This window comes from Lactuca virosa, chromosome 9, assembly GCF_052849685.1.
Source record: "Lactuca virosa cultivar CGN04683 chromosome 9, Lactuca_virosa_CGN04683_v6, whole genome shotgun sequence".
NCBI classification, from domain to species: domain Eukaryota; kingdom Viridiplantae; phylum Streptophyta; class Magnoliopsida; order Asterales; family Asteraceae; genus Lactuca; species Lactuca virosa.
This window is the reverse complement of record NC_136434.1, coordinates 38,867,892-38,939,980: the sequence shown is the minus strand read 5'-3', so window position 1 is coordinate 38,939,980 and position 72,089 is coordinate 38,867,892. Positions and strand designations below refer to the sequence as shown.

The window sequence follows — 72,089 nt, the reverse complement described above, 5'->3', positions numbered from 1 at the left end:
ATCTGATGTGTTAAGCAGTTGTGTGATTTTTCTTGTATGGTGACTTGGAAAACTGCGATACAATACTTGGGACGAGTATGAGTAGGTGTGAATGGTAGTAGATTCATATGCTACCGGAAGCACATGACTCACACTTGGATCAGGGAAAGTCATAAGGTTACCAAGAAGCTAGTAATTGATACCATTTTATTCAAGTATGTCATTACCATCGTTTCGGTAATGACTAAGAAGATTGTTGTTATTCCGACCTTAGTGGTCAAATCATATCGAGTCCGACTAAGATGAGTATGTTACATGGTTCAGAGAATCAAGTTCGATGTAGCATCTGACTTAAGACGGAAGATTGAAATAAAAAGCGATCAGTAGAGGTATCACGAAAAGTTGCTTGTAGATAGAAATGCTACCTTTTAAGATAAGATTAGAGCATGAACAAAAGTATAGTTTGTTATGGAAGACCCTAAGAGACCTGAGTCTAAGTGTTGCAACATACGATGATAGGTCATTAGAATATGACACATCGTTCCATTGTAGTAATAAAAAAAACTTATCTTAAGTTCGTATCCGGTGAGGGTCGAGATTGTGACTTGAAGGTCATAATTTGGAGTCTAACGTGAGATAGGGAGCAAGTGCAAGATCGAGCACCGCCTACAGTCGAGAAGTCCAAGAATTAGATACTCATTCGAAGGAACATCGAAGTTACGATTATTACCTAGGATAAAGAGATAACGTACGGAGTCATTATACAGCCCTGTTTCGTTGATGATTCTGGGACGTAATCATCCTAAGGGGGAGATAATTGTAATGCCCGCAGATCCGTGCTAGTCAATTTAGAGACGATGAGCATCAAAAATGAGTTTTTGATGGAAGATTATTTAGAAGGATTAATCTTAACCAAGTTGTAGTATATGTTACAAGGGTTCCGTACATATAAAGAACGCCAAAATCCGAGTTATAACGAAGAAGTTATGGTCCGTCGAAGTTTTACGGCAAAACCGGCACGGCACCGGGAGACGTAAATAGTGAATTTATGGTAGAAGACTTTTTAGCCTTAGTGATCTAAAAAAAATTTGTAGTATACGTTAAACCGAGAACATACAAAAAAAGAACACCCAAATCTGACTTCGTATGAGGAAGTTATGAATTTTCTAAGATTTGACATAGCAGTGCACGGCCCGAAACTCAAATTTTAGTTCGAGCGGTTTTTGGCCTACGCGACCTAAATGAGAGTTGAAGATCTCATTAATAGGAACTCAACGGTAAAAAGACAGACGAAAACGGAGTCCGTATGTAGAAGTTATGAAATTTTACGCGGACATTTAACAGTATAATCTCCTCCTACTGTTAAATTTAAGATCGGTCGAGAATTAGCCGACGGAGTCTAAATGAAAGTTTTAGATCTTGTTTTAACTACACATGGATATAAATAATGTCGAGAGTAGAGCTCGTATGTTAAAGATATGGACGAAACTTGGTCCCAACTTTTCGAGCGCGATAAATTCGATATAGTTTTGTAAATCTGAGATAGAATGAGAATTAGCTAACGGCGTCTAAATGAAAGTTGTAGTACTCGTAAATACCAACGCGTGAATATAAAGAACGTCAAAAATGGAGTTCGTATGAATGAGTTACAAAATATAATAGCATATTTACGTATTAAAATAAAGTATAAATCATATATACGTACACATATATATACAAATATATATATCATTAGAAATGTATCGACGATGCGGTTATTATAAGACTAGTGTTGAGTACTTTCGACATTAGTTTAGTACAATTATTGTTAAATCTATTTAAAATAGTATTATGGAGGGGTGTTTAGTCGTTTATATAACTATAAGGTTATTAAGTAATTATGGAGGGTAGTTTTTGTAAATTCAATTACTATAAATAAGAGGCTTGGACTCTCATATTTCTTGCACCATTCTCTTGATTCAATAGTCTTTATGTTCTTATCCCCCGAGCACTTCGGTCCCTCGTGATTCGACTTCTCTTTCTGTAGTTTTAGTATAGTAAGGTGAGCGCTGAAGCGCTGCACGAATCTTTCTTAGAAAGATTCAGCGACGAAGTTCTGCCCCTGCAGAGCCCGACTCCTAGCTAAAATCCCCTTGTAAGTAAGTTATGCTTACCTATTTTAATATAGCTTATATTTAAAATTAGTATTGTTATTATGAACTTATAATAAATATTTGAGCTATTATTATGACTTATATAAGTGTCGTTATAATATCTTTTTAACTACTCGCGGTACGGGGAATCTGGTTTAAAGGGCCGCATATGGTTGTTGGCTTTTAGAAGTGCTATATGCCAAAATGGTCCTGCCCTCCAGTGTTTTATTTTGGCCCCTGTCTGTACATAGTGGTTGGAAAGTATTGTTTAAACGCTTATATTATAATAATAATAATAATAATAATAATAAGACTAATAATTAGTCACGGTAAATATTAGACTAAAATCTAGTGGTAATAATACTAGGTTTCGTAGAAGGAAATTATTTTAAAGTAAACGAAGCGTTGTCCGAGTATCGAGTCACCACCTTATCAAGTGAGTGCATAGTTACTTTCATCTTACACATAGATATGAAGTATTTAATATAAACTACGTGCTATGTGTGCATATTGTCTGAATACTTGCTGTCTATGTTGGTGAAAGATTTTTATACATGTTTTAAATGATTTAAACTGTATATGTATTTTATATCTACAAAAAAGTTGGGGTAAAACATGGGTAGATGAAATATGAGTTGGACGATAAGTTGAGAGGTAATAAAGACCATGAGGTAAGGGTGAGAGGTGGACGATGTGAGAAGTCTTTTTCCAAATGTTGGCCCCACATCTAGCAGAGTATGGATGACAACCACGGACTATTTTAGACAGTCCAGTGGAACACTAGCAGGCTCGCAACCTGTAGGTGTTGTGAACGATATGTTCACCGGTGTACTCTAAAAACCCATTGACCTGTATTGCGAGTGGACTCTCGAAAATGATACTGTCAACCCTGGCAGATGCGCCTAAAGGACTCTATCGGCAGAAGCGCCTAAAGGACTCTATCAACCCTGGTAGATGCGCCTAAAGGACTACACCGGCAGATGCGCCTAAAGGACTATACCGGCAGATGCGCCCCATAAAGAATGTTACAATTCTGGCAGATGCGCCTAAGTGATAATATTAGCAGTTGTGCTTGACAGATGTGTCATTAGCAACAATGGATTTCGTGCCTATTCCTTAGGATAATCCTTAGGAATGAACGAGGAATAGCTGATTCTTAGGGTAGATCCTTAAGAGTAAAGAAGATAATGGGGATGGGTAATTGGGTTGATTGTTTGATGTTTAAACATAATAATTATATTATTGTGGGTTGAAATCTTATGTACTCACCAGGTTTCCCAACCTGACCCATTCAGTTTATTTGAATCACAGGTGTCGATATGAAGTTACATTACACTGAGAGATTAAGGAGATATAAATCACTAGTGAAAATGAATGTAAGTAATGTTTATGCTTATGTTTCCGTATTGACGATGACATCCCAATGTTTTAAAACGAATAAAATACATTTCTTTGGAAATGCTTTGATAACGTATTTATCATGTTTTTCTGGGAACAAATTCCGCAACATTTTTATTAAAAAGGGTACTCTGATTTTTATCAAGCATAAACAAAATCGGTCTTTTCTGGCCGTGAAAATTGGGATTTTTTGTAAAAAAATACAGCTAGTTTTTCATAATTATTTAATGACCTTATAGTTATATAAACGACTAGTTTTTCAAAATCGGTCTTTTCTGGCCGTGAAAATTGGGATTTTTACCAAACGTTATTTTTTATCAGTTAGTTTTTCAGCTACCAACTAGCTTTTTATTTAACAACTAGCTTTTCAGCTACCAGCTAGTTTTTTAGTTAACAACTAGTACGCCAAACATAGCCTTAATAATATATATAAATACTTTTAAATGAAAAAAAAACTTTAAAATTGTTTTTTAAGGTATGAAAATATATTAATACGGTTTTCTTATGTATTTAATATATTTATACATATTTTTTATGTATAAATATGTTTTATAGATATAAATATATATTTAAAATATATTTATATATGCATTTATTTAATAATATTAATAATAAATATATTTATTTGCGTTTTTAATAGAATATAAAAAATAAAAGTTTGCGGAAAAGTTCCAATATCTCAGGTCAGTTTACGAAATAGTTCCAAATTAATTTTTTTACCAACTGAACCAGGAGAAAATGATCAGATTGCAACATTTTATCGGTTTTTAGGATTTTTTTGTAAAAAAATACATTAATTTGTGACTATTTCGTAAAATGACTCAAAGTACTGAGATTTTTTTTTGAATATCTCCTTTAATTCCCACGTACTAAACTTCGGTATCTTCTTTTAGTATATCTTTGTTTTCAATGAATGTCAATGCAAAGATGATGACTGTCTTCTTTCGAATAACAACGCATTCCTGAATTTTTCATATGAGACGGTAGGGATGAACATATAGCACCATATCCCAGTCCCGAACCGGACCCGGTCCCAAACCAATACCGATTGTATATAATTGGTCCGGTATCGGTTTTGTTTTTGCAATGGATTCGGTAATTGGTCCAACTGGTTATGGTACCTTGAAATTTCCCTATTCTCCCGTTTTAGCACCGAGCACCAATTATACATCTTAAAAAACATCATCTTATGTGTCTTAATTTAATCTCTAAGTTAAAATTAAGGAATCTTTATCTTGTTGTATTTCAGTTAGCCATTATATATTAAGATAAGATATCACATAAATAGGACGTACTTTTGCAATTCAAAACCTAAAACCCTTCATGACTGAGCATATTATTCTCTAAGTTCAAGCCCCCCCCCCCCCCCCCCCCCCCCCCTTTTTTTTTTTTCTGGATCAAGAATAATAACCATAGAAGCTAACTAACCAAATCAAGTAAGTATCTTTGTAATGTTAAGCAAATATGCAACAATGGCTTTTTTTTTTCTTCCTGATTTCATATTGTTTAAACCATGAATCTTTTGTTTTGATTTCAAGTATGCGCCATTGCCAAATACTTTTATTTGCTCTCATGTTGTTTATCCCATTATTCGTTATTAGCTAACACAGAAAGTTGTATTTTCTGGAATAATAATACGAACCATAACCAATAATAATAACATTAAGAGGTTTATAGCAAAATTGTAGATTATAGGTTTTACTTTACAAATCCTTTAATATGTAAATTACATATACTTAGTTTAAGATTCTAGTTATTAAATCGTTTAATTTGTCAATTTTAAAGTTCAAAAATCATTGTTCATGTTTACATATACATAGTTTACAAATCGTTTTACACGTTTACATATACATGCTTGTTTTGTTCTTAGTTGTTTATGAATTTTGATTTGTAACATACGAAGTGAGCCAAGAAAACGGACAAAAAGTTTGTACTATGTGCGTGCACATAATTCAGCACGACTTCACAAAGCTTCTTTACATGAGGTTTTTACCTGTATGAATTTTTATTATTTGTTTATTGTATGTAATTGGGTGATCAGTTTGAGTTCCTAATCCTAAATTAAGCACACTATTAATCACGTTATAATCGGTGGTCAATTTCAACTCTCTTATTATATATTCATGATACAGAACTCCAATTACCAATCACCGAATATGTTTCAATTTCCAATTACCTTGATCAACAATTGGGTTGCCTCTGCAAAAAGTGGAAAGAAAAATGAAATAAAATGATTATTTTGTTCTTTCACCTGTTTAGCATCGACGTAATTCTTAAATTTAAAAAAAAAATATCCTCTCTTTTTGTTAATTTCTTTTTGCATTTTGATTTTATTGAATATAAAGATATTTCACACGTTATTACGAATTTAACATTATAAATATTTTTAAAATAGCTCATGAACTATACCACCGGTCCGATAACATCTGTCCCGGTTCCGGCCCAGATGCTCACCGGTAACCAAACAACCTTCTAGCTAGTCTCCCATTATCATATTTTATTCGAATCTGATTCTCATTATTAAAAATTTAAAATTTATAATTACTTTAATGTTCTTATTCTTTTAATTTCATATAATTACGTACAATCGAACATCCCCTGTATAGAATTTTTACGAAGAAATCGTGAAACGATAACCTCTATGGAAAACAAAACATACTACTAATATTATTTAACACATTACCCCACCACCACAGTCACACACACACACACAGTGTCTATGCATACATAGATGCACATGATTCAACGCTGCTTCACAAAGCTTCCCATCCTCACCACAATCCCATCGATATCACGAACATACCCGACCCTCTGTCCCCATTCTTTATCCTCCGGCGGGCACACAGCCTCCGCCCCATTCTCCACCGCCCTCTGCAATCCAAATCCAACCCATCATATAAACAAATCCAAAATCTTATCATATATAAACACCAAATAGCTTTTCCAAAAAGGCACATTAATTATCAAGCACCTTGTATGCAGCATCCACGTCTGCATAAGCAAAGCAAACCTCAAGTTGATTCCTTATGGTTTTCGACTTTTGTTCCTGAACCTCTCCGGTGAGATCATCCGTTTCATGTTGATGCACCGGCGTAAACGCGATTGTTGTCTGTCCGCTTTCTAGCTCACCCCATCTATCAACAACCAACCACGACATGTTTCATTTCATGTCTGAATTCGATCATTTGATGAAATTATTGCAACATATGGATAGGAATCAAGAAACTATGGATCGATATCGATCCATTGATGAGTTTATATTGTTATATACCTGTGCGAATCGTCCAAACGGCGAACAGGCTGACCGAACGCCTTACCGTAAAACTCGACGGATTTAGCAACATCCTTGACGTAAACCACCGTGTATGCGTACTTCGGTTTCAAATCTGTCGCCATTTTACGATCTAGTTATGAGTTTTTTCCTTATTTCGATTTGCGCCGAGTTTGGTTTTAGAAAGGCATGCAGAGAATGAGAGAAGGGAATTAAATCAATTGATGAAGATGGATAGGTACTGATTAGGATCCGAAGGACACGTGGCTGATTTGTGTACACGTTGCTTTTACACATGGCAGTTGTTCATGCGATTTACCGATGAGCTGTTCTTTACTGGGCCGATAGATAGGAGTTTATAATTTTGGATTGTTAGGAGTTTTGGGTCGTCAATTTGCTCTTCTATTCTAGTTTGATAAGGCACTGGAGTACAATTTTTTTAATTAAAATTTTATATTTTGTCTGTTTAATAATTATAAAATACTAAATACGGGATGAAACTATCGTTGAAAAAGTTTCTTAATTTTGTGTTGTTAAAACAATTTATTAGGTACATTTTAAGTTACAGAAACTCTAATTGAAATTATATGTCGAGTTGTGGACTAACAGATATATTTTTCTGGTTTGTGTTTAAGACATTTATTTAGTTTTTTTTTTTTTTTAATAAACTTTTTCCAAAATGTCTGCTTTTTCTGATTTTCAGTTTCACTAAACCTCTATTCTTAAGGTTAATTTACTCTACTAGGCAATCTTTTTAACTACATCCTCCACAAAAATACATTCAACTTTACAGGAAAGAGATAATTACATCTAGTTGAAATATTCTCCACAATCAAGTTAGAGGAATCTACCCAAGTGGGTTAGTCCATTGCTCCTTAACCTTTTTTTTTTTTTTTTAATATCATAAAATGATCAGTAACTCTCACTCACCATAAATTCGCAAAATTACTTTTCTTGTAAAACCATACTTCACAAATTTTATTAATTTTTTGCGATCATGATATTTTAGGTAAATCTGAATTAGCCACCGAAAAAATAATACTATTGTTTTACGGAATATGCAAAATTGATTTAAGATAGGTTTTTCTTTAAATGTATAATGCTTTATGGTTCCTAACTTCTTATGTTTGAGGGTGCGTGTTCAATCCCCACCAGTCTTGTTTTTTACATATTAAACAACAAAGAAGTTTTTATAGAAAACAGGTTTCCAGAAGATTCAACATATAACTTACGAGAGCCAAACATCTTAACCACTTTGTCTAGAGTAACTTTGTTTACATTTGTAACAAAATATAAATCTTAGATAAATGATCGAAAGTGCCATTTTTTATAGTTTTTTCTTTGAAAACAATTGAAAATGAACATCGCGTGAACTAAACTAGAAAAATGCAAAATAATATTGGCCTTATGATATTGAAAAGGTAATGTATTCGTATTTTTTTTTTGTTGTCAGTATAATTGTTTTGTGATATTTTTTTTGAAAAATTTTGGTTATGAATACGACCCACATATATGATCATTTTATTTGGTGATTAACTCAATTATATATTTATTAAAAGAATCCTCAATTGCTTGCGTAAATATAAACTTGTTTGTTTTTTCTATAAATAAAATTGAGATAACATTCATTTTCCTAAGTATTTAAAAAAACAAAGAAATCTAATCATATATATAATTCTTTTAAAAAATTTAATGTGAAGATTTGATGTGTCAAATAAGGTATTTGTATCGTATTTTTATCTAATACGACACGACAATTTTTCTATGTAACATGAATACAATTAGGATTGTTAATCGGGTCAACCCGATCGGGTTTCGGGTCAAACGTGCCGGGTTAAACGAGTTTTTTATTTAAAAACAAAAAATCGACCCTAAACCCAAACGCTTCGGGTATAAGATCGATTGCATATGATGTAATATTCGACCGTTCTGATTTTCCAAATGTCTAGGGTGTTAAAAGGGAAAAAGGACAGAATCGGGTATGACTAAAATAATTAAACAACTATTAAGGACAATCTAAGGTTCGCTAAGAATTGGTCGCTTGTGGGCAGTTGGAAGTAAAGTATTGAATGGAACATATTGACATTATTATAAATAGATATGATTCTATTACGAATGAGTTATCATATAGAAAATATGGAAATGTTTCCATAATGAGAGTTGGATATTAAGAATCTATGTAGATTATATAAACTTTTATGCAAGAACGATGTTCAAAGGAATGTACTTTGAATGCGAGACTTCATGTCTATGGAGTTGTCTTGTAACAATTTCCAATATAGCACTTTGTAATTTCGTTAGCAGAATTTTTGTGACTTTGGTGTTGTGACATTACAAAAGGATCATTGCATAAATATGTTAGAATCTAACATATTCTAATAGTAGCAAAAATTTGGTATTCTTACACTTATAATAAGGATTAGGAATTGTGAAATGAGCATCATTTGTAATGTGTTCAAATTGATCTATTTCACAAAGTAAGGACCATAGGTAAACATAGTGTGCATGCTTGGAGCATGGGACAACTAGTGTTTTAATTCAAGTGTTAGGTTGATTACTCGAAACATTATACAATGAATAATGTGTAATCAATATGGTGATTAAATAATAAGTGTTTTATTTATGCTCACAAGTTTGAGACCATATTGGATTCGATTATTCTTGTGTTTCACTTTGCATGTTTTGACTTCCAAAATAACTAGGTTATTCAAACATCCACAGTCGATCATACCTTGGAAGTAGGTATTGAGACAAGACTGTCATGAATCCGTCTGTAGATTGTCTAAAGTGTTTAGACATAGCACAAGTCTGCTGCAAAGTTCATGGGTACTCCTGAAATAAGATTTGAGTATTGGACTAAACCCACGCTCACGTGAATCACTTCATGTATTTTATCACGAGTGATTGTGAGACGATAATATCTTATATTCTTGAAATGAAGAGATATGAGTTGCAGTTTGCAAGTTAGTTGCACATTGATTATACGTAAACGCACCAGTAACTTGGTGTTATAAAACGTATTGTTGTGTGTGATTTGATAAGTAAATAGAGCAAGCATATGAGTCGACGTGTATCCGTTTCTTTTACCCTAAGGGGATAAAAACGATATATGTGGGGCCCTCGATGATTTAGTGATGACATCCAAAGCGCTTGGCCAAGCCTGGACTAAGTTGATGTGTTCAATTGTAGTCTGTTGTCAGTCGTCATAAATCGGAAATCGGGAAACAACACACGAACAAAGAGAATGACGTTTGTCACCCAGACCTGCCGGTCTAACTGTAGCTAACAATTTAGGTGTGGGATTGTCAATCTCGTATAGATCTATACACAAGTATCACGCTCTCCCTCCAGGAGACTCTGGTTATAAAACAGGACTTTCGTTTGTACTTTGAAAAGTACCGTGAAGAGAAGGACTCACAAGGTTTGTTCAACGAGTTTCAAAATAGTAAAAGTTCCGTAAACTGTATTTGAATAGTTTATCACAAGACTCAAGTTATACTCAATATATATATATATATATATATATATATATATATATATATATCAATGTTTTAAAAACCGGTTTTTAGTTGAACCGGTATGATGATCGGTTCCCAGTTCAATCGGTTTAACCGGTTCGACCGCTGGGTCAACCGGTTTCAATATTTTTCATATGTTTTCTTATTTTCTTACACATACATACATATATAAATCATGAATTTGATGTTTACAAGTTCAAACATTAAAAATACATATAAAAATAAGTTGTAGATGAATCAAAATACTTTAAAATAACATATAACCATAAGTTTTAGTGTTTTACATCAATCTATATACGTAAAAAAGAAAATAAATTATAATACCAAAACAAAATATAGTTTTAGATGAATACAAACACATTAAAAAACTTTATAACATTTATCATATGTTTTTATTTAGAGAAAACTAAATATATTTGAAAAAAAATCTTTAAAGTTTATTATGTAAATGTTTTTTTTCATGCGTTTTTATTCTGTTTAACCGGTTTATTTTGACCGGTTCGACCGGTTTTTCTACAAACCGGCCGGTTCAATCCGGTTCAGAAATCGACATAAAACCGGTGATAGTTGAACCGCTCCCTCCTCCGGTTCCCGGTTCGACCGGCCGGTTCAAACCGGTTTTTAAAACATTGATATATATATATATATATATATATATATATATATATATATATATATATATATATATATATATAGTTGAATAAAACAAAGTCTTTTATATTTGTTTATCATATCATTATGTTTTTACCAAAACTCTACCCGTAATAATATATATGAAGTTGATAGTAAAGTCTTTTCATAAAAATAGAAAGATAAACATATTTAGATGTTTGTGTTTTAATGTACATTTTCTTTTATGTTACTTGTATCCCCCCCCCCCCCCTTAAAAACATAGAAAAGACTTGTAAAATATAGGGGTATGAACTCACTTGATAAGGTGGTGATTTGGACAGAACTTCGCCTCTAAATATGTTTTTCCTTGACGAAATCGGGAGTTTTTGTTGAAAACTGGGCTTTGCGCGGACCGAGTTTCAAACCGAAAAGACTCTTTTCTCGGGGACTTCGAGAGCTTCGGTGCTTGCTTCGGGTGTTAGGGAGGTTCCCTAAGCTTCGGGGGGTTTTAGGATGGCTTAAGAGATAGTTTAGAATGAAAGAGTGAGTAAATTAGCAAACAAAACCGGGAGGTCTTGCATGCTATTTATAGTAGTCCGAGGTCTCACATTACGCTGGGCGTAACTTCGGGAACGCTGGGCGTAGTTGCAACGTGGCTTCTGATGGATATCCGAGCTTCGGACGTGTCACAGCTAGGACACGCGTCGATCATGCGAAGGTATAGGGCGACATGGCTAACTCCGGACCTTGTGTACGCGAACGCTGGGCGTAGTCTCGTACGCTAGGCGTACGACTTCGGATAAGGTTTGAAGTGTGTGCCCATAACTTCAAAAATTCATAAATTTCGTATACGAGCTTCTTTTTCGACGTTCTTTATATCCACATATAGGTGAGACCGTACTCTACGACTTTCGTTTAGACTCCGTTGGCTAATTTTGAATTTATTTTTTAATGTTATATTTTTAACAAGTCGAGACAAGAAAAGTTCGTTAAAAATTCATAAGTTTTTCATCCGACGTCCGTTTTCGTTTGTATTTTTACTGTTGAACTACTGTTAACTTGATCTTCAATTCTCGTTTAGGTTGTGCTGGCTAAAAATCGCTCGATCTTTAATTCGAATTTCGGGTTGTGTACTAGCTGTGTCGAATCTTAGAAAAATCATAACTTCTTCATACGAAGTCAGATTTGGACGTTCTTTTTATGCACACTCTCGTTTTAACGTATAATACAACTTTCATTTAGATACCTAAGGCTAAAAAATATTTTATTGTAAACTCACTTTTTACGTTACACAACGTTGTGCTGGTTCTGTCGTGAAACTTCGATAGGTCATAACTTCTTCGTTATAACTCGGATTTCGGTGTTATTTATATTTTCGGAATCCTTGTTACGATCATTACCACTTTATTCATACAAATCAAGTTTATTTAACATTTTATTTTTGACGCTTATTTTCATTTTAATTAGTTTATATTTTTATTACTTCAAAACAAGTTACAATGGTTGACCTAAACTATTACATTGTGAATTTACAAGTATATGGTTGAAGTTTAGACATTGTTTGATCTAGAATTTTTTTCGGTTGTGACACTACCTACACTTGATATCACACTTACTAGAAAAAAATAACAAAACATTCCTTATATAGGGTGTAGATTTCTTCCTAGCCACAACATGCTTTTTAGCCATGAGGGTAACATGTCTCATAAGAACTCTACGATTAAGTGTGCGCTCAGAATAGTAATTTGAGGATGGGTGACCCATTGGAAGTTTTCGTGCGGAACGACTAAAAACAGATAATATTGTAATATATGCGATTAAGGGAATTTACATATTAACATTTAAAAAAAAGAAGTAATGTTTCGGATAAAAAAGCTTTAACTAATATAAATTTTAATTCACAATTTAACCTTTTGCTTTTTATTTATTTTATTTAAGTTTTTGCTTTTTATTTATTTTATTTAAGTTTATTAAAATGGTATCACATGAATAGTTTTTCTATTTAAACTCGATAAATCCAGCTTCTTAATGTTAAAATTATATATTTTATTTTTATTTTTAGAAAGTTTAATATGTATAGGACTACTGTGATAGTGTGGTACATAACTCACATAATTTTATATTAGATAATGAAGGTTGGAGCACATGCCCACGACCCAATGTCTAAAAAACTATTACAAATAATGGCATTGAAAAATAGGCAATTTTTTCAAATACAACATGCCCTCAACGTTTTGGCCTAGGGGCAATATAATAATTTTTCCCTCAATATTATCGAAAGATGCAATTAAAGAATAATTTAACAAACTTTAAATAAAAATGGTAAAGTTGTCGATAGAATATTAAATATGTCATGAATTATAACTTTGTATGTTATATTATTATTATTATTATCATTATTGTTTTATCAAAGAATTTACTTAGAATCAAGAAAAATTTATATAAACTCACATCCGGCTCAAATAAAAGAGCCAAAGTCGAAGTTATGCTATTGGTCGATTGGGTATTTGTTTCACAGTTCAATGGGCCACGGCCCAGGGGATAAGTTTAGGGTTTGATGTTACGCCTATAAAAATTGATCCATCTCCACCTTAGGGTTCCGGTACAGCGTAGAGCGGAGGAGAAGCCGGCAAATCAGGGGACGGTTGCTTCATGTAATAACGGTAATCGTGAAAACCCAATCTTCCGAGTCTACTAATTTCATTACTGTATGATTTCTGATACTGATCCCGATCCCGATTCGAGGACAATGGTTTTGTTTAGTTATTTTCTAGGGTTTGTTTTCTGTGTTTCTTTTTCAGTATAAGTTTCCATGGTTCATCGACTCTGAAGAAATTAAGTTTATTTATTTTGCATCAAATTTAGGCGTAAAAAAGTTTCAAATTGATCGAAAAATTAGTTTTTTTATTCCTAATTGGAGGAGCTGTTGACTATCGGATAAAATGCCTTTACAAAGTTGTTTCATTTTCATCTTAGTTTGGCTTTGTTTGAAGGGGGACAAGATAAGTCGAATATTAATGTAAAATTTGTTTTCTCATGGTTTTATGTGCGTGATTCATGGATCTGCTGTATGTTTGGTATTGTTTAACTTTCTTCAGCTCATTTTGTACCTTTGACTTCAGCTCATTTTGTACCTTTGACTTTTGTACATGTTTGCTGCTATGATTATGTAGGAACATGAGGATGAACACATTAGTTTTCTTACGTAAGGAATTATGTAATATGTATTTTGTCAGTTTATAACAATTTAAGTATGAATACAACAGTTTATGTACATGTATACATGCATACCATAAGCATACGCATATGTAGTCTGCATCAATAATTAACAATGGTTGGGCAATTTTAAGTGGGATCTGGTGAATTAATTATCCATATGTATATCACAAGGCAGTTGAATTTGTTTTGGGCTTTGGTTTTTGAACTCTTATTTAGGCTTCAAAAGACAACCAACCGCAGATGGATGGGGAAAAGAAGACTGGATCAGGTTTGTATGCAATTCCTAGTTTCTGTTTCAAAAGTTTCTTCTAAATATGTTCAATTAGAATTATAGATACACAGAGAACAAGTCGCTTAGCACTTATCTGTCCTTCTATGTAAAAGATATACAAAGAAGAAGTTGATTTACACACCAGTAATGCCTTCTTCTATGGAGAATGGAACAGCCAACACCCTAGATCAGTCATCAAGGTGTGGGGTTTTGACATCTGGCTTTCTCTTTGGAACACTCTCTACAATTTGATCATCAAAATTATTATAATTAAAAAATCTCCATAAAACAATTGGAAATCTTGAAAGAATTAGGTGTAAATCCTTTGGTTGGAAGATTAAGGTTTTATTAGGATGAGTTTGATTAAATTTTATTCCAAGAGTAGAATATGGTGTTGAAAAAAATAAACTTTTATACTAACTTTAAATTTTTTGATTCAGGGAACGAGCCACAAGACATGGATCAAGATCAAGGACACCATGGCTCCAGGTTTCTAGAAAATTTTATTATTTTTGAACGACATAATTTTTGTTTTATAAAAAAAAGTGTGGGAGAATTGCATATATATCATATTTTTTTGATATTTTTAAGTACTTGTATTTTTTAAATTTTTATTAAACAATCTTGATAAATTTGCAATTAAACTTCAAACGGCCGTCTAAAAGTATTAATTTTCTATATTAAGATGTATGCCTATATTTTGCTAGGGTTTTGTGTGGGTGAGAAAATTGTAAAGTTGGTGTAGAATTGAATATGTTATTGAATCAGGGAAAACTCTGATAATTGATTTGGGAAGGAATTGATCTTTTTATTTTGCACTTGATCTTTTACTGCATCATCTACAAGTAAAGTATATTTGTTTATATTTTTCAGTGTAGATGTAGAAAGCGCTGCTTTGGCTTTGTTGGCCAACGATATAAATAAAATTATGAGGTGTATTGGGCCCATGGTAAACAAACTCGAAGATCTGGACAAATGTGTAGAATTAATGGAGACGGGTTTGAAAGAATATCAAGAAGAGCGAGTGGATTTGCATCCTACAAGGGAGAAACCACCTCCTTACAACCCAGATATACGTTTCCCAACATTCCCTGAGAAGTTTGATTGTGATGTCTTTCGCAAATGGGTAAAGGAAGTAGAATCGTATTTTGAGTATTATCATGTCCGTGGGTATCAACAATTCGATCATGTAGTTGCCTCATTGCCACAAGAGGGAGAGGTTTTTCAATGGTGGCAAGATATCAAAGAGCTATGCACTAGAACTAGACTCCCTTTATTGCAGCCCATTGGTTGGAACGAGATGAAGAGGTTGGTTATGCATAAATTCCTTCGTCCAATGCTTGTTTGATGGCTAACAAAACATCCAAAGTTTGTTTGTAACGGATTTTGTATTTAAAAATAGAACTGCATGTATTTGGAATTTAAGGAAAGCTATAATCCCTTTTAGTTGTTTGCTTGCAAAAATATTTTAATTCACCAACTTTTTAGTTATTTATGTTTTTTACAAACTTCTATTATGCGTTTGTACGTTGATGATTAGTTATTTAATTATTTATATGACGATGAAAGAAAATCAATTATTATATATTAAAATAATAATTAATCATCATACACAGCTTCATGTAAATATTATTCCAATGTGAATTTGACTCGTCGTTTATGAAGGGAAGGCAGAATCGCTATTTGGTTAGCCACTATTTTGACTCATCTTTATCAAGAAGTAGGTGAATGCCGTTCAGAAACCAAACACATATCTAGTTGAATAATTTGTAAATATACTATTTCTTTTTTAATCTAACAATATTTCTTTTTTTAATATAACAATAACGTTGTTAAATTTGATATAATAATTCGTATACTAAATTAATATAATATATTAATTGTTTGGATGATTTCTACCCACGACTTACTCATGAATAAAATTAAATATAATATATGGTTTAATGTTATTTATTGTTGTTATTGTTATATATTTTTTAAAAATTTATTTGCTTAACGTTTTAATTTCTATCATTATAATTAATTAAAACATCAAACATTTGATTTTAAAGGTATCAATATAATCATTTATATAGATTTATATTTAATTATTATTATTGTAAGTTATTTTAAGCTACTTATTTGAAATTCTTTAACGATTATAAAAATATCTATAGAAATATTTTAGTTAAATTGAGATTATAATTTAGTTTTTGCATTTAGCATTACAATTTATCACTTTTAACTATTCACAAAATATTCGTTGGGTTTTTTAAGTGGAATTGAAATTTATATTTAAGTTGACATTGTAATGTTATATTTAAATTAACAATTTAAGTATTTTGTCCAAACTATTCAAAAGTCGTAGCTTTAAGCTGGTAAGAGTTTACATACAACAACATATTAAATCTAATAAATTAAGTATAATATGTTAAAAGTTAAAGACATAACTGTGACAACCCAAAAATTTTGTCTTGTAAATCCAGCCAATCAATCGAGAGTCAGACTCGTTTCTGCTATCTATTAGCATTGTTTAGGGTCTGTTTGAGTGTTCTAAGCCTAGTGCATTCAAGTTTTGGGTTTAGGGATGTGTTAACTTAAGTTCATCGTGTTGCATTTGAGCCAAAAACTCCTTCAAGAGGAGTGTACGGCCGTACACTCACGGTGGCCGTGAACTCATGCCCATATATAAGTTATTCCTTCATTTTTCATCACTTCTTCCATTTCCAAGTCAAGAAAATCGGTTCTCTCTCAAGTATCATCAAGAATTACTCCATTTCTCGTCCAAAACGTAAGTGATTCTTCCTTGTTATCCTTCTTAATCTAGTACAACCCGATGATTTCATCCATGAATTCACCACTTTTGTCTAGATCTTCAAGATCATCATCTTTCACCAAGAACACACACTTGTTCTTGAGCCGTGAACTCCTTAAAGACTTCCAAAGTGTGAGTGTTTCCTCTATCTTTTAGTTTGACATGTTAAGCACTTGATTCATAGCCTTGAAACATCATCAAACTCATGAAAATCATGAGTGTACGGCCGTACGCTCTATCTACGGCCGTACACCCTTGTTTAGTTCTTAATCTTGAGCCTTAAACACTTTCTAGATACTTGTTATCCATTAGAACTCTTGAACCCTTGAATCCCTATGAATCAAGACCCAAAATGCAACATATTGGAGTGTGTATGGCCGGACACACTTCCCTTTGGCCGTAAACACCCTTAAACCAATCACATGTGATTATAACACTTCCCAGCAAGTGTTTCCTAGTCCCTAAGGGTGTTTCCTTGCATGTTAGTTGTTTTAAACACTAATTACATACCTGTATATGCCATCATATGTTATTTAGGACTCGTTTGTGTCTCGGGAATTCATTCGTGGAACTTCTCATCCTTACACGAATCTGCAATTGAATCACCCACATAAGGTGAGTTCATACCCCTATAATCAATCTTTTAAAATGTTTTAAATGCTTTTAAGGGGGGGAATACAAGTTGAACACAATGATAATAGTGTAAAAGTTATTTGTGATAACCATCACGATTAAAAGATTTCTTATGCTTTTATAAGTGATCAAAACCATTTCAGGAACTCTTTTTAAGTTATGTTACTTTATTGTGTATAAAACACCGTTTTGAAAGTACAATCATAACTCAATAGATAAATGAGTCTTTTATTCAAGTCAGTAACAATTCAAGTAAACATACTAATAAACAATAATAGGTATAGTTTAGGGGTTCAGTACATACTATAACTAGGACAGGGAGGAACATACTATAAAGAGAAATAGGGAGGAACATAGAGTAAATTACACAAATGGTCCCTATGGTTTCGGTTAATTTGCGTGTTTGGTCCCTAACTTATTTTTTAACTCGAAATGTCCCTATTATTTGCTTTTGTTACGTGCTTGGTCCCTACTGTTTGTTTTTGTTACACGCTTGGTCCCTGTATTATCTAAAAATACTATTATTTAAAAATACTATTATTTAAAAATACTATTATTTAAAAAATTAAAGCCAAATTAGTCTTTTGAGTTAAGACAGGGACCAAACGCGTAACAAAAACAAACAGTAGGGACCTTCCGAGTTAAAAAAATAAGTTAGGGACCAAATGCGCAAATTACACTAAACCATAGGGACCATTCGTGTAATTTACTCATGAACATAAAATATTCTATAACAAAAGAACAAATCATGATTAACACACTTATACAAATTATTCCCAGAAACCTAGGAAGGGAATGTATCATTAACTCATAGTTCTAAACAAAAGATGATAAATAAATGTGGTATAAGGATATATATATATATATATATATATATATATATATATATATATATATATATATATATATATATATGGTGCATCTACAAAATGCCATGATTTATATATATGGGGTACATCTACAAAGTACCGGAGTTACATATGGGGTACATCTACAAAGTACCGAAGTTATATATGGGGTACATCTGCAAAGTACCGGACAATAATAAATAAAACACATAAATATATATACAAAACTCACAACAGTATCGTCAAAGGCGTTAAGAGTACATGATTTCATTACTTCTAGTAGTCGTCCAAACAATAGAACAACGCCACATAACTTCCTAGTAACATGAACATTCAGTAGAAAGGGGCCTATAATGCTAACTTTATGATTCCTTAGTGGATACGTCAGGGATATATACTAATCGGGCCCGGTAGACAGTAGAGTGTGTGCTTTCCGCTTCATTTCCTGTTCCTTGTTTGGTTGTAGGCTTAGAGCAGATTCACCCAGTCTACTATCTATTCGATCTTAGTTTATATATATATATATATATATATATATATATATATATATATATATATATATATATTCCGTATACACCAAGTAATCATAAGGAGTAACAGGTATGGGTCAGGTCATAGCATACAAATTCAATACACCGTTTTCTAGTACAAAAACATGCTTTTCAGATAGAACCTGTAGTAGACTAAACTAGAAACTTATCAGTAAAAGGGTTTAATCCATTTTATTAAACCAATATAACTTAAAGGACCTTTAGTGGTTAATTCTATAATACCTTAGTTTATACATCATGGTAATATCCGATAGACAGTTGGATGCGTGCTTTCCGCCTTACTTCCTGTTCCTTGTTTGGTTGTGGGCTTAGGGCAGATTCACACAATTAACTATCCGATCGATATTAGATTATATATAGCTAGTATAAACTAAGTGATTATAGAAGGAACTATTGTGGTTACCATTTTTACTAAAGGAAATAAGGGTTTTTCTTAGTGGTGTAAACGAGCCGAGCCGAGCCCGAGCCTGACCAAGCTCGAGCTCAGCTCGTTTAATTTTGAGGAAGCTCGAGCTCGGCTCATGAACAATTTAGTGGGCTCGCGAGCCTAATCGAGCCTAAACGAGCCTCTATATATATATATATATATATATATATATATATATATATATATATATATATATATATATATATATATATATCTGTGTGTGTGTGTGCGTGTGTGTGTATGTATGTATGTACGTAAATATATATATATATATATATATATATATATATATATATATATATATATATATATATATATATAGGCTCGTTTAAGCTCGTTTATTTGACAACCCGAAATTTCTATTCTGTACAACCATTCACTTCAATAAAAGTCAGAACAGTTTCTGCTAACTTTTGAGTTGTGTAGAGTCAGTTTGAGTGTTCCAAAGCCTAGTACTGTAACAGATAATTGGAGAGAGGATGCCCTAGGGTTTATTGTGCAAAACTAAAGTCTCAAAACTCCAAGAGTTTGGAGTTTACGGCCTAAACATGGAGTTTACGGCCGTAAACTCCAAAGAGTATAAATATGACACTTAGTCATTTTACTCATTTTTCTCACAATTTCAAAGCTAGAACATCAAATCCTCTCAAGTATCATCCGATTTTCCTTCTTGATCTTCAACTTTATAAGTGTTTCTTGCCCTAATTAGTTGATATCTTACTTAATCTAGTGATCTTACATGATTTCATCCGTGAAATCATTCCATTTGTGTAGATCTTCAAGTGTTCTTAGTTTCACCAAGAACACCAATAACACACACTAGTGTTCTTGGACTTTTAACACCCTATCAAGCTTCTAGATTGTAAGTACACTTATCCTAGCTGGTTATACACTTGAGTTGGACTTGTTTGCACTTAGAAATCACAAAGAAACACAAGATCAAAGGTGTTTACGGCCAAGACATGTTCTTGGGCCGTAAAACCTTATAAGTGCGGCAAAATGCACCCTAGTCCCTTACCAAGCCTTGGATACTAGTATAGATCATATCCTTGATGAGCTTAAGACCTTAAACATCAAAAAGACCATGAACCATTAGAGTTTACGGCCGTAAACACATGGAGAAATGGTCCATGGGCCGTAAACTCCACAAAGGGGTGAAATGATGCCACAATCACTTCCAAAGGCATAAACATGAAGTAAAAATGCTTCTTTATGACTTATAGGCTTCAAAACACAAAATGGTAGAAGTACCATGAGTTTACGGCCGTAAACTCATGGGTTTACAACCGTAAACTCATAAAGAGTTTACCCTTGGACCTTAAACCCAAAATCCAAGTCCTACAACCCTTAGATGCAATCCTTAGGACATATAGCACTTAAATCAAGTGTTTTACATGTCTTAGGATGTCTTAACTTGGTTAATTAGTTGTTAAATGACTAATTGGATACATATATGTGTTATTATATGTTAACTAGGATCCTTGTCTGTGTTCAAGTCTTCACTTGACACTTAGCATCCTATACTATCCGTTCATCCAAACCGCTCACTACAGGTGAGTTCATACCCCTTAATTAACCTTTTAAATGTTTTTAAATGATTTTATGGGGGGGGGGGAATACAAGTTGAATCATACTAGTTATTATATCAATCACATGTGATTAATAACTAGTACACAAATGGATTTACTACACTTTTAACTGTTTTACTCAGTATACTACTTCAAAATGATTTCTCAAAACGTTTTACATATTAAACTCTTTATCAAACTGTCTTTCATACTGTACCTTTCCTTTTAAACTCGGTTACAATTGTATTTCAAACAAATGATTTCTTATACTTTAAACCGTTCTTATCAAACAAACTGTTTTCAAATCATTTTATAAACTGAAATCAAGTCATCAATTCTTATTTATTAAACTTTTCAAAGGTTTTACAAAACTTCTTTTGTACTTTTATATTGTCAAATGCATGCCTATATATGTATAGTTATATAAGTAATGTTTAAAGGACTTAGGACTGCTAGCTCGCTTTAATTCCTTTTCCTTGTTTGGATGTGGCCTTAGGGTATCGGTTAATTGTCCGAATGTCGTCTAAATATTAGTTATACATTATGTATACATATATAGTCATAAAAGTTCTATCAGTCAATTCAGTACCTTTAGGTAGCAAAGGCATACTTTCGGTTATACACGTACATTACTAGTAACTATAATAGGTATAGTTAGGAGATACTACTTACTATTCCAAGTACAAGGAAATCACACAAGAGTCAGTTCATTCATGAGTCTATACTAATACATTACATACTATATGAAGAGATACTATTACATACTATATGAAGAGATACTATTACATACAATATGAAGAGATGCTATTACATACTATTACAGAGATACTATTACAGAGATACTATTACATAGATACTATTACATAGATATTATTACATAGATACTATTTCATAGATACTATTACTTAGATACTATTACATACGTTACGGGACTTACCATTCCACACTCGGTTGTTAGCTACAGTGGGAAAATGTACATCGACGGGTGTCTACGGTTGTACTGTTCGGCGAGTTACCACGCCGTGAATATCCTAGTGCAAAAAGGATACGATTTCAATAATTATATTCTTTTTCTTATTACATTTATTTTGTGTCACATTCACATAATCGATGAGGTAGACTAGATTTGAATAATAATAGTTGTACAAGGGAAAAACCTTCACTTATGTAGAGGTTCAAACCTTCAAAACAGTCGAGTCTTGGTAGAAGACTACTTTTTATACTAGTAGGAAATATGGGATTTTCTAGGGTTTTCATACTTATACAAACTTTTCCTCAAAACAATTACAAGTCTTTCATTACAAGTTTTTACAAATCAATGACACTAAAATACTTATGAATTCACCAGCTTTATGCTGATTCTCGCTTTCAAAATAACTTGTATTCTCAGGTCACCAGTACACAGGTACGATGACCAGGTTTTGTGAAGACTGAGCAGTCAAGACTTGTCTTTTATTTTGATTATTCATTATGTTGTTTTATTTTATGAAAGAACACACTTGTACTTAAAATTATACTATTAATGCAATGGATGATGTTGTTGCTTGTTTACTACTTTGCATTGTTGTGATACTTTACATGACGTCCTCCGCCCCAGAACGTTTCCGCCGTTCTTGGTTTTGGGGTGTGACAGATTGGTATCAGAGCTTTGTTTATAGTGAATTGAGTATATCAACCCATAAAAGATATACTAACTATAAATACAATGGGATTAAAATACTCTGACCAAGAGTTTATACTTCTAAATAATAAAATATTTAACTAAGTATACATGCCTGCATTCATACTAAAATCAGTGTCACAATGACAAAAACAAAAGTATTACGATTGTTGAATATTACAAGTAAACTCGGGGATGTATGGTCAGTCCTGGGAATGGCATAGCCTGATTAACTATGATGGTCCGAGGAGTGATTAGCATATGCCCAAGAATGGTTGTGATGTGGCAACAAGTCTAAAAACTTACCAACACTACTACAATGAAGACATTAGGAGTATCCTGTGTTACTATAATTACTTAGATGAGAACTAAAAAGATCTTCATTAGTAGGTCAATAGTTGCCAAGTGGATACACTAAGGTTATATGTAACTAGGATGATATAGACTTAGAATCTGTGAATTTTTGCTTTACCCCTGTTCCTTGTGAATTTGGAGTTAAGGTCACTTATTCGAAGGCCTATCCTGTTTTGATTACATATAACTGCTATGCACTTTACAAATAGTGATGTAACTAATGAAGATTATCTTATAATTATCTAGTTAGTTCATCTAATAATTATTTCCTTACCCCAATTCTTGCGTAGATAACATGGCTGGACTCCATCCCCACGGTGACCCGTACCTTCCGAACGAAGGCAATGCTGGATGGTTTGGAGAAGAACCAGAGGACGATCATCCAATCCCTTTGAATGATCACCATGCTGAAGATTTTTCGGATGGTGCTAACTCCGAGCCCGAGGTTGAGAACCTACCCCCGGTAGCTCCCATTCCAAATCCTAACCCTCGTCCGGCTTTTCATGGCTCGACGCCTCCTTGGGTAGAATGCTTGGAAACATGGAGCGAAGAACAAGATCAACCTATGCCATTCAATGGAGACCGAAGTTTCTATAACATAAGCGAAGGAAGCTCAGCAGACAGAGTTCTGCCAATCCTGGTCCGTAGAGTTGCCCGAAACGAGATTCAGGGCAGGACAACTCTCCATCGTATCGCAGAGGTTGATGCCAATGCAGGAATGCATACCATCCGCACCAATCGCCTTGAAAATACTCGTGAGAGATCTGAGAGAGACCATAAGGCCCTGCTGCAAGCACTAGCTGAAACACGAGCCGAAGTCATAGAACTCCGAGTACGCCAGAGGGTGTACGAAAGACACCTGCTTGATATGGAACGTCAACTGGCTGAACTGAGAGTTCACCAGAGGAATGACCGTCACCAGTAGGAGATGCTTTACTTTCCTTCCTTGTCTTAAGGAACCGTGTTCCTGTCTATGTCCTAGGTAGCACTTTTGTATGTAACTATCTTGTACTGTAAGTACTTTTAGTTAGACCTTTCTACTGTCAAAGACTTTTCTACTCCGAATATGATGTAAGACCTACTACAAGGTCAAATTTTCCCAAACTTATTACATCACAAATATCAATGATATTGACAGTCGGCTAACTTCTGTGTCACTCTTTGTTCAAATACTTTCATCATACTATCGTTGGAGTCTATCTGAAACCCACTCTAGTCAAGTTATTGGACTAGGGTAATTTAGCTCAGGGATCATTCCCAATTCTCTTTCAAAGGTTGGATCATGTTATCCACCAACCAATAATACCTCGGTTTGGACGAAAAACGTCTTGTAACCATTCTATGAACTTACCTCTATTCTTTACTAGGACTGCATCATAGGGATGTAGGTCAAACCCTCGAGAACATAATACTATTCTTTACATGAACGATCGAAATACATCTAGGTTCAATCATAATCGCTCACGAACTCATTTTCTTTTCGTGTAACAGAATCATGTCGCCAAAGAAAAGTAAGCAACCCATCAACCAAACACCAACTCTTCAGATTGATGCAACTACCTTTCAAGCTGCAGTCTCAGCTGTCGTGACAGCTGTCCTGACTCACCTTAACGCTAACAACGCAAATGTTAGCGGGATTGTTAGCAATAATTCCAATCAAAGTAACAACCAAGTACATCAACGAGTAACAAACTACCACGACACTCCGAATCTCAAACCCAAGAGTAACAAACGAAAGTGTTGGGATGGATTTAAAGGCAAATCACCCCGAGGGACGAACAAGAAACAATCACCGGTGGCAGCCTTCGCGGCCACGACGTCTGTAACTCCTACTACCATCCCTACCAACATCCCGGATATCCCTAACCCAGCCAGACAGTATGCTGGAAACCTACCGAAGTGCAATAAGTGCAGCTTCCATCACCTATGTAGTTGTCGTCTGTTACACTACAATAACTGCAACAAGAACGGACACACTACCTGCTTCTGCAGGACTCGGATCCAACACATTACTTCAACCACCAATGTTGAAATTTCTCGGAAATGTCATCTATGTGGCGTAATGGGACATTTCAAAAGGGACTGCCCAACAGAGAAGGGTGACGGGGGAACAGGAGGAGTTTGACCCCAGAACAACAAAAGACAGGAAAGGACCCTACTATAATATAGGTTCACTTCCAATCGGCAGTAATTAAGTATGCTTTTAAACTGTTTAAAACTAGTGCAACTCGAGTCTTATCTTTTGCGAGATCCCGTCAGTCAAAGGGACCCTCGTGCTGCGTATACTTGCCTTTTGTAGTATACCTTGTTCGCAGCAGTAGTCTTGTAGTTAATCTAAAGTACTGTAGCTCTGTTAAAAAGTTGCATTGTTGTGTTTTGTCTGTAACGCCGTTATGTTCAAATCTAATGCCTTTATTTCCAAGTGATTCCGATATTATCATACGACTTGAGTCAATTCGACCCTCACAATACCAGTTCGTACGTACATCTCTTTCTCCGTAATCACCTTTCTAGCGAAGCCGTCATTCCAGAACTCAAAGGTACCCATGCATAGAGTACCTTATGCTTCGTATCCTGCCCAAAGAAACCTCAGCAAACCTCCCCGGAGTACCACTCGTACAGTACGTCAAGTTCAATACAAAGACCCTTACGGTTGATCTATCGCTGAAGAATGTATACACAAGGGTGGTATATAATCAAGGTTCTACAGGTTTAGAATTGATGATTCCACTTTAACTTCTTTTCCTTGTTTGGATGTGAGCTTAAAGAAGAATCATTTATTTGACTACCTTTTCAATCTTAATTATATACGACTCGTATACACGAGACTGTGATTGATGAACCATGTATGACTTCTAATATGAACTTCAGGACGGAGACTGCTCAAGACTACGAGTGATCGTGCTGTCATGCGAACAAACCTAGAATCCAATCAAATGCTACCCCTGTAACTAAATCGACCTATAGTCTAGCACCTACAGACTGTCCGGTCAAACTTAACGAACTACTCAGCAATGGAATTGAAATACCAAGCTCCTCACCCTGGAGAGCTCCGGTCTTGTTCTTCAAGAAGAAAGACGAATTGTTTCGTAGGTCCATCGACTAACGGAGACCTCGGCAAGATCTCCATTAGAAATCATTACCCTCTGCCTCGCATTGATGGATCGTTTGACCAGCCGCAAGGAACGATTTATCTTTCGGAGATGGACCTGAGATCCGAATATCACCAGTTACGAGTGTTAGAGAAGGATGTCCCGAGGACGATCTTCCGAACTCGATGCGGACGCTACGAGTCCGTAGTGATACCCCTCGGATAAGACAAATGCGCCGCAGTATTCATGAACTTAATAAATAGAGTATGTCGTCCTTACTTGGATCAGTTCGTCATTGTCCTTGTAAATGACCTATTTATCTATTCTCGTAGTAAGAAAGAGCAAAGAAGCATCCACGACTCAACCTACCCCGCGAACTCAGTAACGTACATTCTACCTTCCACGTCTCGAACTTGAAAAAGTATCTGTTCGACGAGACTCTTGTAATCCCACTCGACGAGACTCTTGTAATCCCACTCGACGAGATCGAGATCAACAAGAGCCTCAACTTCGTGGAAGAACCGTAGTGACCATGAACCGAGAGGTCAAGCAGACGAAGCAAAGCCGCGACCCATTAGTGAAGGTTCGCTGGAACGCCAAGCGAGGACCTAAATTCACTTGGGAGTGCGAGGATCAATCGAAACTGAATTATCCTCATCTCTTTACTTGGTTATTCGTAACTACTTCCTTACCTAAACTCTAATTTCGGGATGAAATTCCTTCCAACGGGGGGATGATGTGACAACCCGAAATTTCTATTATGTACAACCATTCACTTCAATAAAAGTCAGAACAGTTTCTGCTAACTTTTGAGCTGTGTAGAGTCAGTTTGAGTGTTCCAAAGCCTAGTACTGTAACAGATAAATGGAGAGAGGATGCCCTAGGGTTTATTGTGCAAAACTAAAGTCTCAAAACTCCAAAAGTTTGGAGTTTACGGCCTAAACATGGAGTTTACGGACGTAAACTCCAAAGAGTATAAATATGACACTTAGTCATTTTACTCATTTTTCTCACGATTTCAAAGCTAGAACATCAAATCCTCTCAAGTATCATCCGATTTTCCTTCTTGATCTTCAACTTTGTAAGTGTTTCTTGCCCTAATTAGTTGATATCTTACTTAATCTAGTGATCTTACATGATTTCATCCGTGAAATCATTCCATCTGTGTAGATCTTCAAGTGTTCTTAGTTTCACCAAGAACACCAAGAACACACACTAGTGTTCTTGGACTTTTAACACCCTATAAAGCTTCTAGATTGTAAGTAAACTTATCCTAGCTTGTTATACACTTGAGTTGGACTTGTTTGCACTTAGAAATCACAAAAAAACACAAGATCAAAGGTGTTTACGGCCAAGACATGTTCTTGGGCCGTAAAACCTTATAAGTGCGGCAAAATGCACCCTAGTCCCTTACCAAGCCTTGGATACTAGTATAGATCATATCCTTGATGAGCTTAAGACCTTAAACATCAAAAAGACCATGAACCATTAGAGTTTACGGCCGTAAACACATGGAGAAATGGTCCATGGGCCGTAAACTCCACAAAGGGGTGAAATGATGCCACAATCACTTCCAAAGGCTTAGACATGAAGTAGAAATGCTTCTTTATGACTTATAGGCTTCAAAACACAAAATGGTAGAAGTACCATGAGTTTACGGCCGTAAACTCATGGGTTTACAACCGTAAACTCATAAAGAGTTTACCCTTGGACCCTAAACCCAAAATCCAAGTCCTACAACCCTTAGATGCAATCCTTAGGACATATAGCACTTAAATCAAGTGTTTTACATGTCTTAGGATGTCTTAACTTGGTTAATTAGTTGTTAAATGACTAATTGGATACATATATGTGTTATTATATGTTAACTAGGATCCTTGTGTGTGTTCAAGTCTTCACTTGACACTTAGCATCCTATACTATCCGTTCATCCAAACCGCTCACTACAGGTGAGTTCATACCCCTTAATTAACCTTTTAAATGTTTTTAAATGATTTTATGGGGGGGGGGAATACAAGTTGAATCATACTAGTTATTATATCAATCACATGTGATTAATAACTAGTACACAAATGGATTTACTACACTTTTAACTGTTTTACTCAGTATACTACTTCAAAATGATTTCTCAAAACGTTTTACATATTAAACTCTTTATCAAACTGTCTTTCATACTGTACCTTTCCTTTTAAACTCGGTTACAATTGTATTTCAAACAAATGATTTCTTATACTTTAAACCGTTCTTATCAAACAAACTGTTTTCAAATCATTTTATAAACTGAAATCAAGTCATCAATTCTTATTTATTAAACTTTTCAAAGGTTTTACAAAACTTCTTTTGTACTTTTATATTGTCAAATGCATGCCTATATATGTATAGTTATATAAGTAATGTTTAAAGGACTTAGGACTGCTAGCTCGCTTTAATTCCTTTTCCTTGTTTGGATGTGGCCTTAGGGTATCGGTTAATTGTCCGAATGTCGTCTAAATATTAGTTATACATTATGTATACATATATAGTCATAAAAGTTCTATCAGTCAATTCAGTACCTTTAGGTAGCAAAGGCATACTTTCGGTTATACACGTACATTACTAGTAACTATAATAGGTATAGTTAGGAGATACTACTTACTATTCCAAGTACAAGGAAATCACACAAGAGTCAGTTCATTCATGAGTCTATACTAATACATTACATACTATATGAAGAGATACTATTACATACTATATGAAGAGATACTATTACATACAATATGAAGAGATGCTATTACATACTATTACAGAGATACTATTACAGAGATACTATTACATAGATACTATTACATAGATACTATTTCATAGATACTATTACATACGTTACGGGACTTACCATTCCACACTCGGTTGTTAGCTACAGTGGGAAAATGTACATCGACGGGTGTCTACGGTTGTACTGTTCGGCGAGTTACCACGCCGTGAATATCCTAGTGCAAAAAGGATACGATTTCAATAATTATATTCTTTTTCTTATTACCTTTATTTTGTGTCACATTCACATAATCGATGAGGTAGACTAGATTTGAATAATAATAGTTGTACAAGGGAAAAACCTTCACTTATGTAGAGGTTCAAACCTTCAAAAAACAGTCGAGTCTTGGTAGAAGACTACTTTTTATATTAGTAGGAAATATGGGATTTTCTAGGGTTTTCATACTTATACAAACTTTTCCTCAAAACAATTACAAGTCTTTCATTACAAGTTTTTACAAATCAATGACACTAAAATACTTATGAATTCACCAGCTTTATGTTGATTCTCGCTTTCAAAATAACTTGTATTCTCAGGTCACCAGTAGACAGGTACGATGACCAGGTTTTGTGAAGACGGAGCAGTCAAGACTTGTCTTTTATTTTGATTATTCATTATGGTGTTTTATTCTATGAAAGAACACACTTGTACTTAAAATTATACTATTAATGCAATGGATGATGTTGTTGCTTGTTTACTACTTTGGATTGTTGTGATACTTTACATGACGTCCTCTGCCCCAGAACGTTTCCGCCGTTCTTGGTTTTGGGGTGTGACAGTTTAGGCTCGCGAGCCCATTAATTGAAGCTCGGATCGAGCTCGTTTATTAAAGGAGCCTTATATTTAGGCTCGAGCTCGGCTCAGGCTCATTTAATTCGATCTCGAGTCGAGCTTTTAATGAGTCGATCCCGGGTAGCTCACGAGTAGCTCGGCTCACTTACACCCCTAGTTTTTCTTAAAGAATGTTTTCATCAAATAAAGGAACTATTACAGTTAACTCCGTAAGTACTAAATGAATACACCAGGGTTATATATACAGTGAAGATCTAACAAACAATGGGATGTATGACTTCCGCCTCATTCCCTGTTCCTTGTTTGGTTGTGGGCTTAGGGCAGATCCACACAACCGATTGTCTGTTTGATATGGATTGTATATAACTTGTATCCATTTAGTACTCATAGAAGGAATTGTAGAGTCATTTTTACTTATCTTTCATCACATCAGAAGATATATGATTTTCTGAAGGAACAGGCGAACTTTTCTAAAAAGAATTTACAACATACGTTACACCACTAAAATACTTATGAACTCACCAACTTAAATGTTGATCTACTCTTTCAAAATAACTTGTATTCTCAAGAAACTAGTAGACAGGTACGCGCACTGGGATTCAGAAGATGAAGTTTAGGAGCTTCATGTCTTGTTTTGCTATCTACTTTTGGATTCAATATTTTACGAATCACTACTTTGTAAACACTTTAATATTAATACAATGGTTGTTTGTTACTATGATTACTATGATACATGTGTTGTGATACTAAATATGACGTCCTCCGCCCCCGAACATTTTCGCCGTTCCGGTTTGGGGGTGTGACATATTGGTATCAGAGCATTGTTTATAGTGAACTAAGTATATCAACCTATATAAGATATACATCTATAAATACAATGGGGCCTAAGTGCTCTGAATAGTCATATATTTTAAGAAGATAACAAAATTTTATAAAAGTATACATACGTGCTTATACATATATAGATACTAGAACAAGTATCACAAGAAGAACATAACAGAAGTATTTAAATGTTGAACACTGCGGTCAAACATGGACAGTTATGTAATCATATCTGGGATCAATATAGCCTGATCAACTATATTCATTTGAGATATGACCGACATGTGTTTGGGAGTGATGTGGTGTTGCAACAGTCTTAAAACTTACCTAACACTATTCAAGAGATTTCTAGATCAGAACAAAAAGTTAAAATACTATGGGAGTTTTTTATGATACTACAAGATAACAAGTTTAAAACATACCAAGTTCATTACATTAAAATACTATAGGAGTATTTTAGGCGCTATAAATAACTTATGTGAGAATTTAAAAGACCCTTCTGGTAGGTCTATGATTCCGGAGTGTATACTTCCAAGGTTTTATATAGTTGAGATTTTATAGACTTAGAATTTGTGATCTATGCTTCACTGCCTGTTCCTTGTTTGGTTGTGGTTTTGGAGTAGGATCACTTATTCGAAGGTCTATTTAATCTTAAATTATATACGACTTGTTTGCATTGTGCAATTATAGGAGGACGCGGTAAGGATCACCCCATAATGTTACACTTAAATCTCATAGATTCTTTAGACACTTCCATTCTCGTACGACAAACCCTGATAGATGTAACCACTCCATCATAGCAGTCAGTAGAGGAGTCAAGGAGAAACAAGAAGAGATTCAAAAATAGATTTCCAAGAAGTAATCAGCCGAAGAAACTAAAACGTCTTATGCGTCACACTAATAAATAATTACCTTAATTGAATTCGTGAGCTAGTGATTACACTACTCACACTATGTGTTAGAATTATTTCTTTTCATGCAGCCAGTATCAGTTATTCAATTCACATAAATTCATTCAAGGATAGCCACTTCTGATTTATAAAGTTTATTTTATATAGACTCCCTTTTATGAATTGTTTCCAGAACCCTATGAAAGTCAGAACCAGATGCATTCAGAACTAGAGTAACTTAGTCTTTCAGCTTTCGGCTTGAAACCTCTGCTATAGACTTATTTCCATCTCGTCTTTGTATTCTTTATAGCAAAAGATGCCTCGCGGTAGACCAATAAGGCGCGTAGTCGATACCACAACAGAGAATCCACCACCACAATTCGACCCTACTGCACTCCAAGCAGCAATAACAGCCGCAGTAACAGCTGCACTAACTCACATCCACGAAAGTGGTACCAGTGGAACTGGTAGCGGTACCCACTTAACCAACCCCGGAGCTACCCACGGACACCCACATGAGTGTTCGTACAAACACTTTATGAACTACAAGCCTAAATCATTTAACGGAAATGGAGGAGTCATCGCTCTGATGCGATGGTTCGAGAAAACAGATCCGGTCTTCGAAATCTATCTGTGCCCATAAGGGAGCAAAGTGAAGTTTGTTGCCTGCACCTTCTCCGACAGAGCCCTAACATGGTGGACTAGCCATGTTAAGTCATTGACCCTATCAGTGGCTAACGCGATAGGTTGGGAGAACCTGAAAGAGATGATGTTGGAAGAATACTGCCCAAGAGGCGAAGTTCAAAAGCTGGAACAAGAACTATGGGGTTTATCTACCCCGATTCAAGGGGATGTACTGTCTTCTAAACCAACAACCTTCGATAGCACCAAACGCCTGCCTAACGACTCATTAACCATGGAGTCCGCCATGGCGTAGCGGTCCTTGTTCCCGAGCCATCGAAGGGAGGAGACTATAAACGAAAGTCGGGGAAAAAGAGGAAGGAGCGAACAACCCAGGAAACCCCGCAAGAGCAACAAATGGTGACTGCATACGCCGTAACAACATCTGCTATTCCAGCACCTGCCAGTCGATATGCTAGAACTCTCCCAAAGTATGGAAAGTGTAATTACCACCACACCGGAGTATGTCGGGAAATGCATTGCCTGAATTGCCACAGGAAGGGGCACACTGCCCGGTTCTGCAAGGCACCGACACAACCGATCTACCAAGTCCCCGGAGTAGAAATAAACCAGGCCTGCTATGGTTGTGGTGAGACAGGGCACTACAAGAGGGACTTCCCGATAACAAAGAACTCAGGCGCAGATGGACGAATTCTGATGATCACCACAGGAGAAACTACCCCGGAGTCCCCAGAGACCAGCGGTACGTCTTCGAAATAAAACAGTTACTTTAAAATTTTAAATTATATTTAATATAAGGTTAAAACTGGGGATATTAAAAGTAATTATAATAACTCACTCGTCTGATCAAGTCACAACATTCATACGAGAACTAAAAGATCCGTACAGGGGAGCTATGATGGCTTAGTATATACCTCAGGGTTGTGCATAGCTAAGATTTTGCAGAATTAGAGTGAGTCATTCCTCTTTACTTCCTGTTCCTTGTTTGGTTGTGGATTTGGGGCAGAGTCACTTAGTCGATTGTCTTATTCATCTTAATTATACATAACTTGTATATTCCAAGCGATCATAAAGGTACCGAGGAGGATCATAATAAAAGGTATCGACACTAGTTATCAAAGCACTTTCACTGTTAGTACTCGCTCATCGCGGTACGATTTGTGGCAGTGGTAATATCAAGGAGAAAACTGAAAGCACTGGAAAGTCTTCACAGAATGTATTATCGAACACACTCAGGGATACACTATCGTATAACAAACGTTTCTTTCAAATCGGCCTAACTTTTGTTTTGGTAAGGAGTCCGTTGTCATCATTCGTCATGGATTGGCGTGGTCCTCACCATACTAAGTTCATATGTTTCCATCGTCTTGACCGTCAAATTCACGAAACCCTCGTCATTCGTAACGACAGCCCGACCTAGACCTCAGTATTGTCTCTTGTCTTCTAAAACCCGAAGTACTCATGCGAGGAGTACTTTGCCCTCCGAAACCTTGCCACCGTATACTCAGCAGACCTTCCAGAACTACCACTCGTCCAACAGATAAAGTTCAAGCACAGAGGCTAAGGGCGAATACAGCCAACCTATCATTATTAAGTGTATAAGCGAGAGGAGTATATAATTATGATTATGCAAACTTAGTATGTGTGTTTCCGCCCTATCTCCTGTTCCTTGTTTGGTTGTGGACCTGGGGCAGAGTTGCACATCCGACCGTCTTACTAATCTTAATTATATACGACTAGTATACACGAGGTAATGATAGATGGACCATGTATGAATCCTATCATGGACATTAGGGCAAAGTTGCCCAGGTCTACAAGTGGGTATTTTGCTAATCAGAGGAGCACAACCTCAGGAGTATTGCTAAGAAAGCTAATTTCAGGACGAAATTCCATCTAACGGGGGGATGATGTGACAACCCAAAAATTTTGTCTTGTAAATCCAGCCAATCAATCGAGAGTCAGACTCGTTTCTGCTATCTATTAGCATTGTTTAGGGTCTGTTTGAGTGTTCTAAGCCTAATGCATTCGAGTTTTGGGTTTAGGGATGTGTTAACTTAAGTCCATCGAACTTCCTTTTCTCACCCACCTCTGACCTCTCCAGACCCTTCTCTCTGGTCTAGGTCTCTCAACATTTTTAGCAGCCCAGATGGCGGCTTTCAAAGTTGTTGCTTGCTTAACCATTGGACCAAAGTCCGCTGGTAATCCACGGGAAAACTTGTTGACCTTGGAGAGTTCGGTTGGAACTAGATATGGAATAAGCTTCATCTTCTCTGTAAAACTTGTAGCGTATTCAGTAATGCTCATCCTTCCCTTCTTCAGATTATGAAACTCATTACTGATTTACAGAAGGTCCTGCTCTAAGCAATATTGCAATTTCAGTTGCACAACAAAGTCTTCCCAAGACATCTTACTTGATTCTCCCTTGGTCATTGAATCAGCATGAAGTTTCCACCAACTAAGTACTCCAGATTTTAACAGAGGAACCGAGAGAGCGGTCTTCTGTTTGTTGCTGCATTCACAACTTTCAAACATTGTCTCCATTTCGGAGATCCAGTTTATAACTTCTACAGGCGTCGGGCTTCCAGATAGACATGGTGGTTTGGATGCCATGAAATCCTTGTACTTGCATCCTCTTCCATCATTTCCTCCATCCTAGTTATTCTGCCTAACAATCGGTGGGTCGGCTTGACCAATAATCCCACTGAAGTTTCCTCCATCTGACTTCCCTCCATTCACTTCGGGCTCTTCAACTTGAATTGACAGTTCTTCACGATTCTGCCGAAGTAGACGTCTAGTTTCTTCCATCTAACGATCCAACATCGTTTGAATCATCAATTGTACGCCAGCCATTGTCATTGGCTCAGGTGCTGCTGTTGCAACAACTACTTGTTCAATCACAGACGGTTGATTCCTGTTTTCGTTCACGTTTCCAACTCCGCTTCTTGTTCTTGCCATTCTTGATCTATACAACGAATAAGGTGAATTTAGATCCTCATTCACGATAGATATTTAAATAATTGCTATCACTCCGAAACGTTTACATGCTAGTTCTAATACCGTAGTCATACGCTTAGAATCCTAAACACATAAGTTTTCCAGATCCGGTTGGCAACAAACCGTAGATCCGAACAAATAATTTCATATATGGCAACCATATAGCATTTATCACATAAAAGCATTTTAGGCATCTTTCCTAAAATAAACTAGTGCTCGTGTCTAGAATATAACAGACACTGATCCCACAATCTTCACTTAGCATTCTAAGTTTAAGTCTAGAAATCCTACAAATTCGTAGTTCGCTTAAAGTAATGCTCTGATACCAACTGTGACATCCCCAAATTCACGGCCAGAAAAGACCGGCTTAATTTATGCTTTTAAAATGATTTCAGAGTAATCCTTTGATTTAAAAGAGTTGCGGAATTTATTCCCAAACAAAATATGATACGATGATATTTACCAAAGCATTTCTTAAAGAAATGTATTTTCATTATATATCAAAACCCCGGGATGTCATGTTCCGATACAAACCAAAAGCATAAACGACACATTATAAGCCTTACAACAGTTATATACAACTACATGCCTATAAACAAAATAACTTGATGATTCATCCATCTTATGCCCTCGCGCCACTACCTGTAATACAAATAAAACTGAGTGGGTCAGGCTTGGGAGCCTGGTGAACATATAGGGATTTCAATCCACAATAAATAATTATATTTAATTTCACCAACCAACAATATCCCGATTACCCATTCCCGTTATCCTCACTTTACGTCCCTAAAACAACAACTATTACCAGGGACCTAATCTAGGATTTTCATCGGGACGGACGCTACTGCAAAGGGGTTTCCTCAGCAATGAATGTCCTAAAGGCAACCATGAGGGGGATAGAGTACACCGGTGAACACATCGTTCACAACACCTACAAGTTATGAACCTGCCAGCGTTCCACTGGACTGTCTAGAAAGAGTCTGTGGTCGTCATCCATACTCCACTAGATGACTAGATCAACAACAACATCGAGGCCTCTCAACATTTTATTTCATCACACACCAACTATCTACCCATGTTCTACCCAACATATTTTTAGATAAAAATACATATATACATTTATATACAACTTTAAAACCTGTATAATATATCCATTCAATACTCATTCCAGATAAACAGATAATATACATATAACACATAGCACATATTTTATAGAGATACTTCATATCTATGTGTTAGAATAAAGGGAATATACACTTACACAAACATATATTTAATACATTCAACAATACTTGTATAAAAATCGTGTTCGTGAAAGAGACTATGCACTCACTTGATAAGACGATGATCAGACAGCACTACGGCTCTTCAAGTAGTAATTCTTCGGTGATACCGGGATATCTTCACACACCGGGCTTCTCGCGGGCAGAGTTTCGGTTCGACAACTCTATTTCTCGGGATCTGGGCTTCGGGACTCGCTTCGGGTGTCGGGATGATACCGGGGATTCGGGGGTATAACTTGCACGTAAAAAGAAAGTATATGGAGTGAAAAGAGGGAATTGAGCAATGATAAACGGCTGGACTCGTATCCTATTTATAGCAGGAGTCTGGCCCTCGAACGCAGTGCGTTCCAGCTAAGAACGTTGCGCGTTCCTTGAACGATGGGCGTTCCTTCGAACGCTGAGCGTAGGAGCGGGGTCTGATCCCTATATGTTATCCACTTGACTCAACATCAACGTGGCCCAACCCAGTCCTAGCAAACGAACGCGGGGCGTTCCCCTTTGGAATGCATGCCTCGAACTTCAGAAAATAATAACTCTCGCATACGATCTCCGTTTTCGACGTTCTTTATATACACGCGTAGGTGAGATTATGCTCTACAACTCTCGTTTAGACTCCATTGGCTAATTTTGAATTTATTTTTATTATATTATTTTTAGTAGGTCGGGAAGGAAAACTCCATTAAACATTTATAACTTCTTCATATAACATCCGTTTTCGTCTGCCTTTTTACCGTTGCACTACTATCGACAAGATCTTCGATTCTCGTTTAGATTGTTTCGGCTAGAAATCACTCGATCTCATATTCGAACTTTGGGATGCATACTGCTAAGCTGAAACTTAGAAAAATCATGACTTCCTCATGCGAAGTCAGATTTAGACGCTCTTTTTATGCACGCTCTCAGTTTAACATATTCTATGACTTTCGTTTAGATTACTAAGGCTAAATATCGCTCTATCGTAAATTCACTATTTACGTCACGCAGTGTCGTATCGGTTCTGTCGCGAAACTTCGACAGGTCATAACTTATTCGTTATAACTCGGATTTCGACATTCTTTATATATTCTGAATCCTTGTCACGACAACTACAACTTCCTTCATAGATATCGGGTTTATCTAACATTTTATTTTATCACTTATTTTTATCCTCAAATCATTTAAGTCACACAATTTATGGTGTCACGGAAACCGGCCTCTGTGAAACTCAACGGCAAAAAGACAAACGAAAACGGAGTCCGTATGTAGAAGTTATGAATTTTACGCAGTCATTTAACAGTATAATCTCCTCATAATGTTAAATTTAAAATCGGTCAAGGATTAGCCGACGGAGTCAAACGGAAAGTTGTAGATCTTGTAATTACCTACACGTGGATATAAAAAACGTCGAAAACGGAGCTCGTATGCGAAATTTATGATTTTTTTAAGATTGATTGTTTTACCTACTGTGTTCGGCGCCACGTGTCAGCACCAGGCTTTGCCTAGGGAACCTCCCTAGCACGAGAAGGAAGCCCCAGATCTCTCGATGGCTCCGAAAAGAAGAGTTTTCGGCTCAGAATCTCTGCTTCGGCGGAGCCCGGTTTTGAGAAAAACCCACTGTAAGTGAGATATACTTACCCTACCTTAAGTATAACTTATGTTTAAATATAGTAATGTTATTAGGACCTTATAATGATTATTTGGGCTATTATTATGAGTTATATAAGTGTCGTTATAATATCTTTTTAACCACTCGCGGTACGGGGAATCCGATTTGAAGGGCCGCTTGGGTTGTTGGATTTCAGAAGTGCTATATGCCAAAATGGTCCTACCTTTATGAGGGTTTTGGTCCAAGTATGTGAGCATGAGGAGTATGGACGATCCAAGAGGGTATTATTTCAGATCTGGAACCCTTAATGTAACGACCCAAAAATTTCGTTTAAAATAAATGGTTTGCAAAACATTTGTAGTAAAACATCATCCGATCATATCATCTCATAAAATATATCTTATGTCTGAAACCAAATCATAAAATAATAATAATAATGTCAGAGTACAATCCCAGAACATCTCATAGTGCGGAAAACCAGTGTGTGTGTGTATGATGTGCCGCTACCGCGCCATCTCCTTCCCCTTCGTTGAAGAGGTACCTGAAACAAAACTGTAAACTGTAAGCACGAAGCTTAGTGAGTTCCCCCATCGTACCACATACCATACAATCACATAACATACAGATACTGTCAGGCATATCTGGGTGCCCGACCTACCCCTTCGGTCCTTTCGACCGGATACTGCCCAACATATCTGGGTGCTGGCCTCCCCTTCGGTCCTTTCGACCGGATACTGCCTAGCATATCTCGGTGCTGGCCTCCCCTTCGGTCCTTTCGACCGGATACTGGGGACTATTTCACCCCTCTACTACTACCACATAACATATATCACATAACCATAATCTGTCTAACATGACTGGGTATGACTACCCCTTTCGGCCCTATCGACCGGAAATCCTGGGGACTATTTCCCCTACTGCTACTAGCATATAACATCATATCATACTAGCACATAACATATCAGGTAGTAGCAAACCTAGGTGATATCACAAAGACAATCATCCAACATACAACTCCTACTGGTGGGCCGGCATTGTGGCCATAGACCCACCGCTACTGGAAGGTAACTCACCTCGAAAAGTAGCTGCTGGAAGTCTGCTCGCTAGACGTCTGACTGCTGCACCGGTAATCCTCCGGCTATAAATCCATAAACATCGATTAGTCACTCATAAATACCCTTAGGTCAAATGACTGACCTGCCCCTGGTCCAAGGTCAACTCCTTGGTCAAAGTTAACTTCCAGTTGACTGGACTCGCCGAGTCCTGGCACAGACTCGTCGAGTCCCTCTCCCACTATTCCCGTACTAACTCCTCAAGTCCCTTTTTCCTACTCACTGAGTCACCCTAACTCACTACTTGGGACGATTAGACCGGCTCGCAATCCGACTCGCCGAGTCCGAGAACAACTCGTCGAGTCCCTACGAGCAGATCTCCTACTCGCTTCCAAATCCTCACCAGATCATCCATCTTGAGGATTTGGGTTTCTGGGACTTTTGCTACTCGATAAATTGCTAATTTCGCGAGCAGTTACGAAGGGTTGGACCTTCTACACTTAAACCCCTCTTAACTCAGTAACTGTTCATATGACTCGCCAAGTTGGAAGAACAACTCGTCGAGTCCCAGACAATCTTCATAGGACTCGCCGAGTGGTTCATCCAACTCGTCGAGTCTAAGACCATCTTCATATAACTCGCCGAGTGCACTTTGGCACTCGCCGAGTCCCTTCAACCCTCCTTCCAAACAGACCAATTCTTAGGCATGCAACGGTTCCAAACCATAGATCTAAGCTCCTAGGGCATGCTTATCACGTAAAGTTGCAAACTTTACGTGCATGCATGGCCCTATGAGCTCCAAAAGGCAAATCCAAGCTCTTTATGAGGTCAAACACTCAATAGGGACCTCAATAACTTCAACCACAGAGACTTTACACTTCTAAGATGTCCATAAGGTCCAGATCTGAAGTCCTTTCAGAACATGGAGCATAAACACATGGAGTTTGAGGTTTTAGGGCTTGAAAACCACAAATTTGGGACAAAAAGGGAATCTAATGAACTAGTGATCAAGGTAGGAACTTTTCTACCTGAATGGAAGCTTCCCACAGTGTAGATTTCGGATCTACTTCCCCTCCTTGCACTCTTCAACCTTCTCCTTCTTCTTCTAAGCTCCAAACTTCCTTCACAATGCCAAAATCACTCACAAGAATAATATGGGGGCTAGGGTTTCGCTCTACAGCTCTTCTGGAAGTGTTAGGGACAAGGGAGGCCGAGTTAGAGTGTTTAAATAGGGTGCAAGCCCCTGGATTAGGGTTTTTGTCCAGACAGCGGCTACTCGCCGAGTCCGGGACCCGACTCGGCGAGTCCACAACTTAAACCCCGTGCCCCTTCCCGCTTCTACTCGGCGAGTCTAGCCTTTGACTCGCCGAGTCCAAGGCCAGAATGCAAAATACTCAAAGATTTAAATAAAAGAATACGTACCAAGAACCAGGTGCTACAAATCTCCCCCACTTATTTTAGACTTCGTCCTCGAAGTCTGCTGCTTGCTCCTGAAACAGCTCGGGGTAATGCTCCATCATCTCATCCATCGGCTCCCATGTCCATTCCGAGCCCTTCCGGTGCTGCCATTGCACCTTTACCAGCTCAACCCTCTTGTTCCTCAGATCCTTCGACTTCCGGTCAAGGATCGCCACAGGCCGCTCGATGTAATATAGGCTGTCATCAACCTGAATGTCCTCCAAGGGTACCACTGCTGAGTCGTCCACCAGGCACTTCCGCAGCTGGGAGACGTGGAAAAGTATTGTGGATCTGACTGAGCTCGGCTGGCAGATCCAACCGGTAAGCCACCTTGCACACCCGGGCTACCACCCTGAAGGGTCCAATGTATCAGGGGCCCAACTTGCCTCGCTTCCTGAATCGGATGACGCCCTTCCATGGCGACACCTTTAGGAGGACCATATCCCCGACCTGGAATTCCAGGTCTGACCGACGCTTATCGGCATAACTTTTCTGCCGACTCTGAGCAGTCTGAAGCCTGCTCCAGACCTGTTGAATCTTCTCTGTCGTCTTGAGCACTACTTCGGTGCTCCCCATGACTCTCTGGCCAACCTCACCCCAACATATCGGGGTCCTGCACCTCCTCCCGTATAACATCTCGAAGGGAGGACGGTCAATGCTCGCATGATAACTATTATTATACGAGAACTCCGCCAACGGGAGGTAGGTATCCCAACTACCTCCGAAATCTAAAACACATGCCCACAACATATCCTCCAGAGTCTGGATGGTCCGCTCGCTCTGGCCATCCGTCTGCGGGTGAAAAGCGGTGCTAAAATGCAGACGAGTACCCAGCTCGTCATGAAACTTCTTCCAAAACCTGGAAGTAAACCGCACATCTCTGTCTGAAATCACCGAAACTGGCACTCCGTGCCGCGCCACCACCTCCCTGATATAGATATCGGCCAATTTCTCGGCCGAGATGCTCTCCTGAATCGGGATAAAGTGGGCGCTCTTGGTCAATCGGTCGACAATGACCCAGATTGAATCCATTCCCCGCGCGGTCCTGGGAAGCTTGGTGATAAAATCCATCGTGATGTCTTCCCATTTCCACAGCGGAATATCCAACGGCTGCATCTTGCCGTGTGGTCTCTGATGCTCGGCCTTGACCTTCCTGCAGGTCAAGCACCGCTCCACATACCATGCTACATCCCGCTTCATGCAGGGCCACCAATAGTCCAGACGAAGATCCCTATACATCTTCGTCGCCCCGGGATGAATGGAGAACCGGGATGTGTGCGCCTCCTCCATCAGGACCTGGCGCACGCCTCCATGATAAGGGACCCACACCCTACGGTGAAGAGTCAATAACCCTCGGCTATCATAGTCGAAAGAGGAAACCTGTCCCATAATCCGCTCACTCTTCCGATGTTCCTCCTTCATAGCCTCCTGCTGAGCCTCCCGGATCCGTTCTAGAAGCGGAGTCACCACTGTCATCCTCAGACAGATATCCCTGATCGGCGCTGCCTTGCGGCTAAGCGCATCGGCCATGACATTAGCCTTCCCCGGATGGTAAAGGATCTCACAATCATAATCCTTTACCACATCAAGCCACCGACGCTGTCTCATATTCAGATTTGGCTGATCCATGAGATACCTCAAACTCTTGTGGTCCGTGTAAATCGTACAACGAACCCCATAGAGGTAATGACGCCAAATCTTGAGGGTGAATACAACAACCCCCAACTCCAAATCATGCGTCGGGTAATTCGCCTCGTGAGGCTTCAGCTGCCTCGACGCATAGGCGATGACATGCCCTCTCTGCATCAATACCGCGCCCAAACCTGCGATGGATGCATCGCAGTACACCACAAAATCCTCCATGCCCTCTGACAGGGCTAAGATTGGCGCCTCGCACAATCTCTGTCTCAGTGCCTCGAACGCGGCCTACTGCTCAGGCCCCCAGCGATACACCACCGACTTCTTAGTCAGTCGGGTGAGCGGAACTGCTATCTTGGAGAAGTCCTGAATGTATCTCCGATAGTAGCCTGCCAATCCCAGAAAGCTCCGCATCTCAGATGGAGACCTCGGAACCTCCCAACTCATCACGGCCTCCACTTTGGCCGGATCTACCGAAATCTCGTTCTGGTTGACAAGGTGCCCAAGAAACTGCACCTCGCGCAACGAGAACTCACACTTGGAGAACTTAGCATACAAGTTCTCCCTCCTTAAAGTCTCCAGAACCTCCCGCAGATGCTCCTCATGCTGCTCTCGCGTCTTGGAGTAAACCAAGATATCGTCGATAAACACTATCACAGACCGGTCTAACATCGGTCTACATACGCGGTTCATGAGGTCCATGAACGCGGCAGGAGCATTGGTGAGCCCGAAAGGCATCACCACAAACTCATAGTGGCCGTAACGCATCCGAAACGCAGTCTTCTGCACATCCTCCTCTCTGACCCGCATCTGGTGATACCCTGAACGCAAATCAATCTTGGAGAACCAAGATGCTCCCTGTAGCTGGTCAAAGAGGTCATCAATCCTCGGGAGTGGGTAGCGGTTCTTCACCGTTACCTTGTTCAGCTCCCGATAATCTATACACATCCGATGCGACCCGTCCTTCTTCTTTACGAACAGAATCGGGGCTCCCCAGGGTGAACTGCTCGGTCGAATGAAACCCTTGTATAACAGCTCCTGCAGCTGCGTAGACAACTCCTGCATCTCGGGAGGAGCCAACCGATATGGTGCCTTGGCTATCGGAGCTGCACCAGGAACTAGGTCGATCCTGAACTCCACCTGTCGCTCCGGAGGTATCCCTGGCAACTCCTCGGGGAATACATCCGCGAACTCTCGTACTACGGGCACATCGCCCACCGTCGCCCTACCCGTCTCCTGGGTATCCATAACATACGCTACATAACCTGTGCAACCCTGCTGGAGGTAACGCCTAGCTCTCACTGCTGAACATATAGCTGGTCCTCGCTGTGGCCTCTCGCCCTGAATCACCAGCTCTCCCCCACTTGCGGTCCTGATCCGCGTCAACTGCTGCGCGCAGTCGATCACTGCCCCATTAGGGCTGAGCCAATCCATGCCTATAATCACCTTGTTCCCACGCAATGGAATGGGAACCAAGTCTACCAAGTAGCGCTCCTCAAATAACCTCAGCACACAATCTCGGAAGACCTCAGATGCTCGCACTGACCGGTCGTCCGCAATCTCGACCTCTAGAGGGCAGTCCAACATGCCCGAAGACGCATGAAACTTCTTGCTAAGCGCAAGAGAGACGAATGATCGAGTAGCGCCCGAATCAAACAACACCTGAACCGGGATGTCGTTCACATGGAACGATCCTAAACCGAGCACATATCAATAACATAGACACCATAAAAATAAATCAGAGGGAAAGAATCATACTCGTCACCACATCGGGTGCAGCGCGTGCCTCCTCGGTAGTCAGCTGAAATACCCGACTCCTCACCACTGGAGCCTCTGCCTTGCCCTGCCGGCCATCGGTAATCCGCAGGGTCGCTGGAGCTGGCGCCCTCACTGGCGCTGCTGCTGTCAACTGGGGGCAATTGGCCTTCTTGTGGCCCCTCTGGTTGCAGTGGAAACACAGCAACTCTGACGTCTGTAACACAGGTGCAGGGGCGGTACAATCCCTGCTGAAGTGCCCCATCTTGCCGCACTTGTAGCAGCCCGGCGATCCCACTCTACATGCCCCCTCATGCGCCTTGCCGCATTTCCTACAGCGGCCTCGGCTCTGTTGGCCTTTCGGCCCAACATCTGATCCCTTGGGCTTCTTCCCCGAAGCCCCCGTAACCTGCCCCTCTTCTGCCTTCCTCTTCCAGATATGCTCCAGATCAATCTCCCTCTCCCTTGCCCTGGCAATCATGGAATCCAGAGTAGGACAAGCTGAAAAGCTAACATGCTCACGAATGTCAGCTCGTAGCATATCATGATAGCGGGTCCTCCTCATGTCCTCGTCGCCCGCATACTGGGGCACCAGTAACGCCCTCTCCCAGAACTTGGCGGTGATCTCCGCCACAGTCTCCGTGGTCTGCCTCATATCCAAGAACTCCCTGGCTAACTGTTGGAGCTCCACTGTAGGTGCGAACTCCACTCTGAACCGTGTCACAAAGTCTGACCATGTCATAGCCTCAACAGCCGAGGCTCCCAGAGAGTCACCAACCGACTCCCACCAATCCCTAGCCCGGTCCCTCAGACACCCTGCTGCAAATCGTACCTTCGACCCCTCAGGGCAGAAGCTGGTCAGCTGTGCAGACTCAATGTCTGCAATCCATCGTCTGGCAGCAATGGGGTCCTTCGCCCCATGGAAATCTGGCGCACCACTGCCCCTGAAGTCCTTAAAGGACAGTGTGCGAGATCCTGACTGGCCAGATGCCATGTCACTCCTGAACGCCCTGAGGCGGTCCTCCATCAGCTCAACTATCCCTTCCTTGATCGACCCGAAGATGATGGGGGTCGACTCAAGGATGCCTCTGGTGATCTCTGACGCGATGAACTCGCGTAGCCTCTCATCCACTGGTTCGGAACCTGAACCCGAACCCGATCCCTCTCCCGAACTGCCAACTGCTGGCCTCGAACGTAGTACCACCATTCTGCAATACATAGCGACAACTGATAGTGGTACTGACACACCTTAGAGGGATTACATCTACTGCAAGGTTCCTGGTCTCGCCTCAACCTTTCTCAATTCAAGTACGGATCCTCTGCTTTCAGTAGTACGGGTCCCATACTACCTTCCACATCTATCCGTACTTTCCTTAAGAACAGCCTCGACTCCACCAAGTCCCTTCTACTACTACTGCTGATCTCATGCTACTCTCGTCCTAGGCTTGCCCTAGGTAATCGCCATCCCACTCTCTGCCATCAGCTGCATAAGAAGTCCCTGCTTCCTTCCCCTAACTAGCTCGCGAATACTATTACATATTACTCAGACTAGATAATTCTTCGAATGAGAGGTCCCACCCTACAACGGTTGGACTCAAACAAGAGCTGCGAAATAGGGCTAGACCCAACCTTCTGAAATTATTTAGTCCTTGCAATATGTAACTTAACATATTCGTTTACTAGTTAGTGAAAGACAACTAGAACTCCTAAAAGCACATAGCAAGCAGCATTCGGGCATTGAGTACACATAATCAAGTATATACTACTCTGGCTATCATACTGACTGATCTGTACTAGCATACAATGCTAAGCTCATACTATCGGGCATAACCTAAACAGGCTACCCTACTACTATCTACTTAGTACTAGCATGCAATTCTCATGAAGCTGGAACACTTAAAGCAGGCACATAAGGCATTATTCCTAGATCCTTAGTCCTATTCTAGCATGCTGTTCTACTGAAACTGAAACTGATAATTATAACATAAACTTGTATGGGTACTTTGGGGAAAACTTACTTAAGCTCGGCCGGTCGCGCACATCACACACTTTGTTCTTTCTCGAAACTCTTTTACTTAGCCTTTAGAAAATCATTTATTTATAAAACTCTTTTAATCCCTCGATTTGAGTCCAGACACCCTGAAGGTGTGTCCGAATCCCTCAAACCAGGGCTCTGATACCAACTTGTAACGACCCAAAAATTTCGTTTAAAATAAATGGTTTGCAAAACATTTGTAGTAAAACATCATTTGATCATATCATCTCATAAAATATATCTTATGTCTGAAACCAAATCATAAAATAATAATAATAATGTCAGAGTACAATCCCAGAACATCTCATAGTGCGGAAAACCAGTGTGTGTGTATGATGTGCCGCTACCGCGCCAGCTCCTTCCCCTTCGCTGAAGAGGTACCTGAAACAAAAATGTAAACTGTAAGCACGAAGCTTAGTGAGTTCCCCCATCGTACCACATACCATACAATCACATAACATACAGATACTGTCAGGCATATCTGGGTGCCCGACCTACCCCTTCGGTCCTTTCGACCGGATACTGCCCATCATATCTGGGTGCTGGCCTCCCCTTCGGTCCTTTCGACTGGATACTGCCTAGCATATCTGGGTGCTGGCCTCCCCTTCAGTCCTTTCGACCGGATACTGGGGACTATTTCACCCCTCTACTACTACCACATAACATATATCACATAACCATAATCTGTCTAACATGACTGGGTATGACTACCCCTTTCGGCCCTATCGACCGGAAATCCTGGGGACTATCTCCCCTACTGCTACTAGCATATAACATCATATCATACTATCACATAACATATCAGGTAGTAGCAAACCTAGGTGATATCACAAAGACAATCATCCAACATACAACTCCTACTGGTGGGCCGGCATTGTGGCCGTAGACCCACCGCTACTGGAAGGTAACTCACCTCGAAAAGTAGCTTCTGGAAGTCTGCTCGCTAGACGTCTGACTGCTGCACCGGTAATCCTCCGGCTATAAATCCATAAACATCGATTAGTCACTCATAAATACCCTTAGGTCAAATGACTGACCTGCCCCTGGTCCAAGGTCAACTCCTTGGTCAAAGTCAACTTCCAGTTGACTGGACTCGCCGAGTCCTGGCACAGACTCGCCGAGTCCCTCTCCCACTATTCCCGTACTAACTCCTCAAGTCCCTTTTTCCTACTCACTGAGTCACCCTAACTCACTACTTCGGGACGATTAGACCGGCTCGCGATCCGACTCGCCGAGTCCGAGAACAACTCGCCGAGTCCCTACGAGCAGATCTCCTACTCGCTTCCAAATCCTCACCAGATCATCCATCTTGAGGATTTGGGTTTCTGGGACTTTTGCTACTCGATAAATTGCTAATTCCGCGAGCAGTTACGAAGGGTTGGACCTTCTACACTTAAACCCCTCTTAACTCAGTAACTGTTCATATGACTCGCCAAGTTGGAAGAACAACTCGTCGAGTCCCAGGCAATCTTCATAGGACTCGCCGAGTGGTTCATCCAACTCGTCGAGTCTAAGACCATCTTCATATAACTCGCCGAGTGCACTTTGGCACTCGCCGAGTCCCTTCAACCCTCCTTCCAAACAGACCAATTCTTAGGCATGCAACAGTTCCAAACCATAGATCTAAGCTCCTAGGGCATGCTTATCACGTAAAGTTGCAAACTTTACGTGCATGCATGGCCCTATGAGCTCCAAAAGGCAAATCCAAGCTCTTTATGAGGTCAAACACTCAATAGGGACCTCAATAACTTCAACCACAGAGACTTTACACTTCTAAGATGTCCATAAGGTCCAGATCTGAAGTCCTTTCAGAACATGGAGCATAAACACATGGAGTTTGAGGTTTTAGGGCTTGAAAACCACAAATTTGGGACAAAAAGGGAATCTAATGAACTAGTGATCAAGGTAGGAACTTTTCTACCTTAATGGAAGCTTCCCACAGTGTAGATTTCGGATCTACTTCCCCTCCTTGCACTCTTCAACCTTCTCCTTCTTCTTCTAAGCTCCAAACTTCCTTCACAATGCCAAAATCACTCACAAGAACAATATGGGGGCTAGGGTTTCGCTCTACAGCTCTTCTGGAAGTGTTAGGGACAAGGGAGGCCGAGTTAGAGTGTTTAAATAGGGTGTAAGCCCCTGGATTAGGGTTTTTGTCCAGACAACGGCTACTCGCCGAGTCCGGGACCCGACTCGGCGAGTCCACAACTTAAACCCCGTGCCCCTTCCCGCTTCTACTCGGCGAGTCGAGCCTTTGACTCGCCGAGTCCAAGGCCAGAATGCAAAATACTCAAAAATTTAAATAAAAGAATACGTACCAAGAACCAGGTGCTACACTTAAGGGCTATTATGGCTTAAAGGTGTAAACTTTATGCCATAAGAGCTCCCATACAAGCTATGGGGTGCCTTTTTCGCCTTTAAGCCCCAAAAAGGCCATGCATGTAGAAAAAGGAAGGAACTTTACGTATTCAAGTAGTGTTAGGGACCTAGATCCATGTTTGTAAGTTGTAGTTTGGAGTATGGATGACTTGGGGACCAAGATCTAGGTCCCAAGGAATTAGGATTTGAGCTAAACTCATTAAGAGGAGGTATTAACGGGTAAAGTTGGAAACTTTACCCTTAAAAGGACATTTCCAAAGTATATAAGAAGTATGAAGCTTAGATTCGAAGTGTAGGGGCTTAAACCTTTAAGATGGCCCAAACAGACAGAGTAACTCGTCGAGTCCTTAGGTGAACTCGATAAGTTGAGACGAGTTGTCCTGTTTTAATTATGTTAGGACTCGACGAGTTGATTCGCTAAATCGCGACTATGACTGGCTGGGGAACTCGACGAGTCAGGGGGATGACTCGACGAGTTGGATCGCAATTTCAAGATTTATGAGCTATAGGACTCGGCGAGTTGATAAGCCAACTCGGCGAGTCGAGTAAACTCAGGACGTTGACTTTGACTAGGGGTAAAATGGTCATTTTACCCTAAGAAGGATTATTAGATTTTGATTAAGTGTTATTGTGTATTGATAGTCGGGGAGTCGTTGGAGCAGCGGTTAGAGATTCCTCACACAAGATTCACAGCTACCTTTCGAGGTGAGTTTCCTCTAGTAGGACGGGTCTACGGCACCAAGGGTATAATTGTAAATTGATATCTCGGTCTTTTATAGATTTCAGGTTTTGTTTGGGAGGTTTTATGACGTGGGTATGTTGTTAGGAGCGTAGGGATTCTCGCCACCTTTACGTGGATATAAGGTTCGTTAGAAACGGACTTAGGATGAGGGAGTTATGGCATTTTGAAGATATTGGCAAGTGTGGCCCCTAATGGAAATATTTGGCAGATCAGCCCCATGCATACGAGGGTGCATACGCGTGTTTGGTTGGGTACGCCCAACGTATAAGGCAATGTGGGTTGCAAGTGGTTTGTGTGTACGCCGGGCGTACTAAGGGGTATGCGGGGCGTACCCCATTCAGAGCAAAACCCTAATTTCGGGGTTCCTACCCTATATAAGCAACATTATACCACCCCTTTGGTCATTTTAAGTCAGCCACCACCTCTTTTGACGTTCATGAAAACCTAGAGTGCCTTGAGTAAGATTTTAGACCTTGGAAATGAGTGTTTATGGTGATTTGTGTAAGATTAGAAGAAAGTTGATGACTCATTTCCTGAAGGGAGCTTGTAGATCCAGAAAGTTCTCATCTTTTGCAATCTATTGGAGGTAAAAAGCTATGATCTTGTCTTCTCATTTCATAGATCTTCTTTTGGGTTTGTTCTTAGTCATTTTAGCCTTTTTGGGTGGTTCTTGTGAGTTCTAGTTGTTTCAGAAGTTGTTATTGTGGATCTGGATGTTTTGGGTGTCCCAAAGGCATAAAAATGTGATCATTATGGTTTAGTTGGACTCATGCATGTGTTAAGATCTTTCATTAGGCTCTTTTAAGTTCTAAAGTCCCATTAAGCCATGTATGTAAGTAAAGTTGCAAACTTTAAGTATTAAATCATCTGTGAGAATCAGACTGGAGAGTTGGAGCAAGGACTGAAGTGATTAAGTGCTTATTATTATTATTATTATTATTATTATTATTGTTATTGTTATTAATATTTTATCAAAGAATTTATTTAGAATCAAGAAAAAATTATATAAACTCACATCCGGCTCAAATAAAAGAGCCAAAGTCGAAGTTATGCTATTGGTCGATTGGGTATTTGTTTCACAGTTCAATGGGCCACGGCCCAGGGGATAAGTTTAGGGTTTGATGTTACGCCTATAAAAATTGATCCATCTCCACCTTAGGGTTCCGGTAAAGCGTAGAGCGGAGGAGAAGCCGGCAAATCAGGGGACGATTGCTTCACGTAATAACGGTAATCAATTTCATTACTTCTGATACTGATCCCGATCCCGATTCGAGGGCAATGGTTTTGTTTAGTTATATTCTAGGGTTTGTTTTCTGTGTTTCTTTTTCATTCTGATATAAGTTTCCATGGTTCATCGACTCTGAAGAAATTAAGTTTATTTATTTTGCATCAAATTTAGGCGTAAAAAAGTTTCAAATTGATCGAAAAATTAGTTTTTTCTATTCCTAATTGGAGGAGCTGTTGACTATCGGATAAAATGCATTTACAAAGTTGTTTCATTTTCATCTTAGTTTGGCTTTGTTTGAAGGGGGACAAGAAAAGTCGAATATTAATGTAAAATTTGTTTTCCATGGTTTTATGTGCGTGATTCATGGATCTGCTGTATGTTTGGTATTGTTTAACTCTCTTGATTGGTTTTATTTAGCTCATTGTGTACCTTTGACTTTTGTACATGTTTGCTGCTATGATTATGTAGGAATATGAGGATGAACACATTAGTTTTCTTACATAAAGACTTATGTAATATGTATTTTGTCTGCATCTATTAATAATTAACAATGATTGTGGGATTTGGTGATTTAATTATGCATATGTATATCACAAGGCAGTTGAATTGGTTTTGGGCTTTGCTTTTTGAACTCTTATTATTGTATGCTTTTGCTAGTTTGTGTTGCAAAAGTTTCTTCTAAATATCTTTCTCTTTGGAACACTCTCTACAATTTGATCATCAAAATTAATATAATTAAAAAAATATCCATTAATCGATTGGAAATCTTGAAAGAATTAAGGTGTAACTCCTTTGGTTGGAAGATTAAGGTTTTATTAGGATGAGTTTGATTAAACTTTATTCCAAGATTAGAATATGGTGTTGACAAAAATAAACCTTTATACTGACTTTAAATTTTTTGATTCAGGGAACGAGCCACAAGACATGGATCAAGATCAAGGACACCATGGCTCCAGGTTTCTAGAAAATTTTATTATTTTTGAATGACATAAATTTAAAAATATGGACATTAGAGAATAATAAGTTTGCATTAATTTGGATTTAATATTTGTTATCAACTAATTTTTAATTTGGATTCTACTTGTTTATATTTTTCAGTGTAGATTTTTTTTCTTTGAATACGTTGGCCAACGATATAAATAGGTGTATTGGGCCCATGGTAAACAAGCTTGAAGATCTGGGCACTCGCTTAAAACATATCGAGGTGGAGGTGAATAAATATGCACCAATGCAAGATAATGTGGTTGAGATTCCTACAGAGGAGAAGCCATCTCATTACAACACAAACATTGGTCTACCAACATTCCCTGAGAAGTTTAATCTTGATGTCTTTTGCAAATGGGTAAAGGAACTAGAATTGTATTTTGAGTATCATTGTGTTGCACAGCCAGAACAAGTAGAACTTGTAGTCAGCACATTGCCACAGGAAGGAGAGGCTTTCAAATGGTGGCAAGATATTCAAAAGCTAAACGAGAAAGTCTATAAAAATGATCCCATTTGGTGGGCAGAGATGAAGGTGTTGTTTATGGATAAATTCCTTTCTCCATAGATTGTTTTATAGCCAAGGAAAAATCCATAAGTTTCCTTGTGTTGGCTATCAAATTTATTTATCTAAGGAAATGGAATTGCATGTATTGGAATTTAAGGAAAATTAAAATCCCTATCGGTTGTTTGCTAGAAAATAGTTGGATTAAGCAACTCTATATGTATACTAGGGACATTTTAAGGGCCGATGGTATTGTAAAAAACAGATTTAATGCAAAAATTAGAATTTATTCACAACACACCAACAGATGCCAAAATACATTAATTAATAGTAATGATTATCTAATAACCGAACCAAGAGGTCGATCAGTCAAATACACAAATTATCTAAATGAAAATATATCAATTATCTCGGTTCAAATTTCAATGGTAATATATAACTTTATGATTTTATGATAATCTCATTTCAAATTACTTCAACATAATTTTAGATTTTCAATTCATATATATATATATATATATATATATATATATATATACTAGCTGTTTACCCGCGCCAACCGACGGGTGTGAATAGTTTATTTCAATAATTATTTCTGTTCGGAAACATTTAAGATTTGGCACCCAACTTTGACACGAAGGTAATAAAAAGGCAAACCTAACAGTGAAATGTAATTTGCTTTTGTTGATTATAACTTGTAACTTAGAAATTAATCCATTTAGGTAGATTATTTGGGGTTTAAAACAAAATTATAATGTTGTCTTAGTTAAAAATTAAACAAGTTGTGTGAAACCATGTGATTGTTTTGTCGATTTGGGTGAATATTTTGATTTCGGCAATTAGTTTTCTTTTGGTGGACGGTAAATAGTTTTATTTTGGGGAATTGTTTCTTTCGAAAAACATGACATATTACAAAAAAACATATTGTGGTGCAATAAAAAACTTTCCGTTCACCGAAGATTTTTTGGACGACGAATATAAATATGTTTTTTTTATTTAAAAATATATGTATCTTGTTATTTTGGGTAAAAAGAACTTTTCTTAAGTTAAAAAGAAAAGTACATTGCGGCAAATACTTTTCTTTCAATGATGATGGTTGAAATATGAACTTATTTGCTTCTTATATATTTTTATATACGTCTTTTGAATGATATGAGACTTGTATAATCTTTATTGCTTATGTGTATCCATACAATATAGCATGCCTCTATCCATACCAAAAACACTTTTCTCATAAAACAAAAATTCTATAAAAGTCCACAAAAATATTTTTAATAACTGATAATATAAAATTTGGTTGATTTAATGAGGTTTGTAATTGGTTAGCTATGACAAATATACGCAAAAAATAAAAGATAAAGGATGTAGGAAACTTATATTGTTACATGAAACAGAAGAGGTGGGAATTGAGAGAAATAATAACCACTAAAAGACCGACCCACAAATATTCACATGTGGTATCCTCTAACGATGTTTATAAGATGCAAAATTAGTAGTGTTAAACTAAGAGGATCAAAGAGTAAATAACCATTCATTAGCATGTATTCACCTTCCATATCCTCCAAACACTTATTTTATCAAAACAGTGGCGAAAACCTCAACTGAGCATTCAAGGACTAAGCGAACATCAAAGAAACCTAACTACTCTCTTCACGAATATGGAATATACCTAGGTAGGTGAGTGGAGGATAAGGCCCAACTACAAAAGGAGTAAGCACATGGTACAATTCAACTCAAAAAACCTTCTTCAAAAAATTCCAATTTCCAGGAAATTTTCTAGAGAAAGACCAAAACGACCCTTAAGATTTTTATTGCACCAAAACTTTAAAGCATCAGACCAACTTCTTTTCCCCTGCCTGCCCTAATCTCGAATGTTCATGTTAATTTGAAAAAGTTGGGCGTAAATAACAATGAATAAAAAAGACCATAATGTCCTTTGCTTGAGTAATCACACCAAAACTTCAAAACATCACACTATACCCTTCTTTCCCTCATGCCTACCAAAAAACTTGAAATTTCAAACAGACTTTGAACCACCTGTTAGATTTGATGTTATATTTGACAGTAACCAGAAAAGGACCATATTGCCCTTTATTCTTATTATTACTCGAAAACTTCAAAACATCATACCAAGAGCTATAAAAATTCAAATGAACATTGTTGCAATTATAGAAAAAAAACCAAAATGCCATCAGAAATTATAATTTTGCCATGTCTTTCAACCATCAAACATCAGAAAAGGACCAAAATACCCCTAAAAAAATTTATTGGACAAATATGAATATGTGAATATGAAAGTTGAAACAAACTTATTTACACAATGGTGGTCGAGATGACATAAATGGAGTTCTTTTACAATATCAATTGACATATCAGTACGACGGGCAACCTGGTGACCAGGATGAGTGGTATGGCAGGGAACCATTCCATTTTGAAGTGGCTTTATCACACACTTCTACACCAGTGTCTATAACCGGTTTCCTTAACAATATGGGATCCAAGTGAATAGCTAAGTGAATTAATTACATCATTAATTTCATTTCCCTCAAGAAAAAGAGCAATCTCAGACATGTGAAAAAAAAAACGATATATAATAGTTTAATTTGACCTTCGAATGAGTAGGTTCACAGAAGAATTCATGAGGATGGAGACTGTATTCTTTGACCAAAACTGTTGTCTTCATATGATTTCATCCTAGAAATGAACAAAAAAAACAATATGTTTATTTTGTTTCACGTAAACAATCAAATACACAAAAAAATCATATTCAATTTCACAAAATAAAACAATAATAATCTAAGTAAATTATGTGTATCTTTGATAGATAAAATCCTAACTGTAAATAATTTAAAAGATACAACCTAATTTGGATGATTCAACCAGGGAATACGATTCACCCAAATACAGGAGCAAGAAGGGATCTATAGAGTTCTTTTTTTCATGAAGTCTATCTGTTCAAATTGGAGGTGTGAACTAATTGTAAATAATTTAAAAGATACAACCTAGATTTGGATGATTCAACCAGTGAATACGATTCACCCAAATACAGGAGCAAGAAAGGATCTATAAAGTTCTTTTTTTCATGAAATCTATTTGTTCAAATTGGAGGTGTGAACAAATCATCCGCAAACTGGGCCATATTCACCATTTTTTCTGTTTCCTCACACTTATTTTTTTTCCTAATCTGAACTTGATTGATTTCTTCTTGATATCCAGAATCTGAGATGAGTAGAAATGTTAAAAAAACATGGGATCCAATAGTAATACCCCATATGAAACTGTGGCAAAATTACCATTCCTTGTGCCATCGATGTTGTGTGAAGAATGCACTTTTCCCCTGTCATAAGCCAAGCATCAGTCCATCATATGAATAAATCCAATTGTGTTCCAATTTATTGTTCGATTTTCAAATTACTGATAGAGTTTCAATTAGGGCTTTATGAATCAGAAGAGAACATAAGAATAATAAAAAGCGAGTAGAGATGGTGTACCAGTAAAGCCATTTATGCGGGTTGCCAAGGTGAGTTGCCAAAGTGAGTTTTGACAGTCAAAACGCCAGATCAAACATGAAATCGGAAATTCGATGGTAGGAGTTCACAGAGGTGGTGGTGCAAGGTTGGTTGACAGTTGGAAAGGGGTGTCTGGTGGTTGTCTTTGTTGATGGCAGCTAAAGCTCGATGGTGGCAGTGGTTGTTCTTGACTGATGGTGGTGTTTGGGGAATAAGGGCGACAATTTGGTGATTGGTGGTTCTCGGTGATGTGGTTTTCAGGCGGTGGTGGTTGACAGAGGTTGGAGATGGCGTGAGTTGTTGTGATGGTGAAGATTTCTGGTCAACCCGGTTGTGGATGGGAGGCTGATGAAATTGGAGGAGCAAAACATCGTAAAATATAGGAGGAGAGGGTTCCAATATAAAGGAGATATGGCCGAGATTAAGGGGTGTTTGGTATTGAGGTATTAATTATCAATCTATTAAATCACGGCTGGATAAGAACTCAACTCACTCCCTTGACTTTTTCACTGTTGACCAAATAAGGGAATATAGTTTTACTTTGACCGATTCATTTGCACATAGACCAATTAACAGTTCCTATGATATGAGACATTTAAGGGATAAAAATGCATAAAACATTTGTAATTCATGCTTCATGTTTTGTACTACTTAAATTTAAGACTTTTTTGTCCTAAAATAGCTAAATGTTTTTTAAGGTATATAGATATATACTAGGAAACATAATAAGGGCCGTGATAATCACGACCCTAAAGAGTTTATTAATAAGCTAGTTTTTATTGGTTTGAGGGAAAACACGACATCAAAGCATATATTTTATCCCAAAAAGCAACTGATAGTCCTTACTTCTAACATCTTCAAACGTATATTAATATCAACATATATTCTCACAATGCATACAACATCATCATCAACTTTCAGCCTAAAGCAAATGTCTCTTGTAAAACCTCCCTCACAATCATGATTTCACCTTTTCACCTACTGATAACTAAAGTATTACAATTACATGTTGAAGTTCAAAAAAGATTACACGACCAAACTGAGGAATAATCATTTATTTTTCCTAAAATACAACACTGGTCTCCAACTGCAAGTGTAAAGGAAACAATGTTAGACTTAATGAACTTAGTACTAAAATTAACTACCTCAAATAGCAGATGAACAAAAATAACCCCCAAATTTATCTTTATTTCATAATTAGAATAGTCAAATATTGATGCGACTAATAATCTTCTTCAAATGGGTTTTTTTCCATTTAAATAGCAATACTTTGAAGTGGTAATCGTTTCCTTGGTAGATTTGCAGATAGGTCACTATATGAAGAAATTTATAGCATTTACACTTTTCCTAATTAAATTTAAAAGAAACTTAGAGCATTTACACTTTCCTTAATTAAAATTGAAAAGTCATGAAATTATGAGATTGATGCTCTTTTTGTTTGTACGGAAGGGGTATGAGAACGAAAGTCATGGAAATATGAACTTTTTAGCTTTTTTACAAATATGCCCTGAATTTGGACGAAATCTAAGAGATACATATTAATTTCATTTATAGAAGACCAAGGAAGAAGGGGGGGGGGGGGGGGGGGGGGGGGGGGGAGAAAGATTACCGAGTGAATTTAATATACTCTGGCCAATCGAGTCTTTATTAACTTCTTTGCTTGTGCTGCCAAGCATATTTTGAAAGAAGTATATTTTTGAAGCCTTCATGCACTTGAATTTCAAGAACTTTGTGCCTGGTCTCATCATAACTGTTATCATATACATTTTCCATATTGTTCTCTTTTCTGATTCTACATTCGTGACACCAGTTTCTAAATTTAGAGATAGTAGTTGATTCATGTTATCCTCTTGAGCATAAATTTGACTTTACTAATAAAGCAACTCCTAAATATTCCAAAAAAGAACCCAAATCAAAATCGTACAGATATTCATAAACTCAAATAAATGCAAAACTTCATGAAAGAGAATATGTGATGCGATAGTAAAATATAATTGTTCATGAATTTCCTGTAAAGAACATGTTAAATTAGTAAATTAGCCTATCCTATGTAAAAAAAAAATAAGGAAAATGTTTGATTCATGACATTACACTGAAGTTAAATAATCGACTACATGAATATGATGATGGATTGGTCCTATCAACACGTGATATAATGCTTCCTTTACATCATTATGTAAATAGGAAAAAAACTTTAATATATGAGAAAAAAAATGTTTAATGGAATATCGCAACATAGTTGGTTTAACTTGGTGGTATATGTTGTATAGATACGTCATCAATGGCATCAACAGGAGGCGAATGGGTAATTCAGAACATTCAATGGAATGAACCATTCCATCCGATCCTCGATTACATCATACCAAACACTACCTATGCTTTGTTTATTAAAACTTAGATGTATTCGTTTACCCTTCATGGCTAATTCATTCAGTTGCTCCTTTAGCTTAATAACTGTTTGTTCCCTGCAAAAGGAAACATATAATATTACTTGAAAATGAAGAGCTTTGATTTTTTTTAATTAGATTCAACTTTCTTGCAAGTTTGATGTTGGTAGTTTAGGCTGCAAATCAGCTCAAAATGAATAAAAAAAAATCCGTTAGAACTCAAATAAAAAGAATCCTAAAATCGATAGACATAAGAGCATGTGTTTGCTCACTCTTCATCCCCAGACCCTTGATGCATGTTAAAAGGAAAAAAAAATGACAGTTTCAAAGTATCAGAAGTCAGAACACGAATCAGATTTCTTCCAAGCCTTTATAATCATCTAGATGCCTACTTGGTGGACTCTATACTGAAACAGCCATCAGATTTTTTTTTTTTCATTTTTTTCCATGCTATTACTTTATCTTTTACTTTAGGCATTTTTTCAAACAGTTCATATGCATGCCAAAATTACCATATATTAATATTCAAAATCGGAATCTACACAAACCCATAAGAAATTATTTTTTTAAGAAAAGATAATAAGTAATAAGAACTAAAATTGTAGAAAGCATAATAGGTACATAATTAAAAATATTTATAACCAAGCAGGTTAAGGAATCACTGGAAAAAAAATTATACCTTGTGTATACTAATGTGACTCTTCCAAGGGGATCAAAATATGCTTCCGTGCCTGGGTGAGAAGAGAAAACAAAAGAAAAACCAAAACAAAAGATTAGTTTAGATAGGATTTATCATTTATTGAGGATCGCACCTAATAATTTCTTCACAACTAAACGTTGTTTTGCATGATTGTATTCAATAAGTTTTTCAAACCCCATATATAGCTACATAGCAATTGTAAAAAAATAAAACAATAAAAAAAATTCTCAAAACAAGTAGATCCACAGCCATATCTAGAACACATACATAAGAAAAATGAAGGCATAAAAAAAAAAACTCACCATTCATCCAAGTTTTGGGGAGGCTGGAATTACGTCTTCCATTGAACCTTCACATCCTTGGCCATTAATCTCAAACCTACACAGAGAAGTTTTAGAAATCAGCATCCAAAGGGCTAATTCATGCATAGCTTTTTAGTATCTTTTGATTTTAATTTTCTTGAAAATTCAGGTTAGTTTGAGTTTAATTATTTATGACCTTCAAATCAGGACCTACATAAAGGTTTTTATATATGAAACTCATGAATATTAACCTATCAAGACTTTTGGATAAAAGAAGTTGTCAGTCCTCACCTCTACGGGTAACATAGGAGTCCGAATTGAAAACCGACATTGTTTGGGTAATTCACCAATTGCGGATCAACCCGACAAAGTAACTCGTTGTGAACAAGCACATGTTATCCAGTTTGTCCATCCTACCCATTTTGCCTCCAGTAGTTAAACAACATGTGTGTTTGTTTATGAATATAGTATTTACTTCAAATATTTCTCAGATTTTTAGTATGCACATAATGATGAAGAGTGTGCATAAACCTTTTAGAACCAAGAAAAACATTGAAACTTATAAAATAAAAACATGTTCAGTTTAGTTTAGTGATCGGTTCCAAACTTTCTGTTTAAACAACTAAATACCGAGAAAAAGCATAATCTAACTCGTTACTTATTCCTCTCAAAACATAAAAGAATGTCATATGAGAAAACATATCAACTGGATCAGATCTTCTTCCACTTGTATTCTAATGAAACTTGAAATTGAGGTGAAATTATCAGAGTAGGTACAAATTAAAGAAATGAAAACCTTTTTCTATCAGGTCAAGTTCTAGATCCTCCAACAAACGTTCTGTCTTTCTATGAACAACTTTGTCTTAACCCTTTATTTCATTAAGTGATGATGTCTAATTTCTCTTGAAAAATGGTCGATTCTTGTTGTGGGTCTTGTCACTTGCGATACTTGAATAAAATCTAATGGTTCAAAGAAAAGATTGTAAGCACTATGTCATAGCCATTGTACATACATACCAATGGAAGGAAGCTAAAGTCAAAAAAGTTTTGAAAATTTCTAAAGCAAATTAAAAAAACTAACCTGATATGAAGCCAAATATAGATATATTCCTACAACAATATAAACATTAATTCTCTGAGTCAATAGGTTTTTCAGGGATAATTGAATATTTCATATTAATTTCAGAAGATAAAAATTACACTTTATTTACAAATTATTACCACGGATGCTTAGTTGCTAGGCTTTTGAATCACTGATGTCATTGAGGAAATTACCAGCCTAAACTCGTATATCGATACATGAAAGTTTTTATTTGCATATCATAATACTACCTCTTTGAGTCTTTGTACATTAACAGGAAAACTTTTAGCAAATGCACCATGTCTGAAACAAAGAGGGGAGAAATAAGCAGAGCATATTTATTATACATACCGCTTTGTGTGCAAACAATCATCACCATTTTGGGTTTTCTTCAAATTTGGGACGTTCCTCATGATTGGTATCTATTAATCTACAGGGTATAAAAAAATCTGCTTATTCTTTTAATTAGCACACCAAATGGTCAACTAAATGATTTTAGTGAGTGTTCTAGTGGTTTTACCAGTCAAGTATAACCTGCTGACACTCCCATTATAGTGACGATGTAATAATGATTGATTGTCACCAATAGCCCCTGAGTTGACTCTACAACAAGACCCATCAAATAAAAACTCAATCTCAATAACAGATGATACTTGGAAAACTAATTTGAATGAAAACCCCTAATGTGAGCTGCAATCAACAGAGAAGGATAGTAGGTAGAAATTGTTTAGCTGGGGAAATGTTTGAACGCAATACACCATGTTCACTTTTCTAGTTTCCACCATGTGGATATACCTCAAGTCAAGACTTAAAATTGGATTCATTGTCATCAGGTTGAGGCCAATCATTTAATGAGCTTAAAAAACGTGTGGTGGCAAACACGTAAATAATCCAAAAACATTAATGAGCGGTGGCAAATTTGTAAATAACCCAAAAACATTACACCCTTAGGGCACTTTAGTAATATCATACCGTCAAATTTCAACAGAAAGCAATCATTTCCCTCTTCGATAACCCATAAGACGAAAACCATCTACAGAAACATCGATAACAAGAAAACCATTTGCAGAACAATCGATAAGAAAGAATCCATTTGCAGAAGCATCAAATAAGATAAACGAAGAGAAATGTCTTCAGATGAAAACATGAACGAGACCATTACATCACTCTTAACAATGAAAGGTAACCATCGGTGTTTTTTCTCCAATTTTTAACGATTTCTAACCATTTCTCGTAATCTTCGATAACTATTAGTTGATTTAGAACTAAAAATATTGTTTTCCCACTGTTCATTCTTCAAAAAAGGTTGTTTACTTCAATTTTTTGTGATAATCGATCATTCTCGTAACCCTCCTTCGTTATTAATTTATTTACATGAAATTTTTGTAAGAATCATCCATTATTAGTTGATATACAAATGATTTTACATCATCTCGACATTTTTCATCTTTATTCAAAAAATATTCTGTCAAAATACGAACGATACTTCACATTTCGTTGATGTTTTCTTCTTAAACTTATAGAAACAACACCAACAGTGACACATACATATAAACGAAAAACAAGAACAAATCAACAAGGTAAATAAGATAAGTTTTGTTTACTTCTGAACACATATTCATATGAATATATATATATATATATATATATATATATATATATATATATATATTTATATATATGTTTTATTCAAAATATTCATTCATGAATATGTATGTTGAATTCACATATGAATATAAACATAACTTGTTGTCATACATACATTATTCAAATGTGAATACAACAAAAATGACTTATATATGTTCTATTCAGATGTGAATATAACAAAACATATTCATATGTTTTATTCAAAATATTCCTTCATGAATATGTATGTTGAATTCACATATGAATATAAGCATAACTTGATGTCATACATATATTATTCAATTGTGAATACAACAAAAATGACTTATATATGTTCTATTCAGATGTGAATATAACAAAACATATTCATATGTGAATAAAAAACATATGAATAAATATATATGTTTTATTCAAAATATTCATTCATGAATATGTATGTTGAATTCACATATGAATATAAACATAACTTGCTGTCATACATACATTATTCAAATGTGAATTCAACAAAAATGACTTATATATATGTTCTATTCAGATGTGAATATAACAAAACATATTCATATGTGAATAAAAAAAATATGAATAAATATATATGTTTTATTCAAAATATTCATTCATGAACATATATGTTGTATTCACATATGAATATAAACATAACTTGCTGTCATACATACATTATTCAAATGTGAATACAACAAAAATGACTTATATATATTCTATTCAGATGTGAATATAACAAAACATATTAATATGTGAATAAAAAAATATGAATATATATATGTTTTATTCAAAATATTCATTCATGAACATATATGTTGTATTCACATATGAATATAAACATAACTTGCTGTCATACATACATTATTCAAATGTGAATACAACAAAAATGACTTATATATGTTCTATTCACATGTGAATATAACAAAACATATTCATATGTGAATAAAAAAAATATGAATATATATATATATATATATATATATATATATATATATATATATATATATATATGTTTTATTTAAAATATTCATTCATGAACATATATGTTGTATTCACATATGAGTATAAACATAACTTGCTGTCATACATACATTATTCAAATGTGAATACAACAAAAATGACTTATATATATGTTCTATTCACATGTGAATATAACAAAACATATTCATATGTGAATAAAAAAAATATGAATATATATATATATATATATATATATATATATATATATATATATATATATATGTTTTATTCAAAATATTCATTCATGAACATATATGTTGTATTCACATATGAATATAACAAAACATTTTCATATGTGAATAGAAAAAATATGAATATATATGTTTTATTCAAATATTCATTTGTCAATATCAAACTCATTTATCTTCTACTTACTATTGAATGAAGGTAAGAACACTATCATTTTCAATAAAGATTCACCAACAATCAGAGAAACAAGATCAATGCAGAAAAATCAAAAAGGTATAAAATACATATCATATCTTTTAAATAAATAAACTTTATTCATTTATAATATAATATATTTTCTTTGTAAAATGTATTTCAAAATTATTTATCTTCTACTCACTAATTCATGAAGGTAAGAAGATTTGTAATTCTGATAAAGACCCCACAACAATGATAGAAACAGATTTGAAGAGGAAAAATGTGAAAGGTACAAAATTCCTATCATATCTAAATATATTCATATATTAATAAAATTGTATATCTTAGTTATATTTTTGTAATAAATCAACGAGCATATATAATATTCATATATAAATAGCTTATTCAAATATTATATGGTTTCATTTCCGAGATAAAAAAGAAACAAAAACACCAAAGAAAATAAAGCATCAAAGCAGAAAAACTCCATCAAAAAGGAAAACTCCTGAAAAACGACAACTACAAGATTCAGAATCTGATTTTGAAAGTAGTCGTCCATCAAAAAAGGCAAAAAAAAAAGGAGTCACCAATCAAAAAAGACAAAAAAAAACCAGTGGTAAAGGAATTTTACTCAATGAAAAACAGATGTTCACCAGAATCATTGCTATCTATAATCCTTGGTTTGAGCAAAGAACAAAAACAATGTGTAAGATCTATGGGTTTTGGAGCTTTGTTAAAAATGAAGATCACAGATATAGGATTTTATGTTCTTCAAAAATTTGATTCTGAGAGAATGGTGATAGATATTGAAGGAAAGAAACTGAAAGTAACAACAAAGTTTGTTCATGACATGTTGGGCATACCAATTGGTGGAACCATACTTACAAAGCTGGATCAATGGCCTAAGGATGACACAAGTTATGATGAATAGAAGCAACAATTTAAAAAAGATTCAATCATCCGACCGAGTGCAATAAAAATGTTATTGTTTCTACCACACAAGTTGATTTCAATTTCAAATTGAACTTCTTAGTTCTTTTTGTCAACACGTTTTGTGAGTTAACATCAATGGGAAGATGCAACTTGTTTCCTTTGAGTTACATTTCAAGAAAAACAGATATCAGCAACATAGACTGGTGCAGCTATGTTTTGGACTGTCTTGTCAGAACAAAGAACTCATACATACCATACTCGGATAACAGCTTCTTTGTTGGACCTTCAGTTTTCTTGGTGGTAAGTTATTATAATGTTTATACTCAATTTTTAATAATATTGATTATTCATAAACTAATAGCATATATTCATATATGAATAATAAAAGTATACTTGTTTACACATAATGATTTACATTACTTATTAATATATGAATAAGTCATTACTTATTCATATATGAATAAGTAAAAAATAATATTACTTCTTCATATATGAATATCAATTAGTTATCATTCATGTGTAGTTGTTCTATGCTAATAACATCCACTCAGAAGCTTTGACAGTAACACGTAAACGTCCAACAATTTGTTATTGGAGTTCAGAGAAGATTAGATATCGAGAGGCATTTGAACAAGAAAAATGTAGATTTGGACTTGGAGAAATAAATGAAGAATTTGTTGATGAACAAGATGAAGGAGATACAGATCTCGAAGACAATGATTATGATAAAGATGAAGATCATTCTGTTGAGGTAATTAGTTTGAACATGTTAATCATATATGATTACATTAAATTATTATATTAAATTTTAATCATATACTTCTTTTTGTTACATAGGCATATGAATCAAAAATATCAAAATTGCTTAATAGTTTTGAGAGGATGAAGGAAAAGCTGAATTCAAAGCTTAATGATGCGATGACAAAGTTCCCTGAAAAGGAAAGTTTTAGAATTTTCAAAGAAAAGATGACAAATATGATTGTTGAAGAAAAAACTGAAAGCTCAACACTTTTTAATTTTCCAAGTAATGAAACTGGAGTTGAAGGAATCAATTTGACACCAATAATGGGTCAAAAAACAAATGATCAAAAAGAAAATGAAGATAAAGAGGGAAATGGTGAAGAAGACAGTGATAATGATGCAAGTCAACCAGAAGTAGATTATTTGCTTGATTCAAATGAAGCAGAGAATGAAGGAATAAAGAATGATGCAGATAAGAATAAAAAAGAAGGTGAAATTGGAGTAAAAGAGAAAGATGGAAAGAGGAATGAAAATGAGAATGATGAAGAGGAAAAATGTAACACCCCGATTCTCAGGTATTGCTTAAATATGAGTTATTGGGTTAAGCCCTACTCGACGAGTTGGTTGATCTACTCGTCGAGTAGCAGCGGGAAGGATCGCGTGTTAAGTAACCTACTCGACGAGTCCATATTGGGACTCGGCGAGTAGGAGCTGGCAGCTGAAACCCTAAATCCCAGGGTTGTGCACCCTATTTAAGGGAACACAAACCTCTTTCAGCCTCTTTGCAGTCTCTTAGCAAACCCTAATACGTGTGTGTGTGCCCATTGTGTGTTTGAAGCCTTGGAAGAGGATTTTTTGGTGAAAAGAGCTAGGGAAGCAAGTGGTTTGAAGCAAGGAGCTTGGGGAAAATCTGGATCTACTCCAGTTGTCATCTCTTGGGAAGGTATCAAGCTGTTACCCTCCTTTCTATTTCGTTCTAGACCTCCTTGGTTGGAGATTAGGGTTCTTGGTTGGGTTATAAAGTCATTTCCTGGAGTATGAGCCAAGATCTAAAGTTGTAACTTCAGATCTGAACTCTCTATAGATTGAAGGACCATAAAGTTCTTAGCTTTGGCAAGTTTGAGCCCCTCCCTAAGTGTAAAACCCTATTTCAAGCATAGTTTGGGCTTTTTGAGTCATTGGAGCCTTGCATCCACGTAAAGTTTGCAACTTTACGTGATAAGCAGGCCTAAGGAAGTTGGATCTACAATTTGGGGCCTTGTCATGGCTTGAAAGTTGTCTGCATGATAAAATGACTGAATGGACTCGGCGAGTCGCAAAGTTGACTCGGCGAGTCACATGAAGATGGTCGTGAACTCGACGAGTTGATGAACAACTCGGCGAGTCCGATGAAGATCGCCATAAGACTCGACGAGTTGAGGAACAACTCGGCGAGTTGGATGAGTTTTCTCTTGGATATGTATGAGTGTGTATCCGTCGAGTTGTAAGGAGGGAACTCGACGGGTGACCTTAAAGTTCGAACGAGAATCAAAGGAACTCGACGAGTCACCCCGATGACTCGGCGAGTTGGATTGTACCTCAAGGAACTCGGCGAGTAGCCGATGGTACTCGGCGAGTTGGGGGTCAACATGGATTGTTGACCTTGACTGAGGGCTTTAACTTTGACCAGGGTTTGACTAGTGGGTTATGGAGTACCCTATAAGGTTAAGGACTTATGAGTACGATGTACTATGATGATATGTGGTGGAGCTCGTGTCAAGTGATCCGAGAGTTAGAGTTTACTCTTCCGAGTCGAGATTTGCAAGGTGAGTTATCCTCACTATATCGATAGGGTCTACGGCACCAAGGCCGGCCCTTTAGTTGTTATTGTTATGGTATGTTGCATGTGGTTATGATTTGTGTGACAACCGTCAAATTCTGGTCAAGTCAAAGTCAAACTAAGTCAACAAGTCAAACCAGTCAACTCAGTCAACCCTTGTATATTAGGGTTTAAGCTATGTAATTACTGAACAGTTCGCTAATTTAAAGAGAAAACATCAATTGGAAAATTCGTGTATTTAATTTTCCTTAGCCTTGATAGTGCTAAACAATGAAACAAAGCGATAAAACACTATTGCACATTCATCGGGAGTGTGTAGGACACTAAATCATGGCTTAACGGGGCTTACGGACCTTGCGTTGCGAAGCCGGATGCTCAAAAAGGTCATAAATGGAACCTCTCTAAATCTCCTTCACTCTATCTCTCTCTATTCGAAATCTCTCCCAAATCTCTCTCAAAAGTTCCCGTAACTTTTTGTAATCATTTGGGCCATCCCGACCCTTAACCGGGTCAAAAACCGCTTAAAACGGGATAAAAACGGGTAAAATACCCTTAAGGACCCGAAACCTACCTTATAGGGCCGAAGTCTCTTAGGGCCGAAAGTCCCCTTAAGGGACCGAACTGCTGAGAAGCGAACCCCAAGAACCGAACCTGCCCTTCGGACCGAACCTCGCCTGACCCGAACCCGAAGCCTCTCGGACCGAACTCTACCTTCGCCTTCGCTCCTAAGTCTTTCGGTCCATTTCGCTTCTTACTCCTTTCGCCTCGTTTCGCCTTCGGGCCCAGCAGCCTTGGGACCGAACCTCGGCCTAGCACCGAGAGGTCTCGCAGGTTGCCATTTTCTTCCCGGTTTTCGACTAGTTTTGCGCTCTAAGCCCGATTTTAATTATTTTAACGCGAGATTTTCACCCAAAACTTTATTTTAACATATAAGGCCCCATATTTATTAATTAATCACGTTTTTCGGGATAAATCTTATCCAAGATTTAGTGGGTAAAGTACAAGAGGTGGAGTGTTGACTTTTCCTTAGTTTATGACACAAGCAACCACCTACACCCACTCTATGACCAGTCACACCTCCCCACCATCCCTAGTCACTTCCTTGTACTTTTCCATCAATCATCAGCCCCTCCCACGTTCTAAGAACTGGAGCAAATCAACCTCTCTCCTCATTTTCACTCACTTGCTCTCATTTCACCAAAAATCAAACACAAGTTTTCTCTCAAACTTTTTCTCTCTATTTCTAGACTCCAAGGCTGATCATCAAGCTTTATTCTACTCTTGGTAAGTATAATTCATCCTCCTTGTGATTATTACACTTCATTCTACTCCAATCATCGATTGCTTACACAAACTCCATCACTTTGATGTTAGATTCTCGAAAATCTTCAAGGCATCTTCCAGTGTTCCTGAGTTGAACACTTCCCTTCTCCAACATTCATCTACTGAAATCACATAAGGTGAGTTCATACCCCTACATTTTCATGTTTTCTTACGTTTTATGGGGGGGGGGGGGGGGAATACAAGTTAAAACACTAAGAACACAACTAAATTCTTCTAACAGCTTTCATCAGAAAAGTTGGACTCCATTCACGGACTGTTTTGGTCAACTTAAACATTTTTGTTTTCAAAACTGTACAAGGTGCAAGTAGTTCAAGTTCTTAGCTTTAAAATGGCTACTTGCACTTCACCATAAGATTTTTCTACAATTTATGGTGATTTTTACAAAACTGCCTATCATTTCAAACATCGATCCGGACTAGTCTGTGATTATGGACTTTTTCACACAAGTTGGAGGTCATTAAAAATCATAATAAAATTTATCAACAAACTAGACTCATTTTCCCAAACTCTCAGAATTTACGGATTCTGATTTGGACCTTTGATGATTTTTCTACAAATTTTCTAAGAACAGTAATAGAAATTGTTAACAACAGAAAAATGCTATCAATTCCATTACACCTTGTAACATGTTGAGCAAGGTGTATATCTTTATGTGATTATATGTTATTGCATTATATGACATTTTGCCTTAGTATAAGGACATACAACAGTTAACAAATGGATTTTTGCTAGATAAAGCATAGAAATAATAAATTGTTATAATCAAGGTACATCCATTACATACAAACATTTGGATAAACTATGTTAAGTATAGTTTACATACATTACTACTACTACCCTTGTTTTGATAAACTATAATAGGTATAGTTTATGATACATTACATAATACATACATTTCAAAAGGGTACATTTATACATAGAGGATTTTCATTACACAACACGTAATTCCGTTAATGACTTTGTGAGACATTCGCTTCATTACACAACACGTAATTCCGTTAATGACTTTGGTATCAGAGCACGGTTTATAGTGAATTAAGTATATCAAACCACATAAGATATACAAACTATAAACACATTTGGGACTAAAAGTCTCTGATTTGAACATTTTCAAATGACTATACTTTTAGAAAGTAAACGGTTTCTCGTTAAAAGTATAAGTACATGCATACATGCTCGCATAGAGTCGTAGTTAGGAAAACATAAAGTAAAAGAGGAGGAGTTGTTCGTTACGAGTATGCCTGGGGATATGTGGTCAAGTCTGGGATGGATATAGCCTGATCAACTATATATGTCCGAGAAGTGACCTGCATATATTGAGGGATAGTCGTAGTGGACAACAAACCTGACAACCTAACATCACCCTATAATGAATACGCTAAGAACCAAACATAACATTTAAAATACTATAGGAGTATTTTGAGAATTTATAACTCAACATTTTAGATTCATTTCATACCTCTTACACCCCTATTCTCGAACAGACAACATGGCGGGATTCCATCTACCTGGAGACCCTTACTTCCCTAATGAGGGAAACGCTGGATGGCTCGAGGCAGAACCCGAGGAGATGATCGAGGAAGATCCTGAGGAAGACCCCGAAGATCCTGAGGAAGACCCCGAAGAGGTTGAGGAAGAAGAGGAACCCGAGGAGGAAGAGGAAATGGAGGACGAAGAAGAAGAAGAAGAACCAGGGGAGGAAGTCATCAACCCTCCTTACATCGCCAGGGTGCCTGCGAACCGCTTTGGCTACAACGGGCCTGAACCCCGTTGGGCAACAGTGATCGAGCGATGGGGCCGTCAGCAACGACAACGATCACCATTTGGTGATCAATGAGGTTACTACGACCTCAGCCACGGGGGACCGGCTGACAGAGCGCTTCCAGTCATGATTCAACAAATAACTAACATCAATGATCGCGGTAGGGCGACGACAGATCGAGTTCGGGAGCTGAGTGCCATCATAGAGTCTACCACTGCTCGTACTAGAGGCCTAGAGCGGGACTCCCACTACAAAGATCAACTCATTCAGGACCTTCTCGCTGCTCGCGCGGAAGCAAGGGAGTATCGGGAAAGATACTTGGCGCTTGAGGAGAGAATGGTTGCAACCGAACGGAGATTAGCAGAACTGCAAGGCGCATCGACATCATCTCAAGCTCCATCAGGGAAGGATCGTCGTGAGTAGGATTCATTACTATCCACACAAATTCGTAGTATAGGTTTATGAGCATGCGTTGGTGCTACTCTTTTGTATGTAGGTTGACCCTGCGATTAAGTGATTACACTATTCAAGGGGCTTTTGTGCTGTCGAAACTATCTTTTACAATGATGTAATGTAGACCTTTATGAGGTCAAATTTTCTCCAAAACAATGTGTACTAAAAGTTATCCATGAATTTGACATGAGATTTTACTATATGGTATTACAAACAATTTACAACTGATAACTCTAAGATTTTTAAGTGTACCTCGTCGTTATATGTAATTAAAGAAGTAATCGACCTAGAAATGGTGAGTCCGCCTTAGGACCTGTTCCTTGTTTGGGTGGTGGATTTAGGGCAGACTCATTAGTATCAACAGCTTATTAAAATTTTAATTACACATAACTGGGGCACATCGAGCGAAGCTTAGGAGTGGGTCAGACACGGAACCGAACACATGACTCCGTTTGAGTCACCACTATTTAATTCATAAGTTTAATTGCATAAACTTTTTCTATGAATTACTTGCTGATGCAATAAAGTCGAGATATAATACAAATGAGATAAAACAAGTAACACTCGACTCGTTATTACTATTGAGGTCTTACCGACTTGTCATTTTAAAAACTTGTGACAGAACTATGCCGCCAAGGAGAAGACCAAGGCCTCCCAGCAGCGCAGCACCACCTCCTCCGTCGCCGCCTCCGCAATTTGATCTGGCAATGTTCCAGGCTGCAGTAGCAGCAGCTGTGGCGGCAGCTATGTCGCAAATCGGCACAAATGGCAGTGGTGGATCTGGATCTGGTGCTACACCCTCTAACCAGGGCGACAGTTCGGGGCGCACAAAGGAATGCACCTACAAGGATTTCACAAATGGCAAACCCGACCTTTTCAATGGAACCGGGGGAGTCATCACACTAATGCAATGGTTCGAAAGGACCGAAGCGGTCTTCGAAGTATGTGCTTGCCCTGAGGCAAGCAAAGTCAAATATGCGGCCTTCACTTTCACTGGTAGGGCGCTCACTTGGTGGAACGGTCGAGTTAAGTCACTCACTCTCGCGGTGGCTAACTCCATAAGCTGGGAAGACTTGAAAGCTTTGATGATGAAGGAGTACTGCCCGAGAGGCGAGGTTCAAAAGTTGGAACAAGAACTCTGGAACCTCAAGATGTCGGGCTCCGACCTTGAAACTTACACCACCCGATTTAATGACTTGGCTCTCCTCTGCCCAGCAATGGTCACTCCAGAGGAGAAGAAGGTGGAACGATACCTTTGGGGACTATCTCCTCAAGTTCAAAGGCTTCAAGGCCAACTACTTTTGACAGTGCCAAGGAACTGGCACAACAACTCATTGACCACCGAGCCAGTCATAACACTATAACCACTACCCACGATCAGTCAAGAAGAGAGAACAACAAAAGAAAATTTTGGAACAATAAAAAGAAGCAACCGACACAGGACCCTGCCAAGAAGCAACAGACTGTTGCTGTCCTTGCTGCCACTACTGCTACCACTCAAGCACCACCGAAGCAATATGCTGGAAATCTCCCCAAGTGCAACAAGTGCAACTTCCACCACAATGGTGCTTGTCGGGAACTGCACTGCAAAAACTGCGACAGGAAAGGGCATACCGCTCGTCTCTGTAAAGCGCCAGCACGACTGATCAACCAAGTAGCCAATGCTGGGGCAAACCAAACCTGCTATGGATGTGGTGACGCAGGACACTTCAAGAGAAACTGCCCCAAAGCACAAGCTTCTAATGCTGGTGGTGTAGGGAGAGTCCTGGCCATGGGACATGGAGAAGCAATCAAGGACCCCACGGTGGTTACCGGTACGTTCCCCCTAAATAACTCTTATGCATGCGTACTTTTCGATAGTGGAGCGGAGAGGAGTTTTGTGAGCCATCAATTCAAACATTTACTTAAACGAGACCCCCAATTACTAAAAGACACATACGTCGTAGAAATGGCAAACGGAAAGGCAGAGCGCGCTAGCGATATATACTCAGGGTGTACCCTCACTCTAGATAATCATTCATTTAAAATAGACCTAATGCCGGTAACAATAAAAAGTTTCGACATAATCATCGGTATGGATTGGTTAAGTTCTCATCGTGCTGACATTCTATGTTACGAAAGGGCCATTCGCCTCAATCTGCCAAACGGCG

The 72,089-nt window shown here is 37.4% G+C and overlaps 3 protein-coding genes and 2 long non-coding RNA genes across 7 annotated transcripts; 2 read left to right on the top strand and 3 right to left on the bottom strand.

Annotated features, from left to right (window-relative positions):
* Window positions 1–6,086: 6,086 nt before the first annotated feature.
* Window positions 6,087–6,993, bottom strand: LOC145140434 (uncharacterized). Its single transcript, XM_079073929.1, has 3 exons — window positions 6,781–6,993; window positions 6,481–6,643; window positions 6,087–6,380 (listed from the first exon to the last, which is right to left on the bottom strand). The coding sequence occupies exons 1-3, from the start codon at window positions 6,903–6,905 to the stop codon at window positions 6,252–6,254; spliced, it is 417 nt and encodes a 138-aa protein (XP_078930055.1). The 5' UTR covers window positions 6,906–6,993; the 3' UTR covers window positions 6,087–6,251.
* A 6,456-nt stretch (window positions 6,994–13,449) lies between these two features.
* LOC145138109 (uncharacterized) lies at window positions 13,450–15,891 on the top strand. Its single transcript, XM_079072254.1, has 4 exons — window positions 13,450–13,573; window positions 14,346–14,397; window positions 14,841–14,889; window positions 15,274–15,891. The coding sequence occupies exons 2-4, from the start codon at window positions 14,370–14,372 to the stop codon at window positions 15,746–15,748; spliced, it is 552 nt and encodes a 183-aa protein (XP_078928380.1). The 5' UTR covers window positions 13,450–13,573; window positions 14,346–14,369; the 3' UTR covers window positions 15,749–15,891.
* A 34,362-nt stretch (window positions 15,892–50,253) lies between these two features.
* On the top strand, window positions 50,254–52,194 carry LOC145141246 (uncharacterized). The gene is made up of 3 exons (XM_079074552.1): window positions 50,254–50,409; window positions 51,318–51,366; window positions 51,509–52,194. Exons 2-3 carry the CDS (start codon window positions 51,335–51,337, stop codon window positions 51,957–51,959), a joined length of 483 nt encoding a protein of 160 aa, XP_078930678.1. The 5' UTR covers window positions 50,254–50,409; window positions 51,318–51,334; the 3' UTR covers window positions 51,960–52,194.
* Window positions 52,195–54,188: 1,994 nt separating this feature from the next.
* LOC145136115 (uncharacterized) lies at window positions 54,189–55,828 on the bottom strand. 2 transcript variants are annotated; one of them, XR_013720234.1, is made up of 3 exons: window positions 55,388–55,828; window positions 55,164–55,233; window positions 54,189–54,590 (listed from the first exon to the last, which is right to left on the bottom strand). It is a non-coding gene; the product is annotated as an uncharacterized LOC145136115 (long non-coding RNA). The 2 variants fall into 2 exon arrangements; XR_013720235.1 differs by lacking the exon at window positions 54,189–54,590 and adding an exon at window positions 54,601–55,115 and having other exon boundaries at window positions 55,190–55,233.
* A 1,690-nt stretch (window positions 55,829–57,518) lies between these two features.
* LOC145135528 (uncharacterized) lies at window positions 57,519–59,182 on the bottom strand. Of its 2 annotated transcripts, XR_013719873.1 has the most exons (4): window positions 59,086–59,182; window positions 58,795–58,870; window positions 58,472–58,523; window positions 57,519–57,870 (listed from the first exon to the last, which is right to left on the bottom strand). It is a non-coding gene; the product is annotated as an uncharacterized LOC145135528 (long non-coding RNA). The 2 variants fall into 2 exon arrangements; XR_013719874.1 differs by lacking the exon at window positions 59,086–59,182 and having other exon boundaries at window positions 58,795–58,953.
* Window positions 59,183–72,089: the final 12,907 nt, after the last annotated feature.

Excerpts from the sequence above, each read along its gene's own strand:
- LOC145138109 (XM_079072254.1), top strand. The coding sequence starts at position 14,370 with ATGGATGGGGAAAAGAAGACTGGATCAG. Across the intron at positions 14,398-14,840 it reads GGAAAAGAAGACTGGATCAG|GGAACGAGCCACAAGACATG; the intron begins GTTTGTATGCAA and ends TTTTTGATTCAG. Across the intron at positions 14,890-15,273 it reads CAAGGACACCATGGCTCCAG|TGTAGATGTAGAAAGCGCTG; the intron begins GTTTCTAGAAAA and ends TATATTTTTCAG.
- LOC145141246 (XM_079074552.1), top strand. The coding sequence starts at position 51,335 with ATGGATCAAGATCAAGGACACCATGGCTCCAG. Across the intron at positions 51,367-51,508 it reads CAAGGACACCATGGCTCCAG|TGTAGATTTTTTTTCTTTGA; the intron begins GTTTCTAGAAAA and ends TATATTTTTCAG.
- LOC145140434 (XM_079073929.1), bottom strand. The coding sequence starts at position 6,905 with ATGGCGACAGATTTGAAACCGAAGTACGCATACACGGTGGTTTACGTC. Across the intron at positions 6,644-6,780 it reads CGTTTGGACGATTCGCACAG|ATGGGGTGAGCTAGAAAGCG; the intron begins GTATATAACAAT and ends GGTTGTTGATAG. Across the intron at positions 6,381-6,480 it reads ACGTGGATGCTGCATACAAG|AGGGCGGTGGAGAATGGGGC; the intron begins GTGCTTGATAAT and ends TTTGGATTGCAG.